The sequence below is a fragment of the Hyperolius riggenbachi genome, chromosome 1, assembly GCF_040937935.1.
Source record: "Hyperolius riggenbachi isolate aHypRig1 chromosome 1, aHypRig1.pri, whole genome shotgun sequence".
Taxonomy (NCBI): domain Eukaryota; kingdom Metazoa; phylum Chordata; class Amphibia; order Anura; family Hyperoliidae; genus Hyperolius; species Hyperolius riggenbachi.
The window spans coordinates 473526476-473598564 of NC_090646.1; the positions used below are offsets into that span (position 1 = coordinate 473526476).

The window sequence follows — 72089 nt, forward strand, 5'->3', positions numbered from 1 at the left end:
TGTGCTGCTGCTGCTGAACTGACCGCCCGCTTTGTCCTCCTGACTCAGTCGCTACTACATTCTGCGTTCACACTGCCCGGGTCACCGGGTGCATTTAATTTTTTGGCCAGCACTATGACGCTGTGCTACTACTACTGTGCTGCTGCTGCTGAACTGACCGCCCGCTTTGTCCTCCTGACTCAGTCGCTACTACACTCTGCGTTCACACTGCCCGGGTCACCCGGTGCATTTAATTTTTTGGCCAGCACTATGACGCTGTGCTACTACTACTGTGCTGCTGCTGCTGAACTGACCGCCCGCTTTGTCCTCCTGACTCAGTCGCTACTACACTCTGCGTTCACACTGCCCGGGTCACCGGGTGCATTTAATTTTTTGGCCAGCACTATGACGCTGTGCTACTACTACTGTGCTGCTGCTGCTGAACTGACCGCCCGCTTTGTCCTCCTGACTCAGTCGCTACTACACTCTGCGTTCACACTGCCCGGGTCACCGGTGCATTTAATTTTTTGGCCAGCACTATGACGCTGTGCTACTACTACTGTGCTGCTGCTGCTGAACTGACCGCCCGCTTTGTCCTCCTGACTCAGTCGCTACTACACTCTGCGTTCACACTGCCCGGGTCACTGGGTGCATTTAATTTTTTGGCCAGCACTATGACGCTGTGCTACTACTACTGTGCTGCTGCTGCTGAACTGACCGCCCGCTTTGTCCTCCTGACTCAGTCGCTACTACACTCTGCGTTCACACTGCCCGGGTCACCCGGTGCATTTAATTTTTTGGCCAGCACTATGACGCTGTGCTACTACTACTGTGCTGCTGCTGCTGAACTGACCGCCCGCTTTGTCCTCCTGACTCAGTCGCTACTACATTCTGCGTTCACACTGCCCGGGTCACCAGGTGCATTTAATTTTTTGGCCAGCACTATGACGCTGTGCTACTACTACTGTGCTGCTGCTGCTGAACTGACCGCCCGCGTTGTCCTCCTGACTCAGTCGCTACTACACTCTGCGTTCACACTGCCCGGGTCACCCGGTCACCTCCTAACTATCGCTTTCCCTATCTTTCCAATGTATCTCCCTTTTCTCACTAATACAGCAGCACACAGAGTGAGAACATGGCTGACGCTGCTGCCTTTTATAAGGGAGGGGGGGGGAAGGGGCTCTAGGAGGGAGTGCAGCCTGATTGGCTGCCATGTGTCTGCTGACTGTGATGTAGAGGGTCAAAGTTTAGCCCAATGATGTAGTATAGGGGGCAGGTCGACTCACTAAGTGTTCGCGGTTCACCGGGAAACTCAAACCAGCTAAGTTAACGTGAACAAGTTCTCCGGCGAACCATTCGGGCCATCTCTATAGGTGAAGACTGTGAGCCGAGCTCAGAGCTACGGGCACTAGACTGGGGTATAGTGGCTGAAGGAAAACAGGTGAACTGCCGGGCATTACAATGCCGCTTTTTAGTCGGGGGGATTTTTGTTGGGGGGCTCCTCAGTTAATTTTGCCCAGGGGCCCAACTGTTACTAGAACTGGCCCTGCTGGTATGTGTGTGTTGGGGGGTATTTTTACATTGTGTAGGGAAGTGGGTTTATCTTACATTAGGGATATATTGGAGAGAAGTTGCTGGCTTTTGGAAATTACACTACACTGAATCACACTGACAACTTTAATGTAGTTCTTAATACGCTATGTAAGGTGACTGCACTATTCCTTTCACAATTATGGTGGCCACATTGATTTTCCCATTTGTAAAATGGCCCCTGGGAAATATGTGTTTATTCATAAGAGCATAAATGGTAAAGCAGATGCAAAAAAAAGCATATTAAGAAGCCACCTCTTCCACTCATAAGATAGCCAAAAAGCCTGGCACTGTCTGACACCTAGCATATTAATTAACAACATGGAGACGTGTATAGCTACATCATAGGTTTTAGAATGTTTTGCAAGTGTACACAGACAGACCATGTGCCTGCATAGTGCTGGATGTGGTGTCGTATGTGAAGAAGTGAAATTGGTAGTCCAGTATAGGGGCAGTGGTGACAGGGGTTGTACAGGGTAGTACTGGGGACACAGAGGCAAGGAGTGCTCTAACAGGGAGATAGTATGGGTCATTTCTATTGGGGAGGGCAGTGCAGTTGGCAAATACTACAGGACTCTGCTTTAAAGCCCCATCTACACGATACAATTCTTTGTACGATTCGATTACGATTCTTTTTACGAACCGATTAAATCTGACATGTCCTATTCGATTCAATTCAATTCTATTTGCCATTGCAAAACAATGGGAAATCGCATTGAATCAAATCCTGATCGGACATGTCGGATTTAATCAGATCGTAAAAAGAATCTTAATCGAATCGTACAAAGAATTGTATCGTGTAGATGGGGCTTTAGTCTCTGTGTTGTGTGCTTGGGGGTGGGGCTTGCTCTCTCTCTCTACTGCTTCTCTTACCTCTCTATGGCAACACACTGCCTGCCATACTGTAGGGCACCACCCACCTCATGATGACTTTCTTTCTGCCATTCACTTCATCTTCCCTAACTACTTTATCATAAGTCTACAGCTCATTCTTTACATGTTCCACCTATGCCAAAGGAGGCACAATTTTGCTAATACTGTATAAGTTTGTTTATTGCAAAGACATACATGAGTTGGGTCACTCTGCACTCTCTAATGTAGCCAACAGGTGGAGCAGGTGTGCCCCTATGTTGTTGGCAGTAAAGCAATTAACAGGAATAGATGCTTTGGCTTCCCATGGGAGATAAACTGGAATCACTTCTTCTTAGCACTAATGCTGGCTTTACACTACAAGGATTGTAGCAGATGCAGAAAATGATTGATATCTCCCTGATCTTTTGCCTGTTGTAGCACATTGTACCACTTGGTAGACTGCGTTACATTTTAACATATTTTATTTAGATTTAATGTTCTTATCAAATATGAATTCCACTTTATTAAAAATAAAGTGCATGGATAGTTTAATGAGTTTTTCTACTCTAAATATATTTCTTTGTAACTGTAAACCTTTTTTTATAATACAAAGTACCAAACAGACTGGACTCTAGTACTTGTTTACCTTTATATCCAAACTTAATTTTTACTAACATCAAATCAGGAGTAAGGGAATGCCTGTTCTAAGTAAAAGATTTTACCCGAGGAATGTGAAATTTGCAATACACAGAAAGATAATGGACCTTGAAGCCCTAGTTCAGGCATGTGTTTAAATGCATATCGTGTAGCGTTATCAGAATTTGCAATGCACAAAATTTGTTGCATGATCAGCCAAAAAGAGTTCAACTCTCTCAGTAATGGTGGCTGCTGGCCTGGGTCAGGTGATCTGCTCTGTGCTGGGGGAGGAACTCCCACCCTACTGGCAATAAAGAGCTAGAAGATGCAGCTTGCCAGAAGCCAAACAGATACTTTTAACAAATGCATGCATGAAGTACAGACATGCAATGCACAAAACATTGTGCATTGCTATTTAGAAGAAACTTCATATTATATGCTTTAACCACTTAAAGGGACTCCGAGCAGTGCAGAAACTATGGAAAGATGCATATCATTTTAAAGCTCTCTTTCTCCTCTTTCCAATGATATATAAACCACCACCCTACGTCTTTTAGTTTTCGCTATTTTCGCGATTGAAATTGCCGCGACCGCGATTTCGATCGCGAAAATAGAGAAAACTAAAAGGTGTAGGGCAACGATTTAGGTGTCATCAGAAAGAGGAGAAAGAGAGCTTTAAAATGATATCCATCAAGCCATAGTTATATTGTATTACACAGGACGACACTTTCCCCAGTGTCAGCAGCTTCATTCTGCTGAATGCAGCTGCTGACTTTGACAAAAAGTCGCCCTGTGTAATACAATATAACTATGGCTTGATGGATATCATTTTAAAGCTCTCTTTCTCCTCTTTCTGACGACACCTAAATCTTCGCCCTACGCCTTTTAGTTTTCTCTATTTTTGCGATCGAAATCGCGGCCGCGGCAATTTCAATCGCGAAAATAGCGAAAACTAAAAGGCGTAGGGTGGCGGTTTATATATCATTGGAAAGAGGAGAAAGAGAGCTTTAAAATGATGTGCATCTTTCCATAATTTCTGCACTGCTCGGAGTCCCTTTAAGGACTGCAGTCATAAAACCCCTTAAAGAGAATCTGTATTGTTAAAATCGCTCAAAAGTAAACATACCAGTGCGTTAGGGGACATCTCCTATTACCCTCTGTCACAATTTCGCCGCTCCTCGCCGCATTAAAAGTGGTTAAAAACAGTTTTAAAAAGTTTGTTTGTAAACAAACAAAATGGCCACCAAAACAGGAAGTAGGTTGATGTACAGTATGTCCACACATAGAAAATACATCCATACATAAGCAGGCTGTATACAGCATTCCTTTTGAATCTCAAGAGATCATTTGTGTGTTTCTTTCCCCCTGCAGAATTTCATGCACTGAAGTTTCAGGCTGCTCTTTTCTTCCTGCAAACAGCTTTGCCCTTGTCTGTAATTCCCCAGTATGTGAAAGCCCAGCCAGCTCAGAGGACGATTTATCCAGCTGATTAGAGCAGCTTCTCTCTTCTCTCTTATCTAAATAACACACAGGCAGTGTGCATAGAGGGGCCAGGAAGAGTGAGTTCATAGCAGAACCACAACACTGAAGAACTTGGCAGCCTTCCAGACACAGGCCGACAAGTCTGACAGGGGAAAGATACATTGATTTATTACAGAGACTGTCATAGTAGAAAGTGCTGCAGTTAGCCAGAACACATTAGAATAGCTTTTGGAACATGTAGGATGATAAAAAACAGGATGCAATTTTTGTTATGGAGTCTCTTTAAGGACCAGAGCCTTTTTTTCCATTCAGACCACTGCAGCTTTAACGGTTTAATGCTCGGTCATACAACCTACCATCTAAATGAATTTTACCTCCTTTTCTTGTCACTAATACAGCTTTCTTTTGGTGCTATTTGATTCCTGCTGCAATTTTTACTTTTTATTATATTCATCAAAAAAGACATGAATTTTGTCAAAAAAATGATTTTTTTTACTTTCTGTGCTGACATTTTTCAAATAAAGTAAAATTTCTGTATACATGCAGCACGAAAAATGTGGACAAACATGTTTTTGATTAAAAAAAAAACATTCAGCCTATATTTACTGGTTTGGGTAAAAGTTATAGCGTTTACAAACTATGGTGCCAAAAGTGAATTTTCCCATTTTGAAGCATCTCTGACTTTTCTGACCACCTGTCATGTTTCATGAGGTGCTAAAATTCCAGGATGTTATAAATACCCCCCAAATGACCCCATTTTGGAAAGAAGACATGCCAAAGTATTCACTGAGAGGCATGGTGAGTTCATAGAAGATTTTATTTTTTGTCACAAGTTAGCGGAAAATGACACTTTGTGACACAAAAAAAAGAAAAAAAAAGTTTCAATTTCTTCTAACTTGCGACAAAAAAAAAAATGAAATCTGCCACGGACTCACTATGCTTCTCTCTGAATACCTTGAAGTGTCTACTTTCCAAAACGGGGTCATTTGTGGGGTGTGTTTACCGTCCTGGCATTTTGGGGGGTGCTAAATTGTAAACACCCCTGTAAAGCCTAAAGGTGCTCATTAGACTTTGGGCCCCTTAGCGCAGTTAGGCTGCAAAACAGTGCCACACATGTGATATTGCCGTACTCAGGAGAAGTAGTATAATGTGTTTTGGGGTGTATTTTTACACATACCCATGCTGGGTGGGAGAAATATCTCTGTAAATGACAATTTTTTGATTTTTTTTTTACACACAATTGTCCATTTACAGAGATATTTCTCCCACTCAGCATGGGTATGTGTAAAAATACACCCCAAAACACATTATACTACTTCTCCTGAGTACGGCGATACCACATGTGTGGCACTTTTTTGCACCCTAACTGCGCTAAGGGCCCCAAAGTCCAATGAGTACTTTTAGGATTTCACAGGTCATTTTGAGGCATTTGGTTTCAAGACTACTCCTCACGGTTTAGGGCCTCTAAAATGCCAAGGCAGTATAGGAACTCCACAAGTGACCCCATTTTAGATGCCCCAAGGTATTCCGTTAGGAGTATGGTGAGTTCATAGAAGATTTTTTTTTTGTCACAAGTTAGCAGAAATTGACACTTTGTGAAAAAAAAAACCAATACAAATCAATTTCTGCTAACTTGTGACAAACAATAAAATCTTCTATGAACTCATCATACACCTAACAGAATACCTTGGGGTGTCTTCTTTCTAAAACGGGGTCACTTCTGGGGTTCCTATACTGCCCTGGCATTTTAGGGGCCCTAAACCGTGAGGAGTAGTCTTGAACCCAAACGTCTCAAAATGACCTGTGAAATCCTAAAGGTACTCATTGGACTTTGGGCCCCTTAGCGCAGTTAGGCTGCAAAAAAGTGCCACACATGTGGTACTGCCGTGCTCAGAACAAGTAGAATAATGTGTTTTGTGGTGTATTTTTACATATACCCATGCTGGGTGGGAGAAATATCTCTGTAAATGACAAATTTTAGATTTTTTTTACACACAATTGTCCATTTAAAAATACACCCCAAAACACATTATACTACTTCTCCTGAGTACGGCGATACGACATGTGTGACACTTTTTTGCAGCCTAGGTGCGCTAAGGGGCCCAACATCCTATTCACAGGTCATTTTGAGGCATTTGTTTTCTAGACTACTCCTCACGGTTTAGGGCCCCTAAAATGCAAGGGCAGTATAGGAACGCCACAAGTGACCCCATTTTAGAAAGAAGACACCCCAAGGTATTCCGTTAGGTGTATGGTGAGTTCATAGAAGATTTTATTTTTTGTCACAAGTTAGTGAAAAATGAAACTTTGTGAAAAAAACAATAAAAATCAATTTCCGCTAACTTTTGACAAAAAATAAAATCTTCTATGAACTCTTCATACACCTAACAGAATACCTTGGGGTGTCTTTTTTCTAAAAAGGGGTCACTTGTGGAGTTCCTATACTGCCCTGGCATTTTACGGGCCCAAAACCGTGAGTAGTCTGGAAACCAAATGTCTCAAAATGACTGTTCAGGGGTATAAGCATCTGCAAATTTTGATGGTAGATGGTCTATGAGGGAGCGAATTTTGTGGAACCGGTCATAAGCAGGGTGGCCTCTTACATGACAGGTTGTATTGGGCCTGATCTGATGGATAGGAGTGCTAGGGGGGTGACAGGAAGTGATTGATGGGTGTCTCAGTGGGTGGTTAGAGGGGAAAATAGATGCAATCAATGCACTGGGGAAGTGATCGGAAGGGGGTCTGAGGGGGATCTAAGGGTTTGGCCGAGTGATCAGGAGCCCACACGGGGCAAATTAGGGCCTGATTTGATGGGTAGGTGTGCTAGGGGGTGACAGGTGGTGACAGGAGGTGATTGATGGATGTCTCAAGGTGTGATTAGTGGGGGGAATAGATGCAAGCAATGCACTGGCAAGGTGATCAGGGCTGGGGTCTGAGGGCGTTCTGAGGGTGTGGGCGGGTGATTGGGTGCCCTAGGGGCAGATAGGGGTCTAATCTGATGGGTAACAGTGACAGGGGGTGATTGATGGGTAATTAGTGGGTGTTTAGAGGAGAGAACAGATGTAAACAATGCACTTGGGAGGTGATCTGACGGCGGGTCTGCAGGCGATCTGATGGTGTGGGTGGGTGATCAGATTGCCCGCAAGGGGCAGGTTAGGGGCTGATTGATGGGTGGCAGTGACAGGGCGTGATTGATGGGTGATTGATAGGTGATTGACAGGTGATCAGTGGGTTATTACAGGGAAGAACAGATGTAAATAATGCACTGGCGAATTGATAAGGGGGGGGGGGGGTCTGAGGGCAATTTGAGCGCTTGGGCCGGTGATTGGGTGTCCGCAAGGGGCAGATTAGGGTCTAATCTGATGGGTAACAGTGACAGGTGGTGATAGGGGGTGATTGATGGGTAATTAGTGGGTGTTTAGAGGAGAGAACAGATGTAAACACTGCACTTGGGAGGTGATCTGACGTCGGGTCTGCAGGCGATCTGATGGTGTGGGTGGGTGATCAGATTGCCCGCAAGGGGCAGGTTAGGGGCTGATTGATGGGTGGCAGTGACAGGGGGTGATTGATGGGTGGCAGTGACAGGGGGTGATTGATAGGTGATTGACAGGTGATCAGTGGGTTATTACAGGGAAGACCAGATGTAAATAATGCACTGGCGAATTGATAAGGGGGGGGTCTGAGGGCAATCTGAGCATGTGGGCCGGTGATTGGGTGCCCGCAGGGGGCAGATTCGGGTCTAATCTGATGGGTAACAGTGACAGGTGGTGATAGGGGGTAATTGATGGGTAATTAGTGGGTGTTTAGAGGAGAGAACAGATGTAAACAGTGCACTTGGGAGGTGATCTGACGTTGGGTCTGCAGGCGATCTAATGGTGTGGGTGGGTGATCAGATTGACCACAAGGGGCAGGTTAGGGGCTGATTGATGGGTGTCAGTGACAGGGGGTGATTGATGGGTGATTGACAGGTGATCAGGGGGGATAGATGCATACAGTACACAGGGGGGGGGGGGCTGGGGAAAATCTGAGGGGTGGGGGGGTGATCAGGAGTCCCCAGGGGGCAGTTTAGGGACTAAAAAAAAATAGCGTTGACAGATAGTGACAGGGAGTGATTGATGGGTGATTAGGGGGGTGATAGGGTGCAAACAGTGGTCTGGGCAGGGCCGGATTTGTGGAAAGGCCTGGGAGGCCCGTGACTAGGGCGGAGCCAAGGAAGGGGCGGGTTCCAACCAGGCAGTCAAACTCGTGTGTGTGTCCCCAAAGCCGACCACACTGTTCCACGGAGATGAGGGATAACATTGCAGTCAGTAGCAGCTGCTCCCGCCCCCTCCCCTGCTCTGCTCTGCACACACAGAAGCATGTCTGTGTACAGCAGCGGCAGCTACAGACAGGGCAAAGAGCGGGCAGCTTTGCTAATATGACAGGAGAGGAGCATTGGCTGTATCACTGCATCCCTGCTCGCTGTCATTCTCTATAGACGAGTGTTAAGCTGCCCCACCCCCGCTGCCTCTTCCGTGCTTGTGTCTGTGTCCCGGCCAGCGAGAGGAGGTCAGCTTAGCGTTCAGGCACGATGTGGTAGTGAAAAGTGAAAAGGTCCTGGCCTCGCATCCAGCTGTGAGAGGACATTTATGATTCAGTGGAGGAGGGGACCCGGGAAGTGTAAGTTGATAAAGATTAACTCTCTCTGTGCTTGTGCTGAACTCATCAGGTTTAAAATGAGACCTAAAAACAGCAACACAAACATGATTTACATACCTAGTGCTTCTTCTTGCCCCCCATAGTGTTCTTGCCCCTCAGTTCCTTTGGACTCTATTATATAACTGGTACCCCTCTTAAAAAGTTGCAATTGGCCTGAGTCGCAGCTTGGTGCATGTAATGTCCTGTGTGCGCAATGCCTCCTCAATCATGCTCCTCAGTGGCTGTGCCCAGCGTCCCCAGCCAGTAACATGCTGTGCATGCGCGGTTCTGATTCTTTCCAAACCACACGTGAAGAACGCTCTGGGCCACGACTGCCTTGCCTAGCTTCTCGGAAGCATGATCAAGTACATTACATGCACCATAGCTGCGACTGTGGCCAATCGCAGCTTTTTAAGTGGAGCAACAGCAGATGGAGATGAGTCTAAAGGAACTGAGGGGCCAGAAACACTATAGGGGGAGAGGAGGGCGCTGGAGGAAGCCTCAGGTATGTGTCAATCGTGTTTTGTTTACTTTACGTTTTCTAGAATTGTGTGATGGTTTTACTTAATTTTAAAAACAAACAAAACTGTACTTTTGCTTATCCTCTTCCAGCCCCCCATAGTCCCTGAGAGGTCCCAAGGCATTCTCTGGGCCTCCTCCGGTTTCCCACTGGTAGCTCCATAAGTTTGGCGACTGGGACTGCAGGCGCACCTACTGCGTATGTACGGTCCCATCCATGTGTTCTTCTCTAGTATACCCTCTCTCCATCCTGGCCATTTAACCCATACTGTGGCTTCCAGTACTGGTGCCTCTGTCCTCCTACATAAGGGGTGAGAGGTGGTTCTTCTGGCTACTTATACTGCTAAGGGGGGGAATGGTTACCTATACTGGGGAAAGTGGTCTTCTGGGTACCCATACTGCTGCCTGGGACCCACTTGTTCCTTGTGGTTGTGCTCTTATCTGTGTACAAGCACAACCGTACTGGCCCAGTCCAATAACACGAAGCTGCTCGTGCACAAAGAAAAAGCCATACACAAGTGGCTTTGTGCAACTGGAAATTTGCGGCTCATACTTGCGCATGCCCAGTACAATTGTGCTTGAACACAGATGGAAGTGCAGCCTCAAAGAAGAAGAGGGTCCCGAGCAGCAGTGGTGAGGTCTGAACATGCTCAGAGGGTCCCAAAACTGGAACAGTGGGCACCAGGAGGATCTACTATAGTAAGTATCTAAGCTAATTTTTATTTTTGCTTCAGGTTCTTCACTTTAGGGGCCCTGACACACCAAAAAAACGTTTTTGCAGGTAGTTGTTTTTTAAAAATGCTTCCATAAAATTTGCATTGAAAATGCGGTAAAATCGTGGCTAAATTGCAGCGATCAGGATTTTTTGAAAAATCGCGATCTCGGCTATTTTGCTGCAGTTTTAATGTAAGTCAATACAAGCATTTTTTGAAGAAAAAAAAAAACAGCAAAACACTTTTTGGTGTGTCAGGACCCTAAGATTGTATGTTTTGAGAAAAAGTGTATGTAAGTTGGGGGAAAGGAGGGGGGGCGTGAACCTCCTATTGGTCAGGGGGGCGGCTGGTGACAGTGGGCCTTGGGCGGTAAAAAGTACAAATCCGGCCCTGGGTCTGGGGGGTGGGCAGGGGGGGTCTGAGGGGTGCTGTGGGCAATCAGGGGGCAGGGGGGGGGCAGATCAGTGTGTTTGGGTGCACACTAGGGTGGCTGCAGCCTGCCCTGGTGGTCCCTCGGACACTGGGACCTCCAGGGCAGGAGGCAGCCTGTATAATACACTTTGTAAACATTACAAAGCGTATTATACGCTTCCTATGCGGCGATCGTCAGGTTAACAACCCGCCGACGCTTCCGATTGGCCGGCGGGTTGACGTCACGGGTGGGCAGAGCCTACTCCCGGCGGATGCGCGCGCGCGATCCCCGGCAAAACAGTGTCCCAGGACCCGACGCCAATCTGCATTACGTGGTCCTGGGGCTGCCACTTTGCCGCCGCCAATGTACAGTGGGCAGTCGGCAAGTGGTTAAAAATGTCATCTGAACTAGGGCTTTTAGTAAAGAGCACTGCTGACTGTGCTGTGAGGCATACTTTCTGATTGCTTTAGCTCTATGAAGACTCATCATCAGACAGTTGAGCAGCCACTAGAGACACCGAGGCGAAGGGGGTGGGGAATTTTCTTCAGAAAATAGAAGCTGATTGTTTAGTACACTTCAGAAAGGTCATGGCAGACATGTTATCCTATAACAAGTATTTGGGCACTTACTGCTGGTAAAGTAAGAAGCTCATTAATGAGGGTAGTTGTTGTATTCCCGGTACTGCAGACTTATCTTTTATTTTTGGTTAAAAAAAAATGTAGCAAGTTTACTTTACCTATTCTCAGTCTTGCTTTCCTCTCCCACTCTTTCATATTGGAAGTACTCACTGTGGTGAACTCACACATCAGCACTGGGCATGCATGCGTTCACAATCTGGGCATGAGGAATCGCTCATGCATAAGCGAGGTCATTTTAACATGAGATACGTTGCAGGTCAACTGAACTTTGTTGCTCCATTTTTTCACGCCTACACATGCCTTTTTCTTAATTTAGTACCAGTTGATGTAAGAAAGTGACTTGGACTCAAGCCTCTGTGTACACTAGCCCTTTGGATTGTGTATAGAGTTGATACAGCTACATTTGATCCACAACCTCATTGCATTTTTCCAAACACAGCATGTTCTATTGTGCTGCATTTTGACAACTGCAGACAAATTACATGCGTTGTATATGATTGCAGCACAACTGCTGTACAAATGCAAGGCATGTGTTGCTTCCATAACAAATGCAATGCAGTGTGATCGTCCCCAAGCAAAGCAACAGTTCTTAAAAGACAACTAAAGTGAGAAGAATATGGAGGGCGCCATGTTTTATTGTTTATTTCTTTTTAAACAATACCAGTTGCCTGGCAGCCCTGCTGATCTATTTGGCTGCAGTATTGTATGAATAACACCAGAAACAAGCATGCAGCTAATCTTGTCAGATCTGACATTAATTTCAGGAACACCTGATCTGCTGCACGCTTGTTCAGGGTCTATGGCTAAAAGTATTAGAGGCAGAGGATCAGCAAGATCGCCATGCAACTGGTATTGTTTTAAAGGAAGTATATGGAGGATGCCATCATCCTCCATATACCTCTCCTATCAGTTGTCCTTTAACCACTTGCCGACTCATACCGCGCGTCGGCAAAGTGGCAGCTGCAGGACCAGCGACGCAGTTCTGCGTCGCCGGCTGCAGGCTAATTAATCAGGAAGCAGCCGCTCGCGCGAGCGGCTGCTTCCTGTCAATTCACGGCGGGAGGCTCCGTGAATAGCCTGCGGGCCGCCGATCGCGGCTCGCAGGCTAAATGTAAACACATGCGGAAATAATCCGCTTTGTTTACATTCGTACAACGCTGCTAACAGTAGCAGCGTTGTACCAGATCAGCGATCCCCGGGCAATCAGCGGCCGGGGATCGCTGTCACATGACAGGCAGGAGCCTGTTAGAGGCTGCACAGGACAGATCCGTTCCTGTGCAGCCTCCAATCTCTCGGGGAAGGGAGGGAGGAGAGGGAGGGGGGGAATTTCGCAGTGGAGGGGGGCTTTGAGGTGCCCCCCCCACGCAACACCCAGGCAGGCAGGAGCTATCAGACCCCCCCAGCACATCATCCCCCTAGTGGGGAAAAAAAGGGGGCGATCTGGTCGCTCTGCCTGCACCCTGATCTGTGCTCAGGGCTGCACAGCCCACCCAGCACAGATCAGCTAAAACAGCGCTGGTCCTTAAGGGGGGTAAAGGGTGGGTCCTCAAGTGGTTAAAGGGACCACGAGCACCTCTCATGGGCATGCCTTTAAGACTCTCACCAGTACTGCAAAGTACTTAAAGATGCATACCTATCTGTAGCTTGTGCTCTCCTCTTTCATTTGATACCTGAATCGCCAAAGAGTTTTCATTCGATGTCAATTAAAAAATCACGGCTGCTATCTTGGCTATGTTATAACTTCCGGGTCACCACTGTCTTCTCTGTTAGAGAAGTGCAACACTGAATGAAGCAGGAAGAGGAAGTGACAAGCATGGCCATTGCAAGAGGCTCCTCCAGAGGGGTCATAGCACGACTTTGTTGGAAGTCGTCTGTCTTAAAGGCATGCGCATGAGAGGTGCTCGGAGTCCCTTTAAGACTGATCTCTTAACATAAAAAACATTAAGAACTTTAAGTTTGAGGATGATTTAATGAATTGTTGTCACGAGGGTTAGCTTTTGAAGATGACTTTGTGATACCAACTTTCTTATTCAGAATTTTCTTTAGTCCCCCTTTTACATCCTGATTTCTTAAACTATATATGAGAGGATTTAATAGAGGGGTTACCACGCTATAGAGGAGAGACAATATCTTGTCATTATCTGGGGTGTCACTGGTCTTCACTTTCACATAGGTAAAGCCTCCTGTCCCAAAGAACAAAGAAACAGAGACAAAGTGTGACACACAGGTTGAGAAGACCTTTTTCCGCCCCGTACTACTGCTGATCCGCATAATAGATGCAATAATTTGACCATAGGAGTACAGTACTAGAACAAAAGGTATTGGAAGCACTAAAATACCAGTGATTGAAACAGAAATCTGATTGGCTCTCACATCAGTGCAAGCCAGCTTCAGGAGTGGCGGTATATCACAAAAAAAGTGGTTGATGACGTTTGGACCACAGAAAGGTAAAGTAAAGATGGAGGCAGTCTGGCCTAGGGAGATGAGATTGCCAGTCACCCAGGAAACAACAACCATGTTTAAGCACGTAGTTTTGCTCATGACTGAAAAATATCTTAAGGGGTTGCAGATGGCCACATAACGGTCAAATGCCATTACAGATAGGAGGAAGCACTCTGTCATTCCAAGGGTGAAGAAGCAATAAGTCTGTGCCCAGCAACCATAGAAGGGGATTGACTTCTTCTTGACCATAAACGTTTGGAGCAGCTTGGGGACTGTGACAGATATGTAGCATATTTCAAGGAACGAGAGGTTGCGAAGGAAATAATACATTGGGGTGTGAAGTACTGAGTCCAGTGTTGCCACAGTGATGATTGTGAGATTGCCCAGTATTGTGAATACATAAATCAGGATAAAAAGTGGAAAGAGAAATAGCTGAATCTTCACACTGAAATTGCTGAATCCCAGCAGGATAAATTCTTCAACGTGGGAATAGTTTGCTGATGTCTTGTCATATACGGCTCTCATCTAGAAGATATAGAGGAAACATAGTTCTGAACAGTAGAACAGTTATATGTTTTTTTAACGTTCTTATCCATTGAAAAGTTAAAAAAAAACTTTACATTGCTTGCATGGACACTGAATTATTAACATCACATTGACCATTCTTATTAGTGATCACTTTGGTTGACAGTTTGCACATGTCATTTGATGTTGGCCAGCTCCTCTTCAGCCTTTCACCAAGTTGGAATGCATTCAGCACATTGCTGTTCTGTTTTCCCGTATCATCTGTCAGCAGAAAACCTCCAGCTTGTGTTTCATCTCCCCTTTCTATAGCACATTACATGCTACTCAACAGACAGCTGAGCAACACATCTGTACAGTGATCAATGGCAAACTATTATTGGAAACCAAGACGGATCATTTTGGGCAGCTAAAGTCTATAGCTTAAAGAGAAACTCCGACCAAGAATTGAACTTTATCCCAATCAGTAGCTGATGCCCCCTTTTACATGAGAAATCTATTCCTTTTCACAAACAGACCATCAGGGGGGTCTGTATGACTGATATTGTGGTGAAACCCCTCCCACAAGAAGCTCTGAGTACCGAGGTACTTCTGGTAGTTTCCTGTCTGTGAACCTTGTTGCATTGTGGGAAATAGCTGTTTACAGCTGTTTCCAACTGCCAAAACAGCTAGCAGCAGCTACATCACCTGCCAACAGTAAAAATGTCACCATGTGATAAATGTCAGAATGTGAATCAGGGATTTAAAAGATTTTGCAATGGGCAAACACTGACTAAATCATTTATACATAATTATTGTAAAAATGAAGCACTTTTTTTTATTACATTATTTTCACTGGAGTTCCTCTTTAACACCCAAGACATTCCTAAATATGGCAGTTGTGGAGCGTATGCTCTGATTGGATGTTTTATAATGAACATAGTGTAACTTCAGTGCTTGTTTCCTTTAATAAATAACTCTCATTGAGTTACTGAAGAGCACTTGTTCCAAAATGTAGTATCTTTTCCCACATGCTATAAATAAAGCCAGGAACCAGGATGTATACCTGATATTAGTAGATGGTATTCTAATAATAACAGCAGAAAAACAGGACTAGCTAATGAGCAGCAGGCTTGGGGACACAGTGTACAATAAAATGCTCCCTGCGCGCTCTGCTGGACTCTGATTGATCAGTCCTTCTGCAGACATTATCAGAGAGGGCTGATCAGGTGTTATTTACTAACCATAGCTCCTGCAGATAGTGCATATTCTCAAGTCACTTTTATTGGGTACATAGTAACATAGTTTGGTTGAAAAAAAGACATCCTTCCATCAAGTTCAACCAGAAGGTACCTTGTCTGCATATTTTTATGAATATTATATATCAGTGTCCAGTGACTCCCTCGTGTTTTTCAGTTTACTAACTAATACGCCCATGTCAATATAACAAAATAACCCTCTGCAACCTATAAATATTCTTATTTCATTGGAGACTGAAAGAATGGCAGCCAGCAGAATATCCAATTCAGGTTACCAGGTCCCTGATGACTTATACACTGACACCTTCATGGGGTTCACCACTTCATACCTCAATCTTTCATGAATATAAAGAAACACAGGCACTCTTGCTCACGACATATACACATTTTGAATTACACAGCACAGTGGAACATGTTTTACTGAGGTATTTATGCCTCTTCTTATGACACAGTGGGGGGAAGGGGCAGCACAAAATTAAACACTTAAAGCCGTGACCAAGAATTGAACTTCATCCCAATGAGTAGCTGATACCCCCATTTACATGAGAAATCTATTCCTTTTTTCAAACGGATCATCAGGGGGCTCTGTATGGCCGATTTTGTGGTGAAACCCCTCCCACAAATGATGTCAGCACCTCACAGCACTGAGGTAGTGGCATCACACTGTGGAAACCTTGTTGCCTTGTGGAAAATAACAGCTGTTTACAACTGCCAAAAAAGCAAGCAGCATCTTTTTCCAGTGACATCACCTGCCAGCAGTAAAAATGTCACCATGTGATAAATGTCAGAATGTAAATCAGGGAGAGGAAAGATTTTACAATGGTCAAACACTGACTAAATCATTTATACATAATAATTGTAAAAACTAAGCACTTTTTTATAACATTATTTTCACTGGAGTTCCTCTTTAAGGCACAGGGGAACAGAGGTGACTCAAAGGGTGGCACTGGATGCACAGGGGTGCACAGTGATGGTACAGGGGACAGGAATGGCACAGTGTTTCAAGTTAAGTACGAACCTACAATCAATATCCAATATTAAGCCCAATACCTTAATTCACATCTACCCCCCCCCCCCCTCCTTCACACACACACACACACACACACACACACGCACGCACGCACGCGCACACACACACACACGCACGCACGCACGCACACACACACACACACACACATTCATCCTGACCAACATTTGTGCCATAATTGCCACTGAATTTTGCAAACAAATGGAAGTAAATCCAGGCTTTTGAATGTCTTTGGATTTGTCAGGTCTTTCTAAATTGGCCACATGCTGTGATAAAATAAAAGTAGAGGAAAATGTCAGATCTTTAGCTATCTATACTTTCTTTTATAGATCTTTTGTAGTTTTCCGTTTCTGCATTGTAAATAGAAAGCAGGAGAGGATTTTGGGAGGACATTATTGTAAATTACATCTACTCTTGTACACGCTGACATTACAGCAGCTATTCTCAAAAGCAGTATATACAGTATATTATAATATGAGAGGAGTGGGTCTGCAGGAGAGCTGCATTGAATTACTCTTTGTTTGCCTAGCAAGGTAAGCTTTACTGCTTGCTTTGGCTATGATTTAACTATTGGCAGTTCTTTATTTTCTGTTCAAAGGGAGAGCTTTATCTCGGATTGTTTGCACTTGTCCATTTGTAGCAAGCACATTTTATTAAAAAACCCGAACAATACTAGCAAGACAGTTTGCATAATAGCAAAGCAAATTGCAGGGATCTGCAAAAGTAAAAGTAAATGTTAAGAACAAGAATTCAAAGAAAAGACTCAATGGTGTATTGATGAAAGTCTGGTAAAATCAGGTAGATCAGTGGCCTGGATACACTGCTATTCACCTATACTCACTGGGAACCAGAACATTGCATTTCACTATGACCATCTGAGACCCGAATATTTAAGGTGTACTCGAGATGGAAGGATATAAATAAAAAATATTCATAGCTGGGGCTTCCTCCAGCCCCCTCCAAGCTGATCACTCCCTCACCATCCTCCTGTGCTGCCTGCATCCTCTGCAGTTTATCCTGGAAGGTCCTTTGGTCTGGGGTGTATGTTGCGCTTCCTTCACTGGGCCTACTGCACAGGTGCAGAACACTCCCTGCCACAGGAGCACGATGGGTCCACGCGCATGGCCGGACTGCGCCAGCGCAGACTGACCCCAAACTGAAGGACTTTCCTGGCTGAATTCCGGAGGATCCAGGTGGCGCAGGAGGACGGCGAGGGAGAGATCAGCCTGGAGGAGGCTAGAGGAAGCCCCAGGTATAAATAATTTTTTTTTATACCCTTTCCCCATCTCAGGTACACTTTAAGTCTAGCTCAGTTTATCTTTTGCACTACCTCTAGTCATATGATACTGATTATAGGATTAGTGAGCACTAGTCTTGTGCAACTCTTCTAGTGAAACAGAAATGCTTCCCACAGATTAGGCTCTTGGACTAATGTGTGGGAAGCATTTGTGAATATTGCCCATAGAGACCAGTCATTGTTGTTTAATTTACAAATGAGCATTTGAATCGGGACAAACATTTCAACAGTTATTATCGCATACACTGTGGAAGTCAAATGCGAAGACAGACTTTCTGTGTCCCTGTACACAAATTTAAAAATCTTACATAAGAACTCTATTTTTTGGACTATAAGACACACTTTTTCTCCCCCAGAAGTGAGGCAAAAAATTCACTGCATCTTATAGTCCAAATGCAGGGAGTTCCTGACTTGTGAATGCCTGCCAATACATACCTCCAACCCGCCGCAATGTCAGGGACTTCCTATACTGTGCCCATGCAGAGGAGGACACAGGGGGACAAACAGAGTACACAGGAGGACACAAAGGGGCATAGAGGAAGACACAAGGAGGACAGAGGCGGACACATGAGGGACCTAGGAGAACACAGGAGGGACAGAGGAGAAAACTGGAAGACACAAGAGGTACAAGGGGGCATGAGGTACATAGGGGGCATAATCCACAAGATGCCCCTTCACCATGGATGCACCAGGTTTAGTATATATTTTTTACCCTGGTTTCTGTCCTCTAAACCTAGGTGCGTCTTATGGTCAGGAGCGTCTTATAGTAAAAAAATACGGTACATATTTAAGAAAATAATAATTAGATATTCTACAAGTTGTAAAAAAAAAAACATACAAAAAACAAAACAGACAATATGAAGGTTATCTATAGGCCTAATGCAAGAGTTAACATTAGTGATAGGCAAGCTGCGGGGGTTAATACCGTTTATAGGATTACCAAAGGGTTTAAGTGGTCCCTTGCAATGTACTACAGCATACTGTATTGTAAGTGAAACCACACTATGCATTCTAATTTCCTTCACACTGCCACATAGTGGAATACCGTGTTCTTTACTTGACCCAACTCAACCATGTTTCATCTCTGCCTGTCCAAGGTCATGGCTCTACTTGCAATTGCACCCACCAAACCTCCCTCTACCTGCCTATGACAATGTCCCACCTACCTCAACCTGGGCCATGGGAACAATGCAAAGGTCAGGAAGCTGTTACAGAGGCTATGAAGTTGATGGTTAGATCCTCATTGGTTTTTGGAAATTGCCAGGGGCTGCCAGATAGCAGCGTCACTGATAGCAGCCATTGCTGCAATTTTACTACCTATTTAGAACATAGTGACCAAATACAGGGTCACAAAATATTTGCAGAAGAATTTTGCATAGAAAAACAATGTAAGATTGTGCAATCATATGCACCTAACAAGTAAAAACAATTCTGGAACATCTTATTTATGAGAGGTACATCATTTTTTAAAGTGTAATGCAAAGGTTGTAATGTCAAGCATACGCGTATGTTAAAACCACTATTATGCTAGTCATATTAGCTCAGATTTTGCTTCAGATGTGAGGTCGGCTCAACAAAATTTGCCAACAAGCTTATGGTATGAGGGCAACACTTAGGTCTGGGACCCACTTGCAATTGCAATTTGCAATCGCTCAGCGTTTTTGCTAGTGTTTTGTAAAGCAATTTCAGCAGAATTTTGTAGCAATTTTATTTTAGTGCTAGCAATTGCAAAAGTGATTGCGATTAGTGATTTCATTTTTTATTTTTTGGGGGTGGTTTGGGTAGTAAAATAGCTGCAAAATTGCTTTTGCACAGCCATTGCAAAGCAATTTTGCAGCATTCCTATCCTATTGAAACGCAATCGCAAAAATGCTTCAGGCAAAGCGATTGCGATTTAGCTAAAACACAGTTGTTTCAGTGGGCTCACCTCCATCCATTTTCATTGGCATAGCAAATTTCTGAATCGCTGGTGATTCTTAGAAAGCAAAAATTGCTGCTGAAATTGCTCTAGTGGGTCCCAGTCCTGGGTTGAAGAGGTTGGAAGATCGGCACCGGATGCAGCTGGCAAAGTCCCAGTCCTAGGTGTCAGTTAGACCCACATGCAACTGTTAGGTTAAGATGATCTTACAAAGGAGAATTTGTGCGTATTTGTTTAGCATTGGCTTTTTGCAATGATAAGGTTATTGTTTAGCTAATTGCAAGGACTAAGGCTATCATCACACTGAAACTAAACCCAAACAGTTTTCTAAGCAAATATCAGTATATAGAAGCAAAGAATACCTCTTTCATAGGCCAGCTATTCTTGACACTGCAGCAGAGCTTGCTTCCTCTCCTCTATGGATTCAGCTGGTTAAAAGTCAATCAGGTTTGACCACGTGACACCCCAAGGAAGAGGATCAGTAGGTGTCACATTACCTTTCCCAGTATTCCTGCATTACGGTAGACAACTAAGTAACTGCATTATGGGGTGTAACTAGTAGTTCACAAGAAATGAGATGATCAGAAATTATACAAAATATAGTAGAGGTTACATCAGGGCTGGTTCTAGTAACAATGGGGCTCTCAGGCAAAATGAATCCCCCTACAGACAACTCCTGACCGAAAAGCAGCATTAGGGACCCTCTGCTGCTGCCAAATTTCCCTGCAAAGCCCCCGAGCAAGCTGCCCCCCCCCCCCCCCATCATCAGTAACTGAGCTCCTTGGGGCCCCTGCAGTGTCTTTGGCAGCGTAGTGTCTCACCTATCCTAGCAAGCGTGCTCCTTTGTCTGTCCGTGGCTCCATGCACTCCCCCAACTTTATCTTTGCAGGGGCGCCTCTCCTCTGTGACCTGGTGCATTTTATATGTCGCCGGGTCACAGAGAGGCTCCTGTGCAAGACTGAAGTCAGGGAGTGTATGGAGCCATGGACTGACAGAGGAGCACACCTGCTGGGACAAGCGAGACATCACTCTGCCGAGTGCGTATTAAAATTCATTATTATTAAATATTTGAATTTGCCTTCATTGAGATAAGCCACCTCACCTTTATTCTATTTTAGCTGATTTTGATGCAGTTTTATCCTATTCTAGAAGCCTCTCCCCCCCCCCCCCGTTGTGCTATACAACCCCCTTCGGGAGGGGCAGTCTAGTTGGTTATGGCGTGTTGATGCCACCTCGTAGCCATCTAGGCTCCTTTTCTACCAAGAGAGCGACTGAGTGCAGTGTACTGGAAACCCGAGAGTTTGTGCATCCTCACCTGCCTGCAGTGGTTGGTTGCCTGTCTGCAACCTTCCTTTGTGAGTACCATCATTCACCTGCTCTATTTCACATTATTTCAACGTACTGCACCAGTAGGGCTCCCATTGTCTCTGTGTTTTTTGCTTTTCTCCAGGGTGCCTGCTTATCTCCCTAACAACCCATTACTCTGCCAAAGACGTTGCAGGAGCACAGTTAAGTTGGGGGGGGGGGGGGGGACATTTGGAGCCCCTACTACAGGCTCTTTGGCCCCGGGGAAATTGGTTCCTTTGCCTCTGTGTGATGATGATGCCAGCAATTGTATCATAAATAGCCTGAATTACTGGTAGTATAAGTATAATAGTGAGTAAATACTTTACACTTTGTCATAATTACCGCAGTATTCTTATGTATTATACAGTATAGTACTGGCATTTTCCACAGCACGTTACATATATACAGTCATGTCATCATTAACTGTAACTCAGGGGAGCTCAGAGTTTAATACCTATCATGTCTTATATACCTATCATCGGGAAACACATACAGTACAAACACCATGCAGATCATGTTCTGGCCCACATGTTTTTGTACCCTAACACTGCAAGGCAAGAATGCCATGTACTACTTCACTGTTATTTTACATGAATACTAAAGTATGACCTGTACCCAAGCTGAGTCATGGTCTGACTTGTATCCCCTTATATTGGGAAGTGCTGAAATGCTGGAAATCCCAAAAGACTCTTTTACAAACCAGTAACTGTAGAGCTTCTCTTATCATGGAAAACAACTGGTGTATTAGAATAGGAAGATTAAATTGAGAGAAAATAGCTTTATTCACTGCTTATCACAACTCACAAAATTTCAGTTAGAAAATTCAGTTTCATTTGTTTTATTGACCACCATAGTACAAACTGTAACACAAACATTGAAAAAACTGTTACATTTAAAACACATACTGTACATATAAAAGGTACATTTGTCCCAGTGTAAAATGAGCTATAAATTACTTTTTCCATAGGTTGCTGTCAATTACAGTAGATAGTACAAATGTGACAGGTTTTAGACAAGCCCATCGCCTCATGGGGGATTCTAAGGATTTTATCTATTTTCAAAAGCACTTACTGAACAGCAGTTGTTCAGTCCAACTGCCAGAATAGTGTGCAGCGAGTAGGGAGGCATCTTTGTATAGATCTTTTCCAGGCAGTGCTTTTGTAAAAAATTAAGGTAACACTCAGAATCCCCCGTGAGGACATAGATCTATCAGATTTGTACAACCTACTCTAAGGCCTCTTTCACAGTGCGACGTTAAAGTCGCACGTTAAAACAACATTTAACGCAGAATAACTCACTGCAATGAAAAATCAATGCCCCATTCACAGTGCACACATTGCGTTGGTGTCTAACGCTGCACGGTAAGTGAAAGTACTGCATGCAGTGCGTTATACACATTATTAGCTGCGTTGGACTGTTTGCACATGCTCAGTAATGACTTTCATTGCCTGTATGCTCTACTGTATGCGACCGTAACGGGGCATTAAGTTGCGGTGTGACTTTTTTGGGGCATTGTGTTGTGATTTGCGTTGAAACTTTAACGTCGCATCAAAACGCAAAGTCCTACTGTGAAAGAGGCCTAAAGGACAGTGACATAGAAAAAAGTAATTCATAGTGCTTTTACTTTTACTCTGAGACAAATGTACATCTTATTTTCATGTATTTTCAATGTTACATTTTTTTTTTCTGATACTGATCCTTTAACAGCCAGTAAATCTCTGTACACAGCTGAAAGCCTGTCAGTTACTACAATGAAGTAATACCTGTGCAGTGGAACAGACGAGAGGTGGCCACACACGATACAATAAAATGATCAGATTTTACAGCAATTCGATAAAAACGATTGGATCTTCTGAAAAAATCAAAAGCTTTTTTCTCATTCGACTGAGAAATCCGATCGGATTTCCCGTTTTCTTCGATTTTTATCGATCTGGAATGCCAGATATTTTTCTTCAACCTTTCTAAAGATTGTATGGTGTGTGATAGATTGTCAATTTATTAATATACACACCCCAGCAATTTTGTCAGAGTTTCCAATGATTTTTATCATAACTGGAGAAAGATTGGTGTGTGGTACATTGGTCAGATTTTTGAAATGTTACACTCAGTCAGAAAAATTGATTGCAATTCTTAAATTGAACAGATATTAAAAAATTGTATGGTGTGTTGCCACCTTAAGTGAGGAGGGGGATCCCTGTCCCTAGAAGTGTCCCTGCTAACAGATGATGAATGGCCACATGTTGAAAAGTGGCATGTCTATTCTAAGCATTTAATTTTAACAAAGTAAAGTGTACAGTGGCTTGCAAAAGTATTCGGCCCCCTTGAAGTTTTCCACATTTTGTCACATTACTGCCACAACCATGAATCAATTTTATTGGAATTCCACGTGAAAGACCAATACAAAGTGGTGTACACCTGAGAAGTGGAACGAAAATCATACATGATTCCAAACATTTTTTACAAATAAATAACTGCAAAGTGGGGTGTGTGTAATTATTCAAATTTTTCGATTGGATTTAGATCTGGACTTTGACTGGGCCATTCTAACACATGGATATGTTTTTTTTTTAAACCATTCCATTGTTGCCCTGGCTTTATGTTTAGGGTCGTTGTCCTGCTGGAAGGTGAACATCCGCCCCAGTCTCAAGTCTTTTGCAGACTCCAAGAGGTTTTCTTCCAAGTTTGCCCTGTATTTGGCTCCATCCATCTTCCCATCAACTCTGACCAGCTTCCCTGTCCCTGCTGAAGAGATGCACCCCCCGAGCATGATGCTGCCACCCAGGGGTCTAGTCCTGGGAAAAGAAGTGAGTGGACTCACCTGGAGAACCTCTGCGGCGCGCCAAAAAATGGGCGTGGTCAAGCACACCGTGGGCGTGGTCATGGGTGGGGCCAAATATACATGACCTTAGCAGTGATGTAAAAGGTCTGCCAAGTAAGTTTGAGCTCTGCCGTAGTGTAGCCCCCAAAAATTGATGTAATCTGACAGCATTTCACCAAAAAGACACATAATCTGGTAGAAGTTCCTCCAAAATACAGATAATATGGAAGTGGTTCCCCCAAAATAGACAATGTGGCAGCAGCAGTTCCACCAACATACACATAATTTGGAAGCAGTTCCCCAAAATACGCGAAACCTGACAGCGGATCACCCAAAATACACGTAACACCCAAAAGACATAATCTGGCAGTAGTGGTCCCCCAAACATACACAATCTGGCAGCAGTTCCCCAAAATACACGTAATCTGGCAGCAGCCGTTCCCCTAACATACACATAATCTGGCAGCTGTTCCCCAAAATACATAACAGCGATTCCACAAAAATGCAGATAATCTGACAGCAGTTCCCCCAAAATAGGTAACCCCAGGTAGCCAGGTCTATAGGTGTCCCCAGTATAAGCAGCCATGAGTATAGTAGTCCCCAGTATATGTAGCCAGAGGTATAGTTGCCTAGTATATGTAGCCAGGGGTATATGTGCCCAGTATATGTAGCCAGTGGGATATGTCCCCAGTATATGTAGGCAGGGGTATATGTCCCCAGTATATGTAGGCAGGGGTATGTCCCCAGTATATGTAGGCAGGTGTATATGTCCCCAGTATATGTAGGCAGGTGTATATGTCCCCAGTATATGTAGGCAGGTGTATATGTCCCCAGTATATGTAGGCAGGGGTATATATGCCCAGTATATGTAGGCAGGTGTATATGTCCCCAGTATATGTAGGCAGGGGTATATATTCCCTATTTTTGATGTACTTTGAGGTGCACCTCATTCAATCGCCAGGGGGTTGTTCTGTATGATATGCTGAATGGATGTATGTAGTGAGTACCCCATTAGTAGTTATAGGGCAGTTTAGGGATTGAGGTCTGGGCAATTTTAAAGATTTTTTGTATGTTATTTGATACTATTAAAATTTATACAATATTTGATAAAAGTTCTTGTATGTGTATTTTTGGTATGGACCATCCACCCTATGTTTCCTTCCTTTAAAGTTTTTCTCTATATTCCCAGTATATGTAGGCAGGGGTATGTCCCCAGTATATGTAGGCAGGTGTATATGTTCCCAGTATATGTAGGCAGGTGTATATGTCCCCAGTATATGTAGGCAGGGGTATATGTCCCCAGTATATGTAGGCAGGGGTATATGTCCCCAGTATATGAAGGCAGGGGTATGTCCCCAGTATATGTAGGCAGGTGTATATGTCCCCAGTATATGTAGGCAGGTGTATATGTCCCCAGTATATGTAGGCAGGGGTATGTCCCCAGTATATGTAGGCAGGTGTATATGTCCCTAGTATATGTAGGCAGGTGTATATGTCCCCAGTATATGTAGGCAGGGGTATATGTGCCCAGTATATGTAGCCAGTGGGATATGTCCCCAGTATATGTAGGCAGGGGTATATGTCCCCAGTATATGTAGGCAGGGGTATATGTCCCCAGTATATGTAGGCAGGGGTATATGTCCCCAGTATATGTAGGCAGATGTATATGTCCCAAGTATATGTAGGCAGGGGTATATATGCCCAGTATATGTAGGCAGGTGTATATGTCCCCAGTATATGTAGGCAGGTGTATATGTCCCCAGTATATGTAGGCAGGTGTATATGTCCCCAGTATATGTAGGCAGAGGTATATGTGCCCAGTATATGTAGCCAGTGGGATATGTCCCCAGTATATGTAGGCAGGGGTATATGTCCCCAGTATATGTAGGCAGGGGTATATGTTCCCAGTATATGTAGGCAGGGGTATATGTCCCCAGTATATGTAGGCAGGTGTATATGTCCCCAGTATATGTAGGCAGGGGTATATATGCCCAGTATATGTATGCAGGTGTATATGTCCCCAGTATATGTAGGCAGGTGTATATGTCCCCAGTATATGTAGGCAGGTGTATATGTCCCCAGTATATGTAGGCAGGTGTATATGTCCCCAGTATATGTAGGCAGGTGTATATGTGCCCAGGTAGCCAGGTGTGCCCCCAGCCCCCCACCCGGAGGGAGCAGAGCAGGGAAGGCGAGCTATAGGGACAGCGGGGATGGGCGGACATCTCCCCCCCATCCCTCACCTTTGTGCTCCCCTTCCTGCCTCTCCCCTCCGGCGTTTTTAAGTGTCGGCCCGGCGGCGAAAGTGGGCAGAGACTTCCTGCGTTCCAGTCGCATGGGACGCTCCGCTCTGTGTGCGGCTAGAAGACCAGACTAGCCGCACACAGAGCGGAGCGTCCCATGCGACTGGAACGCAGGAAGTCTCCGCCCACTTTTGCCGTCGGCCCGACACTTAAAAACGCTGGAGGGGAGAGGCAGGAAGGGGAGCACAAAGGTGAGGGATGGGGGGGGGAGTTGTCCGCCCATCCCCACTGTCCCTATAGCTCGCCTTCCCTGCTCTGCCCCCCTCCACACAAGCCAGGGTGAACGGCGTTCACTTTGAAGAAAAAGTGGGTGGACGCCGTTCACCCGCGTTCACGCAGGACTCGACCCCTGCTGCCACCACCATATTTGACAGTGGGGATGGTGTGTTCAGAGTGAAGTGCAGTGTTAGTTTTCCGCCACACATAGCGTTTTGCATTTCGGCCAGAAAGTTCAGTTTTGGTCTCATCTGACCAGAGCACCTTCTTCCACATTTTGCTGTGTTCCCCACATGGCTTGTGGAAAACTGCAAACAGGTCTTCTTATGCTTTTCTGTTAACAATGGCTTTCTTCTTGCCACTCTTCCATAAAGGCCAATTTTGAGCAGTGCATGACTAATAGTTGTCCTATAGACAGATTCCCCCACCTGAGCTGTAGATCTCTGCAGTTCGTCCAGAGTCACAATGGGCCTCTTGACTGCATTTCTAATCAGTGCTCTCCTTGTTCGGACTGTGAGTTTAGGTGGACGGCCTTGTCTTGGTAGGTTTACAGTTGTGCCATACTCCTTCCATTTCTGAATGATCGCTTGAACAGTGCTCCGTGGGATGTTCAAGGCTTTGGACAGCGTTTTGTAGCCTAAGCCTGCTTTAAATTTCTCAATAACTTTATCCCTGACCTGTCTGGTGTGTTCTTTGGACATCATGGTGTTGTTGCACCCAATATTATCTTAGACAACCTCTGAGGTCGTCACAGAGCAGCTGTATTTGTACTGCCATTAGATTACACACAGGTGCACTCTATTTAGCCATTAGCACTCATCAGGCAATGTCTATGGGCAACTGACTGCACTCAGACCAAAGGGGTCCGAATAATTACGCACACCCCACTTTGCAGTTATTGATTTGTAAAAAAAATGTTTGGAATCATGTATGATTTTCGTTCCACTTCTCACATGTACACCACTTTGTATTTGTCTTTCATGTGGAATTCCAAGAAAATTGATTCATGTTTGTGGCAGTAATGTGACAAAATAACAATAACAATAACAATAATATTTATATAGCGCTTTTCTCCCTGGGGACTCAAAGCGCTGTGACCCTGCATTATGCAGTCTCAAAGGCTAGGGAAAAGAGGTGAGTTTTTAGCCTTTTTTTAAAGCTGTCCAGAGAAGGAGCCTCTCGTACTGATTGTGGAAGTGAGTTCCATAGAGTAGGGGCTGCATAGGAAAAGGCACGAGCACCAAATGTTAAGTGTATCCTGGGAATAACCAGGTTCATCTTGTTGGCAGAGCGGAGGGTGCGTGGAGGGGCATAAAGTTCCAATAGATCCGCTATGTATTTGGGTCCCATGTGGTGTAGAGCCTTGAATGTCAGCAGGCAGATCTTAAAATTGATTCTCCATTTTACTGGCAACCAGTGAAGAGTTTGCAGTACTGGGGTGATGTGTGAGCTGCGGGGGGCATTGGCTAGGAGTCTGGCTGCAGCATTCTGTACTAGCTGTAAGGGGCACAGAACCTTATCTGTAGATCCGATTAACAGGGCGTTGCAGTAGTCTAGGCGGGAGGATACAAATGCGTGAACCAGGGCAGGTAGGTCTTCAGCTGGGATAAGGTGTTTTATTTTCGCTATATTTCTTAGATGGAAGAAGGAAGACTTGACGACAGCTGATACCTGCTGTCTGAGTTTTAGATTTCCATCCAGGATCACCCCAAGGTTTCGCACAGAGTCTTTATACTGCACAGTATCTCCCCCAATTGCTAGTTTGAGGTGGTGAGCGTTTTGAACTTTATCCATCATGTGTGGACCACTTACCACCAACACCTCTGTTTTGTCAGAGTTCAGCCTCAGCCAGCTGGTGTTCATCCAATTTTGTAAATCCACTAGACACGCATTTATGGATGCTGATGGGTCTTGGGTTCCAGGCTTGAAGGACAGATACAGTTGTGTGTCATCTGCATAACAATGGTATCCTAAACCATAGTTCTGGATTATTTTGCCCAGTGGGAGCATGTAGACTGCAAAGAGTAATGGTGATAGTACAGAACCCTGTGGAACTCCATAGGCAAGTGGCACTGGATTAGAGTAGTGTGTGCCCAGACATACTTGCTGTGTCCTGCCAGACAGGAAGGTCTGAAACCAGCTAAGAACAGTACCCCTTAGGCCACAGTAATTCTTCAGTCGCTGGATTAGTATTTCATGGTCCACAGTATCAAATGCTGCTGACAAGTCAAGAAGAATCAGAATTGAGCAATCACCCTTGTCCCTTGCAGTAAGTAGATCATTCATTACTCGGACTAATGCTGTTTCAGTGCTGTGCCTTTTCCTGAATCCTGACTGAAAAGTATCAAAGATGTTGTTATCTGGAAAACTTCAAGGGGGCCGAATACTTTTGCAAGCCACAGTATAATGAATTTGTACCTGTTAAATGGATGAGTGTATGGCTGCTAGCGGAATGTCAAAATTTACCATTGGTGCTCCTTTAAATGTGCTCAAGTTCTTTGTGAACTACATTAATAGTTTATACTTCTAGGTGAAATCAGGCAACAATTAGTAAAAGGGGTAGAATTATAAATGTTACCTGTTATGGTGGCCATACATGGTAGAATTTTTTCATTTTTTTTCGATTAGATCATTTTGTTTGATTATTCTGTTCGAATATAAAGATTTTGCCAACATGTCCGATCGTTTTTTTATTGAAAAAATGGGATAATCGTTCATTTTTTGGGGTAAAAAGATTATTTTCGATTCCATCGTTTTGGTCGAATAAACAGGAAAATCGAACATTTTTATTGTACCGTGTATGTATATTTATATTGCTCCTGTTTATTTCATTGTTTTTAGATTCAAACTATTGAAGTAGCAGTTGTGCAGCTACAATTATGTGCACATTCTGTCAGTGAAAACTGCAGGGGCGTAGCAATAGGGGTTGCAGAGGTTGCGACCGCATCGGGGCCCTTGGGCCATAGGGACCCCAATGGGCCCTCCCTCGACTACAGTATTAGCTCTCTATTGGTCCTGTGCTCATAATAATCACTTCTATAGATATTTTGAATAGTGGTAATTATTAACAAGCTGTTCCCCATCCCCTTCTTGTACCTCTGACACTGTAGTTGCCATTGGCAGGTTTTGGTCCGCCGTACCAATTGTTATGTATAGAGTGCATGGGGGGCCCCAATGTAAAACTTGCATCTGGGCCCACAGCCCCTTAGCTACACCACTGGAAAGCTGGGTTGTTATGTACTTGTTAAAGATGATTTACTGCAGTGAGTTTGAAAATACAGCTGCCAGTGTACAAACTCTATTTCACTCATCTTTCAATAATATGTGAGTGCTGTATGTGATACTCTTTTACTTGCACTAGCAGCGATTTCTTCAGAGATTAGGTTTAGGGACAACCGATTCATGCTTTGCCAACAGCTGATTTACCTCACAGCTCTTTCACAATAAGTTAGAAAGCATATGAAAGTGAATCTTTTAAAGGGAAGGTCCAAGCAAAAAAAAAAAATGAGTTTCACTTACCTGGGGCTTCTACCAGCCCCATGTAGCCATCCTGTGCCCTCGTAATCACTCACTGCTGCTCCAGTCCCCCGCTGGCAGCTTGCCGACCTCGGAGGTCAGGGCCGCATTGCATACATTTTTACGCATTCCAGCTAGTGCAGGAACAAAAATGTATGCGTTGCACCACTAACGCGTAAAAATGTATATGTTAATGTTCCTGCACTAGCGGGAATGCGTAAAAATGTACACAATGCGGCCCTGACCTCCGAGGTCAGAAAGCTGCCAGCGGGGGACTGGAGCAGCAGTGAGTGACTATGAGGGCACAGGATGGCTACATGGGGCTGGTAGAAGCCCCAGGTAAGTTAAACTCATTTTTTTTTTTTGCTTGGACCTTCCCTTTAAGAAGTGAAAAAAAAGAGTATCACTTACAGTACGCAATCTTTTTTTTATGCTTCTAACGCAGTAACAGTTTCCCAAATCATTTCTGCATTTCAGAATGACACGGACAAGGGTTGCAAATTTACAAACTCTAAAAAAAAAAATCAGAACTGGTCTGCCAGGTCACTTCTATTCTCTGTTGCTCTCCAGCCATAGTAAATCAGCTCCTGTGTCACAGTTGCAAGTATGATAATAAACTGCTGGAGTGAATGTAAAATAAACTGCAGGGCATAAGCGACAACAGCCTTGAGGCTCCTGACTTCACAGTGTTGTATCCAGAACACTCTCACCTCTGCCACAAGATTGGTGGGGGTTGTCAGCCTCCCACAGAGGCTAAACAAAGACACTGCAGCTTAAAAAGAGTAGCTTCTGTCTTCAACCTGCGTCCCTTTCCTACAGGGACATCTTGTTTTCCCAAGACATGTTGTTAAAGTATCTCCAGCTGTTACTTTCTTTGCTTAAGCTTCCTCTAAATTTGGACTTGAGTTTAAGTTCAACAGTTATTTCTTGGTAAAATTCTGGCAATGGAATATAAACTTTTAAAGTAAACTTTATAGAATATAGTGGACTGGAATATGTACATATTTGTGCATACAACTTTATGTATACTTTGTCATATTAAACAAATGTGGGGGTATCCAGAAAATATCTTTTGTTACCCCTTTTGGCTCAAATAACTGCATGAGATTCTTATTGTAGTCCTTAACCAGTCTCTGAGATGTTTGGGGTTGTTTCAAGCCACCCCACAGCATTTCAATGGGATTAAGATCTGGGCTTTGACTTTGCCATTCCAGGGCTCTCTATTTCTTAGATCTCAGCCAGCCCTTGGCGGATTTACTGATATGTCTTGAGTCATTGCTCTGTTGCAGGGTGTAGTTCTGTTTAAGCTTTAATTTTCTTACAGATGGACTTACATGTTCCTCAAGCACTCTCTGGTACACAGTAAAATCAGTAGAATTCATGGGTGATTCTGTGATGGTAAGCTGGCCAGGTCCTGCTGCTACAAAGCATCCCCAACCATGACGCTTCCACCTCATGCTTCACAGCTGATATGCGGTTCTTTTCCAGTAATGCTGTATTTGGTTTACTCCGAACACGTCCTACATTCTTGTATCCAAATAATTTAATTTTTGACACATTTGTTCAAAAAACATTATTCCAGAAGTCCTGGTCTTTGTTTATGTTCTCTCTGTCAAACGTCAGTCTGGCCTTGATGTGTCTCTTAGAAAGCAGAGGCCTCCCTTTGCATACCTCCTGTGCAAGTTAAAATTATTGCACTTTCTTTCTAATTGTACAGATAAACACTTTCACATCAACAGTAGAAATGTGTAATGACATTTTAAGGTTTTAGGACAATTTTTTTTTAGAATTTTGTAGTCTGCTCTCCAGTGAATATGCTTGGATAGTTAGAAGTGAGCATGTTTCCAGTTGTTTTGAAAGTCCTCAACTTGTAAACTATTTTAGGAAGAGTAGAATAGCTGAGTTCAAAGTATTTGAGACCTTTTTAACTCATTTCCTTCACCTCAAGTGAGGAGCACACAAAATTAAATGTCTGAGGTTTAATTAGGGCAAATCTCAAGCTAAGAAACACTCCTCTCTGTGGCTTCAAAAGGAATCTGACTTAACAGTCCCTTTTACCCTTGAATATATTGTCTGGTCCTCTCTGAAGGACCTCCATGAGCTGACATTTACTTCCCCTTATTCATACCACACACTTAAATGATGGAAAAGATATAGGTTTATCCTTGAGCTCTTGAGCCTTACTTGAATAACCTTGAGCTATTACTTGAATATCCCTTACACACTTATTATCTCTACTGCCTTATTGGGCAAACACTGCAAACTTCCTTATTCTGAACCACCATAACATGACGTTTTCATATAATCTTCATTGATCCCTGTACAATTCTTAGTTATTGTTAGGTCACAATTTTATGGTGCACATTTCTCTGCCTCAGGACTGCAAAATAATACAGCAAGTGTCCAACATACAGTATTTCCTGCAAAACAGGTTTCCTCTCATATGTCTGCTATGAAACATCTGAACATATCCTAATCAACCAGCAGTGCTTCAAAAATGGCCAAAAGTATCATCAGAATGTGTGGTGTAAATATCTAAAAGTCTGAGCATAGTCATTTTGATGTATAAATATAATGCTGAGAGGTGTAGTGAAACTAACAGTTCCTCTATATGTTTAAAATGATTGCCAATAGACTGCTGAAAATTGCAAATTCCCAATACACGAGTACACGCAAAAAGGGCACTGGGGAAATTTGGGTGCCTGAAAAACCTGATAGCAGAACATCGATAAATTTATTGGTATTCTACTGTATCTGTGAAAATAACGATACTAAAATATCCATATTAAATACTGATATTTTACTATAGCTAAACCTAAGCATATTCTTACACTGAACCCTCCCACTACCGATAGCTAACCTTAACCATCACCCCCCCCCCCCCACACACACACACACACACCTAACCTTCACCATCCATGCCTAACCTTAACCACTCCCTCCATGGCTATCCTTAACCACCCCCCATGCCTAACCTTAACGACCTTCCTCATGCCTAACTTTTACCCCTCACATCTTACTTTAACCACCCTCTCCCATGTCTAACCTTAACCACCACTCCATGCCTAACCTAAGCTGTAACCCCCCCCCCCCCCCCCATCTTAACTGTCCACTACCACCAATCGCCACATAAAATGGGGGGAAATAACACAATTTTAGATGCTGCCATAGGCCCCCATTGTAATACCAGCCTTGAGGGGAAATTTGGGCGCCTGCCATGCCCGATGAACTGGGCACTGGAGTGTTGCGGGTGCCCAAATTTCCCCTCAATGCCGGTATTACAATGGGGAACTATGACAGCGGCCAAACTTCTGTCACTAGCGGGCACACATAATTCCTTTCTTTCATTCACCAATAACTCTATCACTACTTATCCCACCTAATGATGTATATCTTGTTTTGTTTTTTCACCACAAATTAGGCTTTTTGGGAGTGATACTTGTTTTCAGTAATTACTTTATTTTCTATGCATTTTATAGGTAAATACGGGGGGGGGGGGGGGGAGAAAAAATACAGCATTCCTCCAATTCCATCCCCTATAGTTTTAAAATAAAAAATGCTACTATAGATTAAACTCACACATTTTATTTGCCCATTTGTCCTGGCTATCACAACATTTACATTATGTTCCTAGTACAATGTATGAGGATAAATATAAATATAAAGTCCATTTTGAGTTAAGTGGTTAACTCAACTAGCAGTTGTGTATAAGAATTCTGTAAAGCACAGTGTGCTAAGAATAGCTCTGTGGTGCCCCCCTAGACATTTGCCTCGTTTGCCTATGCCTAAAAGCCCTGCGTATAACATATTCCATTGTGGAATGTATAGATAACATTTTTACTATTTAGGTTGTAAGAAACAGACATTCATATGACAAATCTAGTTCATAGTACTGGCATGTAGCTGGATTTTTAAATCCATCAGAGGTTAATATGACAAACTAAGGCATGTAAAACCTTTAAAAATATAGCACATGTATATATGGTTAATAATTCAGCAGTCATCAAAGACAGCCACAGGGCCTGACGGTGACCACCACAGAAAAAAATGGGGAAAAGCTAAACACCAAACCTGAAGTATTTATGCCAGTTCTCCAAAAGGGGGTTTCCTTATCTACATGCTACATCAGATGGCCTATGTGAGTAGCCATTGGTTGCTAATGGGGATGTCAAATTACAATGTGAAGAGCCTGGGAGAACTGTTTTCACTTTAACTTAGTCTCCAGTTCCTGCAATATTTTATTTCCCTAGCCAATGAGCAGTTTTCTGACTACCGGTATTCATTATTTAAAAGTTTTCTTTTTGCAAGAACTGTAAAAATCACAGTTCTGAGGAACTGGCTGGGCATAGAAATTATTAAATGTAAGATACAGTGGGTTGCAAAAGTATTCGGCCCCCTTGAAGTGTTCCACATTTTGTCACATTACTGTCACAAACATGCATCAATTTTATTGGAATTCCACATGAAAGACCAATACAAAGTGGTGTACATGTGAGAAGTGGATCGAAAATCATACATCATTCCAAACATTTTTTAGATATAAATAACTGCAAAGTGGTGTGTGCATAATTATTCGGCCCCCTCAGTCAATACTTTGTAGAACCACCTTTTGCTGCAATTACAGCTGCCAGTCTTTTAGGGTATGTCTCTACCAGCTTTGCACATCTAGAGACTGAAATCCTTGCCCATTCTTCTTTGCAAAACAGCTCCAGCTCAGTCAGATTAGATGGACAGAGTTTGTGAACAGCAGTTTTCAGATCGTGCCACAGATTCTCGATTGGATTTAGATCTGGACTTTTTGACTGGGCCATTCTAACACATAGATATGTTTTGTTTTAAACCATACCATTGCTGCCCTGACTTTATGTTTAGGGTCATTGTCCTGCTGGAAGGTGAACCTCTGCCCCAGTCTCAAGTCTTTTGCAGTCTGCAAGAGGTTTTCTTCCAAGTTTGTCCTGTATTTGGCTCCACCCATCTTCCCATCAACTCTGACCAGCTTCCCTGTCCCTGCTGAAGAGATGCACACCCAGAGCATGATGCTGCCAACACCATATTTGACAGTGGGGATGGTGTGTTCAGAGTGATGTGCAGTGTTAGTTTTCTGCCACACATAGGGCTTGATTCACAAAGCCGTGCAAACTGTTTAGCACAGGTGTGCTAAACAGTTAGCACGTGAAGTGCCGTTCGCGTACTTTTTTGCGCGCAAAGTGCCGCGATTCGCACAATCGCAGACTTTTGCGCACGCAATTTGCCGCGAATCGTCCACGAATGGCACTTTATGTGCTAACTGTTTAGTACACCCGTGCTAAACAGTTTGCACGGTTTTGTGAATCAAGCCCATAGCGCTTTGCATTTTGGCGAAAAGTTCCATTTTGGTCTCATCTGACCAGAGCACCTTCTTACACATGGTTGCTGTGTCCCCCACATGGCTTGTGGCAAACTGCAAACGGGACTTCTTATGCTTTCTGTTAACAATGGCTCTCTTCTTGCCACTCTTCCATAAAGGCCAACTTTGTGCAGTGCACGGCTAATAGTTGTCCTATGGACAGAGTCTCCCACCTGAGCTGTAGATCTCTGCAGCTCGTCCAGAGTCACCATGGGCCTCTTGACTGCATTTCTGATCAGCGCTCTCCTTGTTCGGCCTGTGAGTTTAGGTGGATGGCCTTGTCTTGGTAGGTTTACAGTTGTGCTATACTCCTTCCATTTCTGAATGATCGCTTGAACAGTGCTCCTTGGGATGTTCAAGGCTTTGGAAATCTTTTTGTAGCCTAAGCCTGCTTTAAATTTCTCAATAACTTGATCCCTGACCTGTCTTGGACCTGTCTTGTGTGTTCTTTGGACTTCACAGTGTTGTTGCTCCCAATATTCTCTTAGACAACCTCTGAGGCCCTCACAGAGCAGTTGTATTTGTACTGACATTAGATTACACACAGGTGCACTCTATTTAGTCATTAGCACTCATCAGGCAATGTCTATAGGCAACTGACTGCACTCAGATCAAAGGGGGCCGAATAATTATGCACACACCACTTTTCAGTTATTTATTTGTAAAAAAAATGTTTGGAATCATGTATGATTTTCGTTCCACTTCTCATGTGTACACCACTTTGTGTTGGTCTTTCATGTGGAATTCCAATAAAATGGATTCATGTTTGTGGCAGTAATATGACAAAATGTGGAAAACTTCAAGGGGGCGGAATACTTTTGCAACCCACTGTATGCAAGTAACGAACACAGGTATTCCTGGTTTCTTACTGGGATGTTGTACAATATTACATTTTACTTGTTTACCGAGAGTCAGCCACAACTACTAAGAAAGCACCCTACTTTCATAGTTATATGAACTTATAACAAATTGTGTTTGATTAAAAAGCAGCTGTTTACACTAAATGTTTCTTAATTTTTATTCTCATTTATAGGGTCCTTATCCATATTTGACAACAAATTGACAACATATTGTATGGAAGTGTGTACAACAATAATAAATTCACTTCTACCAATGGGAATTTTCTGACAGTGGTACAGTGACATCCAGTTGAAGACTTCAAATGCTTGCCCCTATCTGCAGGCATTTCCTAAAAAAATCAAAGCCAAGTGTATAGAATCACTTTTGTTCTCCAATTATCTCAAGCATAGTAGAAGAAGTCAATTTGGTTAATTTTATTTTTGAAAAAAACACATTATAGCACTTCCCAAAATCTGTTTTGTATATAAATCAGGAATGCATAATTTGCATCTGCACCTAGGCTCCTAGACTCCTCCTTAAGCAGTTGCATTAGATCTCCATTGGTGCTGTAGTAGTAATGATCACAACTGCAGGTACACTGAATAGTGTTAATTATGAACAAACTGTCCCCTCCTCATGCTGCTGCTGTTCTTGGAAACCTGATTTTAGAGCATCATCTCATATGATCATAATGTACATTGTGTTGGGGGTGGGGAGTTAAAATTTCCACCGGGATCCAAGCTTTACCAATACTTAGAAAATCACACAGACACTGAGCGGCACCTTTGGTCTACTTTGGTGGAGTTTAAACTGTATCACATGATAGATTTCAGCTTGTTCTTTCACCTCTTTCTCTTTATAGGCCATGTAATGCTGTAGAGCCTGCATGGCCACAAGGCCACATGTTGTACTGCTCATTCCATGGACAACAGTTTATTTTCTTGAAAGATGCTGGTATGGAAAATTATGAACTCGCTTGGTAAGATTCCACAGGCATGTTTACCTCTACATTTTGCACATGAAAACGTATTTTTCCTTTAATGTCGCAAAGCTTGTCTGCTGAAATTAATTCAGTAGATTTTCCTGTTTTGTTTGTTTTATACTATATCTGCCACGAGATGATTTCTTGACGTAAGGTTTTATAGAATAGAACAAACATAACAGCATTGAACCGGTTTCCACTAGTGAAAAGCAAATTATTTCTTTCAAGCCCTACTTCACCATAATAGATGTTTCTTTGTCAATAGAGGTGAATCTGTTTTTTTTGATCCACCCATTCCTATGAAATTTCCTTTGGAAAAGACAGTCACATGACTCAGAGATCTTTGCATAAATTATAGATTAATTTATAAATTACATATAAATTATAGATTAATTTATATTTAGATATAGATAATTATGCACGGATCGTTGAAAGGGGACTAGGAACTCGTTACATAAAATAACAAATTAACTTTATTGGTATTAAAACACGTAAAAGTGAGGGCACACACAAAATAACAAAACAATGGCCTAAATTATAGAGTTTCCAGGAGAGCAGACGTTTCGAACCAGCACTGAGCCTTCACGTGATCCCTCCCACATCTTCTCTGTAGTGCTGAGATATTACATCTTTGTATCCAGCATTGCAGCTACAATTCTGCAAAGATACACTCTGTACATTATGTTGTATAGCTTTTAACCCTTTGCAAACCCTCCCCAATTTGCTTCTATAAGCCACATGTAGCCCTCATCACCTTTCCCTGCCTGCAATAAAAAGAAAAAAATTCTTGCTGCTCATATTTAACCTTTTTATAAAGACCCTGGGGAGAGTGTGGGAAAGGGTAAAGGCTTTATTACACACTGAGAAGGGAGAAACAGATGTAGAAAGTAAGACATTTGTAAGCTGTAGCTGCAGTTGTGGTCACAAAGATTTACCGTAATCTCCCAGTAGCACAGGCAGGAGATGGGCACATTCAACTTCAGATGAGTAAGGGCCTGTTTCCACTACATGCAGATTGGATGCAGAATGGATGCAGAAAAACTGACTCCAATGAATGCCTATGGGAAAATCTGCATCAGAAAAATCGCGTTTAGTGGAAACAGGCCCATAGGCTTTCATTGGAGTCAGTTTTTCTGCGTCCATTCTGCATCCAATCTGTGTGTAGTGGAAACAGGCCCTTAGTCAAACCATCTAGCTGCTGGTAAATTAACTGCAAAGGGATGAGCAGCTGATTACTTTGTTAGTCTCAGTTTCTTTCTCTTCCTGAGTAAGTGGAAATTTGAATGATATAGTTTTTGCTCATCAACGTCTACTACTGTCTCTGTAGCCTCTGTTGCCAGTCTGCAGTAATCTCCATACACAAAGCAGCAAAAATATGGTGTTATTCTATAATTTATAATCAGTCACTTAAAGTGAGTACCGGCTTCCACAGATAATTATGGTAGATATGTAGGCATGACCCAGCCACCCTGGGGCACCAGTGTCTTGGTTAGAAATATCAAGTCCTGGCCTACAGGAAGATCTGCTCATATGTTAGGGCACGATTGAGAGAAATATCCTCAGTGGCAGGTATACTTCCTTTCAACAAATTCTTGAAACCTAGAGGGGAAAAGATGTCTCTTTCTGATATACAAAGAGCCTTGGCCAGATTAGCAGCACAACAAAAAGCTATCAGAAACATGGCGGTGGAATAAATATTTTACTGTCCCTAATATAGAAACATGCATATCGGAAGGCAATAATAGCGTTAGGGGGTTATTGTGAGTGAGAAATTGAGGGAGCCCCACCTTCTGATGATCTATCAGGAAAAATATGCGTTCAATAACACATACAGGACACTTAGATTAGGTTACACAAAATATTGCCTTAAATGTAACGCTCCTAGGGTTGATATGGTACATTGCATATGGGATTGTCCCATGATACAGATTTATTGGAATAAAGTTATATTATATGTAAATGAAATAGGTAAATGTAAAATTCAAAAGGATCCTATGTTACTGCTATTTAACTCTTGTAAAGAGGGTGATACTGATAGCAAGGTCTAAAATCTGATACATGTAATTTTCATCGCCGCGAGGAAGGTAATATATAGCAGATGGATTTACCCCACCCCACCTTCTATCTGGGATCTTGCGGAAGGACTGAGGCACTTGATGACGATGAAAAATTGGACGCTAGTATGCATGAAGATAAAGGAACAGGCAAATTCTTCAAAAAATGGAAGCCGTTTCTACTAAACACAATGTCAAATCTGGAACTACAGAGTGTGGTTACTCTCTAAATATACCACATGGTATCTCAAAGGTTGAATTGCCAATACTCTAGGCCGACTGGACTTTGGGGACTAACTGGTGGTGATAAACCCACAAAATTGGATTTGCGCAGCAGAACTTATCAGAGTTTAATCAATTTAATGAGTGAGATCAGAGAGAGGTTGAAGTGGTTGAGGTGGTGGGAGGAGGGGGGGGGGGGTCGTAAGGGGGGACATATTTGACTAACCTGTTTGAATAGTGCATATGGCACAATAACCTGTTTGTATGATATAATGGTTACTGAACAAAATCCTTTTGAGGAAAAAATAAAAAACATTTGGAAAAAAAAAAAAAAGAAATATCAAGTCGAAGTAGAGATCTGCACACAGGCTTTATCAGGAACAGTGTCCCATCACACACATACAACCATCTGACCGTACACCAACAATCATTTCGGGGCCAATCGCGTCCCCTTTTTTAAGGCTAGCAGACGTATGACAAAGGGGTCCAATTGATTCCAAAACGATCGTTCCTGTATGGTCAGATGATTGTACGTGTGTGATGGGACAATAAATTGACACTGTTCCTGATTAAACTTGTGCGCAAATTTTATTTCGACTTTAGGGATTACAATTGTCTGGGATCCTGCCCCAGTATCCATTGGACAAAGGTGTGCGGTTCTTTCTTCACTTGGTTATAAACATGACTAGATAGGCGGTGGGGATGTGAGAGGAGGCATCTGCAGGGCTAGCTTGTCTTAGTGAAAACGTTGATATTAACATGTGTAGCCAGCATTAGAGGGAATGGCACTAAAACACAATATTTACAAAACAAGATCTGTGTTGTCTTTACATGTTTCCATAACTAGCCATCTAGGGACATTTGCAGATAAAGAAAAAAAGATTTGTAGCAGTTAATGAGGGGATAGTTATTCCCCTTTGTAGCTCAGGCAATGTGTAGCTTTTTTATTTCTTGTTTGCTGGATTTCCTCTACTGAATTTTCCATAAAAAAAGGAACATCATTACTGCTTTTCTTTTCATAGTTTCGTAGTACACAGCAAGCATTTAATAAATAGCATGACTTGTATATGAAAACGCTTGATCTTTTACAAACCATGTCATGGTGAGGTATCAAAGGCTTATACATTTCCAATTTATTGAGCAGATTGTATCAGGCATAAAAGTATGAAGGTATTTGGTTATTAAAAAAAAAAAAAGAACAGTATTCAATGCATCAGGAATTACTAACAAATAACAGGCCGAATTTACCATTAGGCACTGTAGGCATGTGCCTACAGGCGCCTGATGATGAAAAGGCGGCTCACTCCCCCCCCCCCCTTCTGCCTCCCTCCCTCCTTCCTTCCCTAAATGAGAGGTTACTTATCCAGCTCTTGGCATTCCATTAACAAAAACTCCCTTCAGTCGAGGGAACCACTAGCTACTTAATACTGTGGGTTCCTCTGGCTACCTAGTGCTAAAGGACACCTGTAGCTACCTATGACCCACAAGGGAAGTAAGGAAGACGTGACAGCCGGGCCATCCAGCACACTTGTGGTGTGCTTTGGTGGGGGTTTGTAGGTTCATGGGGGGTGAAGTCTAGGGTGCCAGGACATCTGTGCCTTTAGGCTCCTGTGCTGTAAATCCAGGCCTGACAAATAAGCAATGACAAATTATGCTTGAATGGATATCATAATAATCTGGAACTGGCGCCTGCTTGACCAACACACAGCCCGAAGCACACAACCCAGCCCTCCCCTGTAGGATAAGTCTTTCCTAGGGGAATAGGTATAGCTGGAGAACATACACACTGCACCACCTGGCTGGCATTGTGACAATAGATGCTGGCCAATGTTTGTGTAGAGATGGACCTTTCAACCAAACTCTCCACCACGGAAGGTGCAGGATACCAGGAAGCACTGGAAGTTGTTCCAGAGAGAATCCGCACACTCTGGGGTGTGAAATGTCCAAATGTTTTTTATTTCAGGCAGCAACAGGTACAGTAGGCGAAAAGGCTAAAATGTTTAGTCATAGCCCGCTGACATGGGCGGTTATATATTCCAGGGATTGGAGAGGATTGAGTCCCATTAGACGTGGTGACATTTACCTCAAATGACTTTTACAGGAAGCCTTTTGGATTTTACATTCATTCTCTGCAGGGCCTGAATACCAGGTGGGATCTGAATTTAATATGTTGACATCTTTTTAAAGTGGATTTTTGAATAAACTGTATTTTAAGGCTTGTAGATATATTTGGGTCATATACCTTTAAGACATGGGTGAGCTCATTTCTGGGCTACACCCATTAGAGGTGTGTTTATATACTGAAATATATTGATTGATATCTGTGTGTCAGGGCTATGACTAAGGACCGATAGTCCGAAACATGTTAGCCTTTTCACCTGCTTCACCTGTTGTTGCCTGAAAAAAAACAAAAAACACTTTGGACATTCAGAGTGTTTCTCCAGAACAGATGCTGGTCAAACCGGCAATGGGCTCTCTACAAAGTGAGTCATGTGATTGGCCAAGAAGCATCATGTTCTAACCGGATGTCCGAGAAGAAAGCTCATAGTCTAAAATAATCATGTTTCATTCTGTGTTTTCCAGTCCTAACTGGTCTAACAGAGTACTGACAACATAATCTGACTGGTGCACCTTTTGTTTTTCTTAAAAAATAAAATAAAACAAAACAAAAAATGTAGGTCCTGGTCACTTAGATTTATGAGGGAGATGCTGGGGATCACTTGGTTTCCTATGACACAGATATGGTATCTAGCTTTCAGAAGCAGGGCAGTGGTCTTTTGCTGTACGGTGTCATGAAGTAATCATTAAATCTCCTGAGACTGGTCACTCAGCATTCTGTAGTACTGTAGCGGTCACTGAAGCACTTACAGTATTCAGCAGTTTTTCCACATCAGTGATAAACACGTTTGGGTATATCTGCGAACAGAAACAACTCTGTTGGCTGGGTTCAAAATGGTTACTAGCTAGAAGATGCTTTCCAGTGTAGGCCTACAGGAGCAGATTGTAGTGGCCCCATGTTCACATGTTAATTTGAAAGCTAATTGCCTAAGCAAGAAGGATGACAACTCCATTCTAGAAGTTCCTCCATTTTCATATACTCTGTTCTAATAAGTAGCAGAAATGCTATTTTCACCAGTTTTTCAAAGCAGATTTTAAAGAGGAACTCCAGGGAAAATAATGTAATACATAAAGTGCTTATTTTTTTACAATAATTATGTATAAATTATTTAGTCATTGTTTGCCCATTGTAAAATCTTTTAAATCCCTGATTTACATTCTGACATTTATTACATGGTGACATTTTTACTGTTGGCAGGTGATGTAGCTGCTGCATGTTTTTTTGGCAGTTGGAAACAGCTGTAAACAGCTATTTCCCACAATGCAGACAGGAAACTGCCAAAAGTATGTACTCAGAATTTCTTTGTGGGAGATGTTTCACCACAATATCAGCCATACAGCGCCCCCTGATGATCTGTTTGTGTAAAGGAATAGATTTCTCATGTAAAAGGGGGTATCAGCTACTGCGTGGGATAAAGTTCAGTTCTTGGTCGGAGTTTCTCTTTAAAGATACCAGTGCGTTAGGGGACATCTCCTATTACCCTCTGTCACAATTTCGCCGCTCCTCGCCGCATTAAAAGTGGTTAAAAACAGTTTTTAAAAGTTTGTTTGTAAACAAACAAAATGGCCACCAAAACAGGAAGTAGGTTGATGTACAGTATGTCCACACATAGAAAATACATCCATACTCAAGCAGGCTGTAAACAGCATTCCTTTTGAATCTCAAGAGATCATTTGTGTGTTTCTTTCCCTCTGTTCTCATGCACTAAAGTTTCAGGCTGCTCTTTTCTTCCTGCAAACAGCTTTGCCTTGTCTGTAATTCTTCAGTATGTGAAAGCCCAGCCAGCTCAGAGGACAATTTATCCAGCTTGTAAAAGATAAGAGAGAAGAGAGAAGCTGCTCTAATCTAAATAACACACAGGCAGTGTGCAGAGAGGGGCCTGCAAGGGGGAGTTCATAGCAGAACCACAACACTGAAGAACTTGGCAGCCTTCCAGACACAGGCCGACAAGTCTGAGAGGGGAAAGATACATTGATTTATTACAGAGACAGTGATAGTATAAAGTGCTGCAGTTAGCCAGAACACATTAGAATAGCTTTTGGAACTTGTAGGATGATAAAAAACAGGATGCAATTTTTGTTATGGAGTCTCTTTAAGCAAGGAAAATACAATATTCAAAGATGAATTACAATAAATGATATAACTGTAAGGATGTTGTTACTAACACATTAGATTTCACCATTCATCTCTAATTAGAAAAGTTATCTCAGAGAGAAAATAACTCACTCTTCCAGTGGCGTAGTTAAGGAGCTTTGGGCCCCAGTGCAAGTTTCATATAGGTCCCCCCAAGCATTCTATATATAACAATTCATATGGCGCAACAAAACCTGTAAATGACATCCACAGTATGAGAGGTGTAAGCAAAGGAGGGGGAGTTAATTATTACCACTATTCAAAGCATATAGAAATGGTCATTATCAGGATAGCACTATTGTAGAGCTAACGCTGAGGTTGAGGTGGCCCAAGGGCCCAGCTGCATCCACAACCTCTGCACCCCCTAATGATGCACCACTGCACTGCTACATATATTGGCTGTTGCATGATACATATTGTTGCCCACTGGCCTAAAACTATCAGTATTCTTAACCAGAGTAGTTGATAAAGTCAATACTGTATCAAACAAGCAGTTGAACTACATGCAGTTAGATACAGTTGATTCCTTTTTGAAGGTTTAGAATCCTCAGATGGCTTCAGATTCACATATTGGAGGAGTGTTAAATAATTCAGATTCCTTCTGGTAGTTTTTTATGCTTTATCCTTATATAATTTAGAGGCATTAGAAGAAACATTAAAATTTGTTAACCTACTCATTTAAATTTGGTTTTTCAGTTGATGATATGTTTTATGTACTCCACACTGAGTACCATTTTTGGTTGGACTGTCATTTTCACTGACTGATTAACAGTTTGTTCTGAAAGCAGGACTAAATCCATTATGAGCCATAGGAGACCCATGTTCAGTGTTGAATATTTGAATATATTACATAAATTCTTAATAGTAAAATATTGTACAAAAAAACAGCTTGCAAAGGTTGATGTCGGCTCAAAACTCCAAGTAAAATCCAATGAAATCTAAGCCTTTTTTTCTATGCTCACAGCTACCAAATCAAAACCAAAAATCATGGATGTACAAGCTTTGAACACTAATAACTGAAAAATAATATAAATCATTATTTAAATGAAATTATTTAAATGAAAGCTAATAGTTTTACTAACTTACTAACTTAGTATTGGCGGTTTTTCATCACATTTCAAACATTTAGCACTTTATATGTTGCATTGTTTTTGTGTTGATTTAAGGCCCATTGACAACGAATTTGCACAACATAGTTCAACAAAAGTTTGGTAAATGATCTTCAACAACAGCTGATTGTGTGCGATAATCGTTCGCTTTGAACGACCGTCATGATGGATCCAATTGTGGACGGTCGTTCCAATCTCCATTGACCCCTGTGCTAATTAAAGCAATCATTCAATGTTGCATTCGTGCCCGTCGTTTGTTCCCACGGTACACAGTTGTGGAAGATGGATCAGGGTATTATCGTTCGTTGTATCTTTCATCACCATATATGCCCCGATCCATCTCCTGTGGTCTTTGTGCAGAGCTTCAGCTTTAGGCTCAAGAGTAAATCTGGCTTGGTTTCACAAACATCTTTACAGAATAAAGGACACAGAATAAAGGTTGCCTGTCATCTTGCTGATTTTTCTTGCATCAGTAGTGTCTGAATCACCCACCTGAAACAAGCATGTGGCAAATCCAGTGAAATTTCACTCAAACATCTGATCTGCTTATGCTTGTTCATAGTTTATGACTAAATGTATTAGAGGCAGAGGATCAGCAGGACAGCCAGGCAAGGTGCAGGAAAAGGAAATAAATATGGAAGCCTCCATATCCCTCTCACTTCAGGTGCCCTTTAATATGATCTACATTGATTCAAGCACTCCCAAATGAACTCCGCCCCCCTTAGGAGAAAGTAACCAAAAATATTGAAAAGTGAATCAAAGCATATCAAAATGCAGTCCAGTCACAAAGGAAATCCTTTATGCTGTACAATCCATGTCATGCAAGACATATCTGCTAAAACCAAAAACCATGTTCAATCCTAGGAGGTAATGAGGTAAATAGTTAGTTGGTGAGAAAGAAATGACACACTCAAGAATTTAAAGGAATTATGGCAAGAAAGCAATGAGGAAGATGTCTCTAGTGCATACATGGCAAACTCTGGCCATATGGACCACATCTGTCCCAAAGAGCCATCAAAATTGGCGTTAAGAGGTTTCCCCACTTTGCAATATGTTTGGCCGACTTTAGAATACCAAGGGAGCTACAATTGAGATTAAGCCCTAAATCACCATGGAAGCCATGGGGGGAGGGAGGGGGAAAGAACTAGACACCAGGGAGCTGTATAGGTGAGGGTTGGGGGTCACTAGACAGTAGGGACCTGTTTAGTGGTGTGAGGAGGGACCATTAGACAGCATGGAAGTTGTAAAGGGAGGGAGGAGGCATTAGACACCAAGTAACTGTATGGGGGTGAGGGTCATTTTACACCATGGGGAACTGTATAGGGGAGGGATGAGGGCATTTTGCACCAAGGAACTTTATAAGGGGGAGGTGCCCACTAGACATTGTGGTTGGCCCGCGACTTGGTCCTAGTGATTAATTTTGGCCCACTTTGTATTTGAGTTTGACACCCCTGCTCTAGTACTAGGTCAGATGGTGATAATATTTTTAAACCCAAATTCACTTATCTGGCCAATATACAGGGCAATTCAGGTATATTGGAATTTATGAGATTAGTAATAAGGGAGGTCTCCAAATTAATGTAATTTAAGTGATATACACATTCAAGCACTTATGGAAATCACAAATATGAGTCAATTTACCATCAAACCCTCCTACAGTTATTATGGACAACTCCCAATACAAGGCTATGTGTAGTAGACTGTTGTCTGATAGTCACAGCTACAAGAAGATCTCACAGAATAAATTAGACATTTCAAAGAAGAATTTTCAACATGACAGATACTGCCTTAAGAGATTCTATTATAACCAAAAAAAAAACCAGCTGATTTTCTTAAGGGTGAAAATTCACGCAGTCCAACCTTCTGCTGCATATCAAGAAGAAACTGAAATTAGATTGATTTTACATACTGTAAATATTGGTATGGATTTGGTAAAATAATGGTATGAACAGGGCAAAATAGAGGCGGTTCCTGTAGGACACAGGTATCAAACTCAAGGCCCGCCTCCCCATTTTATACAGCCCATTAGAGCTTCAAATGTGCACGATTGTAAGCAGTAAAATAAAAGAAGATTTACTGTAAAGAGAACTAACCTATATTGTGTATATGATCACAACATAGTTCCATGGTTCAGAGCTTGTACAAGCGCCATCTGGCGTCTCCATGGAGACAGTGGACGACAGCTGATATGTGTATGCTCACATCATTGTTTGCCTTGTGCGCATGTGTATTCTCCCTAGGAGATAAGTCTAGAGTTTTTAGCCACTAATGTAATTGAGTTTGATGCCCCTGCTGTAAGACCAGAGGAGCATTTGGCTGTGAGGGCTGAACAGTTTGCCAGTACATTAGCAGAAGAAGTAAAGTGCATATACCTAGTAGATGACAAATGATTAATCTCAAGCATTATACTAATTGCAGCCAAGACATCAGCAGTCATATACTTACATTTATACTTACATTTATGCAAATGCAGAGCCTTTTATGGAAGAAAAACAAAGAGAACTCTAGCAATTAAATCTATGAACATCTTTATGATTTATTCAAATGAGGTGTCAACAAATAGCAAAATATTTACTACATAAACATCAACATAACCCCCTGAGCATGAAACTGGTGAAAATATCAGAGGTAGAGGTATAAACAGCAATTGAGGTTTAATGGATATTTGATCTAGTGAATTCTCCCCCTGGTTTGAATGAATATATTTCTTTTTATTTCTGTAAAGAACAGAATATAATAACATAGTGTTATCCGTATGGCTGGTGTTATAATAGACAGATATTTCAAAACAATACCTTATTTATTTGTAATTTTGTGGTAAATAACAGGGATAAAGTAATCATAGCAGAGAGTTTAATGTTCATATATTAATACCAGCGTTATTATGGGATAGGAATTAGAATGCATTTTACATTTATATTATGGACATTGTTTTTATTTATATTTATACTATGTATTTTTTTTATTTATATTGGCACATGGATCTTTTGTGGATCCTTTTTTTTTTTTTGTACTGATTTCATCTTTAGGCCTGGAACCCACTAGCAGTGCTATTCTAAGCGCTTGTGACTTGAAATTCTCTTACTAATGCAATGCTTTGGGGAATTTTTAGAAATTCATATCACTGAAGTGGGATCACACCCATAGCATTACATTAACAAGAGCTTTTCAAATCACAAGTGCTTAGAAAAGCACTGCTAGTAGTGGGTTCCAGGCCTAATATATATATATATATATATATATATATATATATATATATATATATATATATACGTATATATATATACAGATCCATGGTCCTTAAAGTAATATGAAACTCAGCATTTTTTCTTTGCTCTAGATCCTAGGTTCTCAACGTGTGGTACACGTACCCCAGGGGGTACATCTGATGGTTCCAGGGGGTACTTGGGCTTGATATACCTAACCAAGAACAACAAATTTAGAGTTTTAGAAAATGATAAATCTTATTTAAACACCATCAAATTAATATTTTAGCTAATTAAAAACCATAGTAAATACTTGGAAATTGTTTAGTACCGATCATCATGTACTAAGATTAAATATGTATTTGTCAAGGGGTACTTGTGATAATGGTTACTATGCTAGGGGGTACTTGGTGAGTACACGGGTTTTAAAAGGGGTACATACCAAAAAAATGTTGAGAACCACTGCTCTAGATGATTATTTACAGCATAAAACCAGCAGGGTTTAGAATAGTAACTTAATGAACAACCATGGTTTAGAAGGCAGATTGTTGGCTTAAAACGGACAAGGTAAAAATAATCAATTTCTCTCATGTCTACTAGCCAGCTGAAATAGAGCATCAAAAAACATGGTATGAAATGTCATAATAAAATGAACTGATTATCCAAATGTCTTTTGCTTTTGAATAGTTTATGGATAATCAGTAACACCCTTTCCTTTCTTCAGTGCCTGGAAAATTAATCAGCACATTTGGTTTTAGATATCCGTAATGTGAACTTGTTGGTAATCTCCTCCCTGCACATTCCCAATATCCGCTTCATGCATCCTACTACACTTCTATTGATATAATGTTACCTGAGCTGATCATCTCCATCCACAAACCAGCTACTGATTATGAAGAGATTTCATTTTGTTCTTGTACTAAGACTAAAAGTAATTACTATATGAAGATAATGCTAGTAAAACTCAAGTTAAAAAAAGACCATTGATAGGAAATCTAAGCAAATATAACCAAACCTGAAATGTTTTTCTTTTCTGATTAGCTTCCCTCTTCACGGAAGAACTACAGGCAATTCATTTAAGTCTTTGAAGCATTCAGAATTATCTAATCGACTAATGCTTACTGGATAAAGTTTGCCCCGTGACCTTTTGGACTGCAGCAGCTACTAATCAATTTCATTGCTTTTTACACAACCTTCTTCTGTCATCAAGCCCCCTGCAAATTTACCATTGAGCTAATGGCTGCAAATCATTCAACTATAGGACATAATGGGAAAATTGGGGTAAGGAAATCCATTTATGTGTGCAGTTTTTAGAATAAATGTCAATAACAAATACATTTATGGACCTCAGAGGAACCCAGCTGAATTATATGAAGTTCTAATTTATGGTTGCTTGTAATAACCAGTTTCCACTGAGCGCAGAATGCAGGACTTGCAGGACGTACACCGGCACTTGCAGTGATGCAAGCATGCTTCCGACTCACCTAGTCATGCCATGCACGGGAAACTGCAGGATGCCACCCAGAAAAGGACAGAAAGCCATTGCCAGAATAGGCAGCGTTTCCCCGTTTGACTCACCACGGGTAAACGCTGCAGATTTGGCAGAGATCTACAGCTAATGGAAAGTCTATAATATGATATCTAGGCTTTAATATCAGGGTTTGGTAGCTATACATAGGAAAATAACAATTGTTAAGTATGTGTCAAGTATCTTATGATTTACATAATTAAAAAAAAAACAACTCTAAAGCCCAGCTCTGAAATACTTATCAAATCTACCTGTTTATAAACTATAATCAATTTGCATTTAATTTTTTCTCCTGATTTTTCTCCTAGTAGATCATTTTTCATCTTCTGTTTAAAATAACTTTTGCACTTTTACTATTTACTTTGCTATTACAAAGGTACCAAAAAGTAGGTGAAAAAGTACTGTCAAAATGATTAGTATAGTATTTTCTTGCTTGCTGGTGGCTTAAAAGACATTTTATTTATAATGTGAAAAATATCAGAAAACTCAGGAGAAAAGGTGTATATGAGCCTATATGCATTGATATTTTTGTAGAGCACAAAATGTATCCATATTTTGAAATCATGTGTTTGTCAGTCTGCTAAAATAGTACATATTTGTTGCCTCTGGTTACTAAGAGAATATGACACAATAACAATGTTTTTGGTTATTGCATATTATCCTCACAGGTAAAGAAACACATTAATTGTGTCTACTTGTCCCAGACTTTGCCTTGGAGATGTATTTTTCTACAGAGACCTTCAATGTTATAAAGCTTATAGCTTGAGCTCTGTAATATCTTCGCTGGAATCCAGCAACAGACACAAGAGGTATGTACAGAATGCCTATAGTAGAATTGAAAATTGAATCCACCTTCCACCCATGTTAGAATAAGACCAGCTTATCATCATGACCTCTAAGCCAATTAGCAAGTCATAATTGAAACCATTCTTTGTCTTCAGATATGAATGCAGTCATGAAATAGTAAAAATGCCCTTTAAACATGAAATCTTTGGAAATCTTTCCATGCAGCAAGGCCATGTTCAACATTTCCAGCTGGGATCATAACAAGAAAAGGTTTCACGTATAATTACTTTCTCCAGCGTTATGAACAGAATGGTTGCATTTTAAGCCAGCTAATATGCCTGATGGATTTAACTCAATAATATGTTTAATCCTCTTTAGCAAACAGTGGGGGGGGGGGTATCCAATAAGTTTTGAAAAAAATGGTGAATGCTTTCTCTCTCTAGTGCCAGACATCGTATGCTAGTGCTGACGCTACACAAATGTGACCAGCTATACTTGGGAATATGTATAAGACTAGTAACACTATTAGTTACTAAGGGGGAGATTACACTTAGCTAAAACTGTTTAGAATAGTCAAAAATATACTGTACCATTTCCTGCTTGTGTCTCTAAAAAAGTGATTTCCTGGTTGTTAGCCCTTCTGCATACTAGCCAGTAGATTAGTAATATTTATACAGTGTATATCAATAACACAAGTCTGCAAGTAAAAAGCTGTTTGATTATTTTCATCAAATTTCCATGTATTTTAATGTGCTGAAAACAAATAAAATATTGAAAAAACTCCTAGATGTCGTGATTTGCCACAAAATGCAAAATTGTCTTGAAATGTATCAAATGTTTTAAAATGTTGGTATTCCACATAAAATTGGGATTGATGAAGCAATTGGTAAAATCACTTCCAAGAGATGGAGAATGCTTCAGATACTTGGTCACCAAGTTTCCAGGCCTGTCAGAGGCAACATTGAAGGAAGGTGAGTATGTCGGATCAGACTTTTAAAGACTTCATGGTTCATCAAGAGTTTGTACCATGACAGATCCTCAAAAAGAACGGAGGATTGCATTTAAAGAAGTCATACAGAAATTTTTAGGCAATAACAAATATCTTCACTACAAAAAGATTGTCCGATGAATGATGAAAGTTCACAGCGGGACGTTAAAACAAAATTGAATGCAGAATAGTGCACTGCAATGAAAAATCAATGTTCACAGTGCACATGCTGTCTAACGCTGCTAGTTAAGTGAAAGTACTGCATGCAGTGCGTTATACACGTTAGTAGCTGCGTTAGACTGTTTGCACATGCTCAGTAATGATTTGGAAGCATACTTTCTTTAATTGCCTGTATGCTCTACTGTATCTGCTGTATGCGATGGTAACGCTGTGTTGCGACTTTTTTGGCGCGTTGCATTGTAAGTTTGCGTTGCGATTTTAACATCGCATCAAGACGCAACGTCCCACTGTGAATCAAGCCTCAAGCTTTAGGTTGTTTGATGAGTTTGAAAAGTGCATTTCCTCCAGTCCCACCTTAACTACTTTCCAGAACATTTGGGAGCTGTGAGTGAGGAACAAGGCACCACCAAGACATTAAAGGATACCCAAGGTGACATGTGACATGATGAAATGGACATGTGTATGTACAGTGCCTAGCACACAAATAACTATGCTGTGTTCCTTTTTTTCCCTTCTGTGCCTGAAAGAGTTAAATATCAGGTAAGTGGCCGACTCTGTCCTGACTACAGTGTGACCCTCACTGATAAGAAATTCCAACTATAAAACACTTTCCTAGCAGAAAACGGCTTTTGAGAGCAGGAAAGAGATAAAAAGGGTCAATAGTTCATAGATTTTAGCTCTGGCATACTTCAATAAATGTGTCATTGAGCAAAAACAATAAAACAGTTAAAACTTAAAAAGTAGATTTAAACATAAAATAAATCTGGAATATCTGAAGTCATTTTTAGAAGAAGGACGATAGATACAATCATTTATTTCATTAGTTTATTTTCACCTCGGGTGTCCTTTAAAGAGATGGAAAGGACATACCAGGCAAAATGCTATTACTTTGTTTAACATAGTTACCTAAATTGTCAGGAAATGTGATGTCCTATGACAAAATTGAGGTCATTTTTGTAATCAGTGCACCAAAAAACATAACTGACCTCAGAGAATGTGGAGAGAGTGCCCGGGGGATGGACAGAGGAATATGTGTGGTGGACATTAGGAGTATCAGCTGTTGCCGCGGAATGGAGGGCGATGATGGCCTAGGCGATGTAAGCAGTTTTCCCAGGCTCTGGGGTGGCCAGTGCCTCAAAGGTGGTCACGGGCCCATCTCAAGCTGCAATATCTGGTGCATTGGGGTATTAAGGAGGGGGGGGTCGCTTGGATATGACCCATATGCCTACCTAACCCAGTTATTGGAATTCAGTCGTGTTGTTGGAGGACAATTTTAGTTGGAAATTTCTGCTTTGAATATCTCAAGCCTGCTGGCATCTGTCCTTATAATTAGGAGTGTATGCAGCACTATGTAAGCCAAACCTTGTCTATAATAATAATAATAATAATCCGAACATTTGTATAGCGCTTTTCTCCTGTTGGACTCAAAGCGCTCAAGAGCTGCAGCCACTAGGACGCGCTCAAGAGGCCACCCTGCAGTGTAAGGGAGTCTTGCCTTGAACTCCTTACTGAATAGGTACTTGACCTAGCCAGGATTTGAACCCTGGTCTCCCATGTCGAAGGCAGAGCCCTTAACCAGTACACTATCCAGCCATATCTTTAATTCTTGCTAGTCAAAAACACCTAGCTGGGGAGCGCTCTACGATTATATTAAGACTGTATGTTTTGAATGTAGTTTTGTATAGGTGGTTTAGTGAGCACTGAATTAGTTTTTAGCTTGATTTGTTGTGCTATATTGGTACTGACATGGTGTAGTAGACAAAGATTTTGTTTAGGCACTGAGTGGTTGCTAGTTACTAAAGCAAAGTCTGAAAACATAAAGCAAAGAGAAATATATGCAGCAAATGTATACTTATGCTGGCCACATATGTCATTGTGGATGTTGATGGCACTTTTCATTCAATAAAATAATTGCAACTCTGGAAAAATCTGACAAATTATCCTTTTGGGGACCGCCTATATTAGATCCTACGCCGCACTTGTGGCTGTTCTAGTCTGATGCGGCGTAGAACATACGCCGCACGCCGTTTCCGCTCCTGACGCGATCATGCGCACCCGAGAGGCGAGATTAAGCTGTCATATGACACCTGACATCTCCCCTCAGTGATCAGAAGCCATTGCGTATGGCTTCTGATCATGTGATCATTATGTGACAGCTGCGGCGGTAGGGGGGAAGAAGAGGATTCACTCACCTCCCTAAAGTTCCCACGACGATTGGCTCTCCCCTTCGCTCTGGCTGGCATCCCCACCCGCTCTGACGTCAGTGCCAGGTCCCAGCTTGATGTCGTCATCATGCCGCGACTCGGAACTGAGTGGCAGTATGATTAGGGATGCCGGTGAGAGCAGAGGGGTCCACAGCGCTCATCGCTTGACCCTGTGAGGAGAGTAAAGGCTGCTGCATACAAGGGGGACACCTGGCCACACAGGGGACTTGATGCCCAGCAAGCCCCTGCAGGGATCCGGCTGCCTGACTCCCCAAACGCCCCCCCCCCCCCCCCCGCCCACATACAAATTTCCCTGGTCCTTAAGGGGGGGTGAGAAGAACAACAAATTTAAGGATACTTTAAAAATACTGCACTAAACTGGTATAGGCAAATTGGTATTCATCTTTATTGACCAACAAATTTAAAAACAAAAACAATTCCAAAATATCAGCCAATACAATAACAATCCACAGGGGGTCCTCAGAGGGATGTACAAAGTGCTACTAGTGACATAAGATGCTAAGCAGATAATAATCGTATGCAACTAACAATAGTACGGGAGAAACCTACAGTCCTGGCCAAAAGTTTTGAGACTGTCAAAAATATTGGAAATTAGAAAAGTTGGTGCTTAAGTTTTTATAATAGCAATTTGCATATACTCCAGAAAAAAAGCCACTTCTCTCCCAAAAAAAACATCAGGGACACATTGATCTTCTGCGAAAGTATGGTGAATGGACTGCTGAGGACTTGGGCAAAGTCATATTCTCAGATGACGCCCCTTTCCAATTGTTTGGGGCATCTGGAAAAAGGCTTGTCAGGAGAAGAAAAGGTGAGCGCTACCATCAGTGTTATGCCAACAGTAAAGCATCCTGAGACCATTCATGTGTGGGGTTGCTTCTCATCCAAGGGAGCGGGCCCACTCAGAATTTTGCCAACAAACACAGCCATGAATAAAGAATGGTACCAAAACACCCTCCAACAGCAATATCTTCCAACAATCCAACAACAGTTTGGTGAAGAACAATGCATTTTCCAGCACGATGGAGCTCCGTGTCATAAGGCAAAAGCGATAACTAAGTGGCTCGGGGTCCAAAACGTTGAAATTTTGGATCCATGGCCTGGAAACTCCCCAGATCTTAATCCCATTGAGAACTTGTGGTCATTCCTCAAGAGGCGGGTGGACAAAGAGAAACCAACTAATTCTGAGAAACTCAAAGAAGTTATAAAAGAATCGGTTGCTATCAGTCAGGATTTGGCCCAGAAGTTGATTGAGAACATGCCCAGTCGAACTGCAGAGGTCCTGAAAAAGAAGGGCCAACACTGCAAATACTGACTCTTTGCATAAATCTCATGTAATTGTCAATAAATAAAAGCCTTTGAAACGTATGAAGTGCTTATAATTATATTTCAGTGCATCACATAAACAACTGAAACAAAGATCTAAAAGCAGTTTTGCAGTAAACTTTGTAAAAACTAATATTTTTGACAGTCTCAAAACTTTTGGCCAGGACTGTAGTGAGAAATATGCATAAATACATTGTTGAACATGAAAAGGAGTAAAAAATCACACAGTATAAAGGAAAGGGCTAGTGCCAATGCCAGACTCCAACAGGGCGATACAATAGGACCAAAGTGCAGTGCAGAAATGAGGTAGAATAAAGTCAATCAAGTGAAAGTCAAAGTGCAGACGGTGATAAGAAGTCCACAAGAGGACACCTGCCCCATGTACCCTAACTTTAGCTATTGCGATTCGCAGAGTAATCGGCTTTCTCAGAGCTATAAGGGGGGGTTAGGCGGCCGGTCCCCAAAGGATTAAGTATGTTCAATTAACCATGGTCATTTCTGATCAAATGCGATCATTTGTTTGAGTGGGAAAATGTTCACCTAAAAACTATACATTAACCATCAGTCAACTGCTCACTGCAAAGCAGATATTTCTTTGGACACACCTATGGCATTAAGAAAGATCACACATACTATGTATGAAACACTTAGGGCCCTTAAAGCGGATCCGAGATGAAAAACTAACTATAACAGGTAACTGGTCTATATATCTTATCTAAAGTTTAGATGGTTTACACAGCAAACCTAGCTGCAAACAGTTTTAATAGAATATGATTATTTATTCCTGTGATACAATGACAGCAGCCATGTTGTTTGTAAACATTACACAGAGGCAGGCTTATCTGTATCTTGAGCCATCAGCCAAATCCCCCGTCCTCCTCCCTCCTCCCCTCTGCCTCTGAAATCAATGGTTAGTAACACCTCCCCCTCCTCCTGCCCAGACTGAGCTCCCATGAGCCCTTGCTACTGCCAAGGCTCTCTGAACCTGTGGGCGTGGCTTTTTTAGTTTATAGGGAATTAGAGTATTACAACAAAAAAGTATGGCTTGAGGAATGCCCTATAAACAGTAGGAAAGGAACACAATTATGCAAAGTGTAAAAGTTCACCTCGGATCCACTTTAACCAGGTGCAAAGTACCCCACAATAACAGATTAACCAAAATAAGAGCAGATATTAACTGAATGAATTACACTCTGCACCGATAAAATACATCAAAAAGTACGAGCCAAGGTCACAACAGTACAAAAATTAGGAGATGTGGGAATGCGTTCATATTGTATAAGGATGGACCATTGTGGGATGACAGCAGAGTTTGTGTTGCTTTATAATGGTGAAACATTTATCCTTCGTGACCTACATCCAGGGACGGATCTAGACCAAGTTGCGCCTGGGGCAAGGTCAGGTTTTAGCGCCTAAAGGTCAGGTTTTGGCGCCTAACCTGCCATTCCCCATCCAGTTTTGGCGCCTAAAGGTCAGGTTTTGGTGCCTAAAGATCAGGTTTTGGCGCCTAAACTGCCATTCCCCATCCAAATTTTGCCGCCTTTTTAAGAATTCATCAAACTGCGCCTGGGGCAAGAGACCCGTCTGCCCCTCCCCTAGATCCGTCCCTGCCTACATCCTGCCAAACTGTGCCAGTAATTTATTGTATATTATTTCTCTGCCAAAAGGCATACAATGGGCCCACTAAAACATCTTTACACAACAAGGTCAGTGTACAGTTTTACATTAGTCCACCAGCCTTGTAGACTTTACCTGTTAAACACCAATTTCTTTTCAATTTGAATTAGTAACAAAAAAGTTTGGTGAGGTGGTGATTTTGTCCAAACCTGAATTCAGGGCATACCTATGAAATAGCTGTCGGGAGATTTGGGTGCAGGGTAAAGCCAATATACGGCTTACAGTGCTCTTGCACAAATCCCGATGGCGTTAATTACTATTCCCCCTCCAGGTCGCTGTGGGTGGGGAATGATGTGATTCGGCTTCCAGCTATTGCTGGCGGCTGAATTACAGTGTTTTAAAAGTAATTTGAGCTCAGTCTTTTGATGGCGCCCAAGTTACTCACTGTGCAAAGTTCCAGATAGGAGTCGGCACACCATCTGTTTATTCCCGGGTGCTTGACAAAGTGGCAAAGGCCATGCCACATCAGTACAATGTTCAAAGGATTGTCAGCACATGCCTTGACAAAGGGGGACCCTGCGTGGCCCCGAAACAATTGTTGGACCATTTTGTGGAGACTGGCACAGTAAAGTAGGTGCTATTAAGAACGGTGTGCTGACAATCCTTTGAACAAGTTACTCACTGAGCGCTGCTATAGCCGTAATTCCTATTATTTAGCTTATGATGGTGCCGGCTGCGCCCAAATCTCCTGCGCTGTTTTAACAGCGCTCAAATACAGGTGAATATGTTGTGTTGATAAGTTGGCATTCAAGGGGTTACAACTATTTGCTTTAAAGTAATAGTACTCCAGCACACAGAAGGGTCAGTCAGCCGCCAAGAAAGTGAATTCCAGTTGGCAGAATGGTGGAAGAGACCCTCCTTTCAGTACTTCAGAACTATCAGTCAGCCTGCATGTTTACTAATAAAGCTGACAGTCGCTGGTTACAAAAGGCTTATATTTTGTAGAATTGACAAAATAAAGAGAGAGAGAGGGAGGTGGGGTGACATAATGGGTGTTTCTACAGTGGGATGCGAAAGTTTTCTCATTAATCGTCATGATTTTTCTGTATAAATCATTGGTTGTTTACTCATTAATCGTCATGATTTTTCTGTATAAATCATTGGTTGTTACGATAAAAAATGTCAGTTAAATAGGTATAAAACCCTGACATAATATTCAATAAAAACATGTTTTCCTACTTTTTATATGCCATACGGTTAGCATATTTGCTTTTGTGCATAAGTATTATTATTCATTTAGAAATAATACGTTCCTAATGTACACTTATTTTACTCTGAGAGCTGACTTTGTATTTTATTTATAACTGCTTTATTCATCCTCTAACTTAATCAGAAAGCATCAGAAAGCATTTATGCTTGTCTGACTTTGTTCAGGGGACCGGGCAGTGTGAGAGTAGACTTTGTTTACATTTCTCACTTGATACAATTAAACACAAGATAACATTATGTAAAGTTCGGAAGCGGCCAGCTCTTCAGGCAGGGAAGCTTCTAAAGCCTGTGTTAACCCTTTGAATGCAATTCTAGTAAAAAAAATGCTGGTTGTATATAATATGCTGTAAATAATCTATTAGAGCAAAGTAGAAATGCTGGGTTTCATTCTGCTTTAATATATCATATAGGAGACACACACACAGTGATATTTAAGAAGTGAAATGAAGTTTATTGCATTTACAGAAAGTGTGCAATTACTGTTTAAATAAAATTAAGCAGGTGCATAAATGTGGGCACTATTGTCATTTTGTTGATTCCAAAACCTTTAGAACTAATTATTGGAACTCAAATTGGCTTGGAAAGCTCAGTGACCCCTGACCTACATAGACAGGTTAATCCAATTATAAGAAAGAGTATTTAAGGGGGTCAGTTGTAAGTTTCCCTCCTCTGAAGAGTATCAACATGGGGGTCTCAAAACAACTCTCAAATGACTTGAAGACAAAGATTATTCACCATCATGGTTTAGGGGAAGAATACAGAAAGCTGTCTCAGAGATTTCAGCTGTCTGTTTCCACAGTTAGGAACATATTGAGGAAATGGAAGACCACAGGCTCAGTTCAAATTAAGGCTCGAAGTGGAAGACCAAGAAAAATCTCGGATAAACAGAAGTGACGAATGGTGAGAACAGTCAGAGTCAACCCACAGACCAGCACCAAAGACCTACAGCATCATCTTGCTGCAGATGGAGTCACTATGCATCGGTCAACCATTCACGCACTCTACACAATAAGATGCTGTATGCAGAGGAAGCCTCTTCTCCGCAGACAGCACAAACAGAGCCGCTAGAGGTATGCTAAAGCACATTTGGACAAGCCAGCTTCATTTTGGAATAAGGTGTTGTGGACTGCTGAAACTAAAATTGAGGCATAACAAGGGGCATTATACATGGAGGAAAAACAACACAGCATTTCAAGAGAAACACCTGCTACCTACAGTAAAATATGGTGGTGGTTCCATCATGCTGTGGGGCTGTGTGGCCAGTGCAGGGACTGGGAATCTTGTCAAAGTTGAGGGATGCATGGATTCCACTCAGTATCAGCACATTCTGGAGACCAATGTCCAGGAATCAGTGACAAAGCTGAAGCTATGCCGGGGAGGGATCTTTCAACAAGACAACGACCCTAAACACTACTCAAAATCCACTAAGGCATTCATGCAGAGGAACAAGTACAATGTTCTAGAATGGCCATCTCAGTCCCCAGACCTGAATATAATTGAAAATCTGTGGTGTGAGTTAAAGCCATGCTCGGAAGCCATCAAACCTGAATGAACTAGATGTTTTGTAAAGAGGAATGGTCCAAAATACCTTCAACCAGAATCCAGACTCTCATTGGAACCTACAGGAAGCGTTTAGAGGCTGTAATTTCAGCAAAAGGAGGTTCTACTAAATATTGATTTCATTTCTTTTTTGTGGTGCCCAAATTTATGCACCTGCCTTTGTTTAAAGGAGTTCTGTGGGGGAACCTGGGGATAAAAACCGCCACTTATTTGGGGCTTCAATCTGCCCCATGTAGCAGTAATGTCCCACGCCGTCTTTCTCCGATCCGCCGTACCCCGCAGCCAGCCCCTGTCAAGCGTGTCACGCCGTCCAACTGCGGCTGCGCGGCCGTGGCCTGATCACTCCCCCCCGCGTCAACGGAAGCTTACTGCGCAAGGCGCAGTACAAGAAAACTTCGTACTGCGCCTGCGCAGTAAGCTTCTGAAGACGGGAATGGCAGCGCGCATTATTCAGCTATGCCAGACAAATAATGCCCGGTGCCAGCGGGGGGGAACATCGGATCGGAGAAGGACGGCGTGGGACATTACTGCTACATGGGGCAGATAGAAGCCCCAGGTAAGTGGCGGTTTTTATCTCCAGGTTCCCCCACAGAACCCCTTTAAACAATTATTGCACACTTTCTGTAAATCCAACAAACTTCATTTCACTTCTTAATTATCACTGTGTGTGTCTCCTATATGATATATTTAACTTACATTTTTTATCGTAACAACCAACGGTTTATACAGGAAAATCATGACGATTAACAACATTGTTCTGCACTTTTCAGACATTAAGTCCTTATTTAGCACAGGCAAGCCACCTAGGTGCCTAAGGTGACACCAGCAGGAGGGGCAGGGGCGGACTGACAACTCATGGGGCCCCGTGCAATAGGAGATTATGGGGCTAGTGTCATGTTATTTTTACAGAGTAAGATCTAATAATTTACTGCCGACAGATATTTTATACTGATAAAAAAACACCCCTGCCAAAAAATGGGTGTGGTCACTTAACAGAATGTGGGCGTGGTCATGGGTGGGGCAAAATATACTTGACCTTGGCAGTGGTGTAAAAGGTCTGTCGGGGAAGTTTGAGCTCTGCCTTAGTGTTTTCCCCCAAAATACATGTAATCTGACCGAATTTCACCAAAAATCTACGCCATTTGGCAGAGGTTCCTCCAAAATCCAGATAATATGTCAGTCGTTCCCCCAAAATATGCATAATCTGGCAGCAGATCACCCAAAATACATGTAATCTTGCAGCAGTGGTTCCCCCACAATACCCATAATCTGGAAGCAGCGGTTCCCCCAACATACACAATCTGGCATCGGTTCCCCAAAAATACACATAATCTGGCATCTGTTCCCCAAAATACACTTGATCTAGCAGCAGCGGTTCCCAAAAAATAGTTATCTGGCAGCAGGTACCCCAAAATAGGTGCCCCCAGTATAGGTAACAGGTCTAAAGGTATCCCCAGTGGAAGTAACAAGGTGTATTGGTGTTCCCAGTACATGTATCCAGGTCTATAGATGTCCTCAGTATAAGTAGCCAGGTCTATAGGTGTCCCCAGAATAGAAAACCAGGTCTATAGATGTCCCCAGTTTAGATAGTCAGGTTTATAGGTGTCCCCAGAATAGGTAGCCAAGACTATAGGTGTCCCCAGAATAGGTAGCCAGGACTATGGGTGTCCCCAGTATAGATAGCCAGGTCTACAGGTGTCTCCAGAATAGGTAGCCAGGTCTCTAGGTGTCTCCAGTACAGATAGCCGGTCTATAGGGGTCTCCAGTATAGATAGCCAGGTCTATAGGTGTTCCCAACATATGTAGCCAGGTCTATAGGTATTCCCAGTATATGTAGCAATGTGAATAGGTGTCCCCAGTATATGCAGCCAGGTGTATAGGTATCCCCAGTATATGTAGCCAGGTCTGTAGGTGTCCCCAGTATAAGTAGCCAGGTGTATAGGTATTCCCAGTATATGTAGCCAGGTCTATAGGTGTCCCCAGTATAAGTAGCCAGGTCTATAGGTATTCCCAGTATATGTAGCCAGGTCTATATATGTCCCCAGTAAAGCCAGGTCTATAGGTGTCCCCAGGTGTATAGGTATTCCCAGTATATGTAGCAATGTGTATAGGTGTCCCCAGTATAGCCAGGTATATAGGTGTCCCCAGTATAAGTAGCCAGGTGTATAGGTATTCCCAGTATATGTAGCCAGGTCTATAGGTGTCCCCAGTATAAGTAGCCAGGTGTATAGGTATTCCCAGTATATGTAGCCAGGTCTATAGATGTCCCCAGTAAAGCCAGGTCTATAGGTGTTCCCTGGTGTATAGGTATTCCCAGTATATGTAGCAATGTGTATAGGTGTCCCCAGTATAGCCAGGTATATAGGTGTCCCCTGGTGTATAGGTATTCCCAGTATATGTAGCAATGTGTATAGGTGTCCCCAGAATAGCCAGGTATATAGGTGTCCCCAGTAAAAATAACCAGGTGTATAGGTATTCCCAGTATATGTAGCCAGGTTTATAGGTGTCCCCAGTATAAGTAGCCAGGTGTATAGGTATTCCCAGTATATGTAGCCAGGTGTATAGGTGTCCCCAGTATATATAGCCAGGCGTATAGGTGTCCCCAATATATGTTGCCAGGCGTATAGGTGTCCCCAGTATAAGTAGCCAGGTGTATAGGTATTCCCAGTATATGTAGCCAGGTCTATAGGTGTCCCCAGTATAAGTAGCCAGGTGTATAGGTATTCCCAGTATATGTAGCCAGGTGTATAGGTGTCCCCAGTATATATAGCCAGGTGTATAGGTGTCCCCAATATATGTTGCCAGGCGTATAGGTGTCCCCAGTATAAGTAGCCAGGTGTATAGGTATTCCCAGTATATGTAGCCAGGTCTATAGGTGTCCCCAGTATAAGCAGCCAGGTGTATAGGTATTCCCAGTATATGTAGCCAGGTGTATAGATGTCCCTAGTAAAGCCAGGTCTATAGGTGTCCCCAGTATATGTAGCCAGGTATATAGGTATTCCCAGTATAGGTTTAAGGTGTCCCCAGTATGTAGCTAGGTCTATAGGTGTCCCCCAGGAGGGGAGGAGCGCAGTGAAAGGGAGCGGTGTGCACAGCGTGGGGAAGGGGGGAAGTCTCCCTCCCCCTTCCCTCACCTTGGGGCCCCCCTTCCTGGCTCTCCCCTCCGGTAACTCGGCGGCTAAAAGCGGGCGGAGACTTACCGCCGTTCCTGCCTCCAGCCACAAGGGACGCTCTGCTCTGTGCGCGGCTAGTCTGGTCTGAAACCACCTCCGCTTCTCCGCTGCTGTACATACCGTTCCCTTTCACTGCGCTCCTCCCCTCCTGCTCAGGGTGCTCTGGCGGGGCCCCCCCTGACCACGGGCCCTTGGTCCGTGCCCGAATGGTCAGTCCGCCCCTGAGGAGGGGGCACCACAGAGCTATTCTTGTTACACTGTATATTATAGAATACATTTACAGATCTGCTAGTTCCATTAAGAAAGGGGTGGATGGTAATTTTAACACCTAAATGGGCACTGCTGATACTCCTATTATGCTTAGCATAACAAAGGACTGGATACCATAACAATGATATGACTAGTGCTATTAAAGTGCTAATTAAACTGTACGTTGGTCTGTATTGATAGTTGAAACCTCTAAAGACCCAGGCTGTCTATAATCAGCATAATGCTTTCATAAAGTGGCTACACACCCCTCACTATACAATCCTTCTATTCACAAGATTGGGGAAAGCAAAAGGTACTTTGGGGCACCAAAATATGCAAAAGGGTCCTGGCTACAATTATTATTATTTTCAGCTATGCATATAGGCTTGTTTAGGCCCACTATGATAAGTCCTGATGGTTCTAGCGCTGCATAATATAACTTAATTCCCAGAATGTAATCTGGATCTTTCTGCAAGGCTTCTGGGCAACTGGAAGGAGATTCTGAATATATCCATCAGTCTAATAAATTGTGGCAGATTGTTAAAAGCATGTAAATAATAGTCACCCTCTTCTTGTTTTCTCCCTATTCCTTTACATTGTAAGCCTGCAAGGCCAGGGCTCTCTCATCCTTGTGGCTTGGAAATTGCTATATTTTTTGTTTTCTTTTCTTTTTTTCAACAAACTCAGCTCTACATCACCATTACCAGACTCAATCGCAGGCTTCATTGACACAGTCCTTGTGTCTGGCTGTTAGTTTGCATTATAGTTCGTTTGAACATATTTTGTTCATCGCTGTACATTTGTCACTGTAATAACTATGTCTACCAATTCTGTACTATGTACCAGTGTCTATATTTTATGTATACCATTGTCTGTATTACTATGTACTTCATCTTTCTTTGTTACCCTGTACAGTGCCATGGAACATGTTGGCACTTTATAAATAATATTAATAATGTATGAAGGATCTGACTGTAGAATATTTTGTGCTCCACTCCCAGTAACTAGTCAGTTTCTCTCTTTCCCAGTTAGAATACGAACCCGAGACGGTTTGTTTGCAATCATCTTCAAGGGAAACCGAACACATTGTTCAGTCCGAGACATGACATGATACATGTGGTAGTTTATCTTGACCTTGTCAGCCTACATCAAAGGCTGCATGGAGACCATGTACGGTGTCTAAATCTTTCCTTTTCATCTTTCAATTTCTTTTACCAGATGAAATATCCTGAAAACTTTCAGATTCAGAACCAAAGTACCGTCACAGAATTTATCATTCGTGGATTTACAAACTCTTATCCACTGCAGCTTGTGATCTCTGTCCTTTTTCTTCTGGTTTATCTTGCTACTCTGTTAGGAAATGGCCTCATTCTACTTCTTATCTTTCCTGATGCCAGCCTGCACACTCCAATGTACTTCTTCCTGAGGAATCTCTCCTTCATTGAAATGTGCTATGTCTCTGTCATCATCCCTAAGGTATTGGACACTTGCTTCTCAAGGAATGACCGAATCTCATTTGTTGGCTGTGCCACGCAGATGGTAGTTTTCCTTCTTCTTGATACAGTGGAGTGTTACTTTCTTGCTGTCATGGCATATGATCGCCTGCCATCTGTGATACCTTGCACAATGCTGTCACCAGGAGCAGGACTTTGTGTAGCAAGATGGTGGCAGGAATGTGGGTCAGTGGAGTTTTGCATTCGCTTGCAAACACTAGCTATATTTTTAGCTTACCATACTGTAGGGCAAATGTCATTGACCATTTTTTCTGTGGGACACCACCTGTTGTGTCATTGGCATGTACTGACACCTCGTTGGTAGAAACAGACCTCTTTGCATACACTGTTATGTTGGTGGTCGTCTCTTTTATTATAGTCTTCATACTCACATATCCTTTATGCAATTTTACATACAAGATCTTGAGCTGGACGCCTGAAGGCTTTTTCCACATGTGCCTCACACATTACCTCAGTATGTCTGTTTTTGGAACTGGAAGTTTTATGTATCAAAAGCCTAAATCAAGCCACTCTCCTCAAAGTGACAAGATAATCGCCCTTGTATATAGTGTTATAACTCCTTTACTTAACCCTATGATCTACAGTCTGAGGAATCAAGAGGTTAAAACTTCCTTCAAGAAATTAATGAACAAAAACAATTTTAAGAAAGATCTGAGGTGAAATTCTTCTCTGGCACTAAAGTGACCCTAAACTGATCTCTAGTACAATGTAAAATGCATTAGTTGCAGTTGTCTTACCCATCACCAATGTCAGTTGAAAACAAGTTCTTTGGATAACTTTTAATAGGACCACTATACCTCCAGATAGTTGGAGGCTTTGGGGATCTTGATAAAGGAAGAACAAAGTAATACACCACTGGCTTCAAAACATCCTTTCATTCAATGATAGGGATGGTCAAAGAGATACAAATAATTCTGAGTTGATGCAGTATTATGCACCTTTTATGCACATGCACTGTATGTAGCTTAAAACTGGACCAATCGAAAAAAAAAAGTTGAAATGGGATTTGATTGGTCTATGTTCAGGCTGCATAAATTTCCATTCACAAAATTCATGATTCTGAATCCACTAGGAAATTATTTGCATCTCACTGACCATTATTATTTAACAACACGAAGGTCAACGTGTATGTCACAGCTAACTATCCTTAATCAGGCATATTATTACAATGGGCAAACATACCTTATATAGACCAGTTTGGCCCAACCAGGAAATGACAACATTAGTGAGCCCATTAACCCCTTCCATAGCATAACAGTGAAATACATATTCTAAGATACTACTTTCTCCGTACCTTGGAATGTCCAAATAGTTTACCTTATCTATTTGTCCAGAAGTCCTTCTAAAGAACTCTGCACAAATGTCAACCGCAACCGGTATGAAAAACAAAAACAATGCACGAAAAGCAACATGCATAAACTAGTATCAATGCAGAAGTTGTAGGAAACATTTAAAGCTATCTTCACATTATAAGCTTCATTTTAGGTTAGGTTGTCCTAATGTTATAGAGTTCACCCGAGATGGGAATCCTTCCATTTCTCTCCTACCTCCTTCCACCAGAGGCAAATATATACTTATTCAGATATATTTTCCCATTCAGATGTGTTTAGCATATCCAACTACCACTGAATGTCTGAAGGTTGCTTTAATGTTTAAATAACATCTCCAGACACAACAGAGACTGGTTCTGAAACAAAAGAATGGCTGTGTCCTTCCTTACCATAAGAAATGTTCTTATAATTGCTAACACAGTTCCTTTAGGTAGAATACGCTTAAAAGTTATGCTGACCCAGTATAGCTTTTACTAGCACTTCAAAACAAATTACAATTAAAAATTTAAGGAGAAATCCAGGAGTCCAGGAAGTGTTAACCTCTTGACGACCAGCTAACGCCGATTGGCGTAAACTGGTCGTCTGCGGGTTACTATGGAAACGGCCGCTCGATCGAGCAGGCTTTCCATGTCAGTTCATGGAGGGTGTCTCCGTGAACAGCCGGAGAGCCGCCGATCGCGGCTCGCCGTAAAATGTAAAAACGCGGGGATGAAATCCCTGCTGTTTACATCACACGGCGCTGCTGCGTAGCAGCGCCGTGACGTAGATCGGCGATCCCCGGCCTCTGATTGGTCGGGGATCGCCGGCATCTGATAGGCAGAAGCCTATCCTATCAGGCGCAGGACGGAATTCCGTCCTGCGCCGCTCACAGGGGGAGGGAGAGGGAGGGAAGGGGAAGGAGGCCAGGAAGCGCTGCGGAGGGGAGCTTTGAAGAGCCCCCTCCCGCAAGCGCAAGCAGCCTGCGGCGATCAGATCCCCCCCAGCAGGACATCCCCCAGTGGGGAAAAAAGGGGGGTAGTCTGATCGCCCTGCTGCACTCCTGATCGGTGCTGCGGGCTGTAGAGCCCACGCAGCACCGATCACTGGAAATTACCCTGGTCGTCAAGTGGTTTTAAAGTGATAAACTGATAAGATAAAAAATGACTCTCAGATATAATTTTTTTATTTCTTGAGCACCAACATCTTCCATAGCAATATCCCACTGTTTAAGGTTATGTTTAACAACTTAAAAAGGTAGGTTTATTGTTTTTGTCTCAGCTCAATGGTAAAGTCTGTGCCCTGTCTCTGAAAGCTAAAATACAGTGGGATGCGAAAGTTTGGGCAACCTTGTTAATCGTCATGATTTTCCTGTATAAATCGTTGGTTGTTACGATAAAAAATGTCACTTAAATATATCATATAGGAGACACACACATTGATATTTGAGAAATGAAATGAAGTTTATTGGATTTACAGAAAGTGTGCAATAATTGTTTAAACAAAATTAGGCAGGTGCATAAATTTGAGCACCACAAAAAAGAAATGAAATCAATGTTTAGTAGATTCTCCTTTCACAGAAATTACAGTCTCTAAATGCTTCCTGTAGGTTCCAATGAGAGTCTGGATTTTGGTTGAAGGTATTTTGGACTATTCCTCTTTACAGAACATCTCTAGTTCATTCAGGTTTGATGGCTTCCGAGCATGGACAGCTCTCTTTAACTCACACCACAGATTTTCAATTATATACAGGTCTGGGGACTGAGATTTCCATTCCAGAATGTTGTACTTGTTCCTCTTCATGAATGCCTTAGTGGATTTTGAGCAGTGTTTAGGGTCGTTGTCTTGTTGAAAGATCCAGCCCTGGCGCAGCTTCAGCTTTGTCACTGATTCCTGGACATTGGTCTCCAGAATCTGCTGATACTGTGTGGAATACATGCGTCCCTCACCTTTGGCCAGATTCCCAGTCCCTGCACTGGCCACACAGCCCAACAGCATGATGAAACCACCACCATATTTTACTGTAGATAGCAGGTGTTTTTCTTGAAATGCTGTGTTCTTTTTCCTCCATGCTTAACACCCTTTGTTATGCCCAAATAACTCAATTTTAGTTTCAGCAGTCCACAACACCTAATTCCAAAATGAAGCTGGCTTGTCCCAAATGTGCTTTAGCATACCTCAAGCGGCTCTGTTTGTGCTGTGGGTGGAAAAAAGTCTTCCTCTGCATGACTCTCGCATACAGCATCTCCTTGTGTAAAGTGCGCCTAATGGTTGAACGATGCGCAGTGACTCCATCTGCAGCAAGATGATGTTGTAGGTCTTTGGTGCTGGTCTGTGGGTTGACTCTGACTGTTCTCACCATTTGTTTCTTCTGTCTATCCCAGAATTTTCTTGGTATGCCTCTTCGAACCTTAACTTGAACTGAGCCAGTGGTCTTCCATTTCCTCAATACAGTATGTTCCTAACTGTGGAAACAGACAGCTGAAATCTCTGAGACAGCTTTCTGTATCCTTCCCCTAAACCATGATGGTGAACAATCTTTGTCTTCAGGTCATTTGGGAATTGTTTTGAGACCCCCATGTTGCTTCTCTTCAGAGGAGAGAAAATTAAAAGTGCAAGGAAACTTACAACTGTCCCCCTTAAATACTCTTTCTCATAATTGGATTCACCTGTGTATGTAGGTCAGGGGTCACTGAGCTTACCAAGCCAATTTGAGTTCCAATAATTAGTTCTAACGGTTTTAGAATCAATACAATGACAACAGACAACATGCACCTGCCTAATTTTAGCTAAACAATTATTGCACACTTTCTGTAAATCCAAGAAATGTAATTTCACTTCTCAAATATCAGTGTGTGTGTCTCATATATGATATATTTAACTGACATTTTTTATAATAACAACCAACGATTTATACAGGAAAATCATGATGATTAACAAGGTTGCCCAAACTTTCACATCCCACTGTATATGAACTATGGACCTTTTAATCTATCCTCTGGTCACAGAAGCTGTTCTTTGCCAGGAAAGAGTTTACTGGCTGTACTTTCTTATTTTTAAGGAATGCTATTGTCCAACAGGGTCCCAACTTTAAAGAGAAAGTTGCATAGCTGAATATTAACTCAGGCAGAAAGAAGAAAAGGAGCACAGCATAGTTATTTGTATGCTTGCCATTGTTCATACACATGTCCATCTCATCATGTCACACGCCACTTAAGTTTCCCTTTAAATAGAAGTTGTGCTTTGCTTGTATAAAGCTTTGAAATATTACTGAAAACAGCAATGTTATTGAAAATACTACATATCATGAAGTGAGTTAAAATGGAGTTTCATACTGTGGGTATATACACTCCTTGCTGTCTTAACCTCTTGAGGACCACAGTGCTAAACCCCCCTAAAGACCAGGCCATATTTAGTAAAATTGGCCACTGCAGCTTTAAGGCCAAGCTGCAGGGCCGCACAACACAGCACACAACGATTCCCCCCACCCTCCTTTTCTCCCCACCAACAGAGCTCTCTGTTGGTGGGGTCTGATCGCACCCCCAGTTGTTTGGGTTTTTTTTTACAAATATTTATTTCTATTTATTTTTTTAAATAAAGGTATTTTTTGTTTTTTTTCCCTCTCCCTTTTGCCCACCCCCTGCCAGCCAATCATGGCAATCGGCTGTCATAGGCTTCAGCCGATCGCTCTCTGGTGCCCCAGGGGGACAGCCGTGGATCGCAGCGCTGTACTTAGTAGAAAGACGGCGATCGACGCTCGGAGACTGAAGGTGGGGTAGAGCTACGCCTTCCAAGCAGGAGATGCGCGCACAGCCAGAGCGTGATCTCCTGCAGTATCCGGCTCCAGGACCTGATGCCAATTGGCGTTAGGTGGTCCTAGGGCTGCCGCCGCGGTCATGCCCATTGGCGTGACGTGGTCATTAGGTCATTAACAATGAGAAGCAGGCTAAGGGCAGCTTTTATTGTCATTTAAAGGGAACCCGAGTTGAGAGGATATGGAGGCTGCCATATTTATTTCCGTTTAATCAATACCAGTTGCCTGGCAGTCCTCTTGATCCTGTGTCTCTAATACTTTTAGCCACTTACCCTTAACAAGCATGCTCAGGTACTCTGACTCAGCTGGCTCAGGTTTTACTGGATTAGCCATATGCTTGTTCCAGTGTTTTGACTCCGACACTAGATATGCCAGATCAACAGGGCTGCCAGGCAACTGTCATTGTTTACAAGGAAATAATATGGCAGCCTAAATAACTCTCTCATCTCGGGTTCCCTTTAAGTAAGGAAGATTCTCCTGTAATGTCCAAAGACTGGTGCCAATTTCTCTAAAATTGACACATTCCAATCAGAGGTGCTGGGCAAGAGGTTCTCAAAGGATATTGCTTTATTCCTACTGGGAAATAAAGTGGAGGGGGTTAAATATCCAAAGCACACATGGGTCCAAAATATAGCTAGGGCAGCTACAATGCAAGTAGAAATAAATCCTGACTTATGATCATGCTATCAACAGAATCATTTCAAAAAAAATATTTAATATGATGATCAGATGTGAATCTGCAGAGAAATCTGTTGTTATTCATATGTATGTTCAATGAAATAACTCCCACTGTGTGGGATAATGTGAACAACCTCTGTTTTGTGTCTTTACTGTTTTGTTTAATTACAGCTTTTTAAAACTAGAATCATTAGGGCAGTTCTCTAAATACTTTAAGTGGAAAGGTAGTGAATCTTCCCCATGAAAATGCTGCTGCTTTGTGTGTTGCAAACTGAGGTTCATCCTGTCACAAAGCATGGCAGTGGGTGACACAGACATTGCTTAAAGGGACACTTAAGCCACCTAAAAAACTCACCTGGGGCTTCTACCAGCCCCCTGTAGCTGTCCGGTGCCCACGTAGACTCGCTCCGATGCTCCTGGCCCTGCCGGCAGCCACTTCCGTAATAGCGCCGTCTATGCTGCTATAGCATATGGCATATAGCAGCATAGAGGGCGCTATTACAGCCAGGAACGCAAAGAATCACTCGCGTTCCCGGCCTGTAGGCTCCTGTTGCCAAAACCAGAAGTGGTTGCCGGCGGGGCCAGGAGCATCGGAGCGAGTCTGCGTGGGCACCGGACAGCTGCAGGGGGCTGGTAGAAGCCCCAGGTGAGTAAAACTCATTTTTTTTCAGGTGGCTTAAGTGACCCTTAAAGAAGGGTACCAGCTTAACATGGGTTTTATTTACTTGCACTTCAGATCCTCAGTTACAAAAGAATAAAGCAGCATGGCTGAGCATGGTGATCGTTTTGTGTAACTTACGTGTCTACAGAGCTTCAAATATGAGGGTGTCTATGTCTACACCAAGGAAAAAAAGACTCTCCATACAAATGATGCGTGGCTTTTGTTATATTTTCTCCTTCTGATTACTATCTTTCATGTTAGCGATTTATAGCTAGTTTTACCATAACAATTATCAGCTGCTATGCACACTACACTCACTCCTTGCAGCGTAGCGTGCCTTACTTGGTTACGCTCGTTACTTCCACTAGCGTGGTCGGTACTATGTTAACTAACATAGTTACTATGTAATTAACATGGAAAGGATTGGCAGTGCTCACTCAGGACTATCCTGTACTGTCAAATCTGGGCATATTTGAGCTTACCAGTTCTTACATAGTTAAATAGTTAGTTACATAGTTTGGTTGAAAAAATCTGCCCATCAAGTTCAACCACACAAAAAAAAAAAAAAAAAAAAAAGATCACTGTTCTAAACCTGCACATATCCCAGTTGATCCAGAGTAAGGTGAAAACATTTGTGCCAATTATTCTTAAAAGGGGAAAATCCTTCCCGACTCTAAATGGCCATCAGATAAATCCTGGGAATCACCTATTACTTATATCCGTAGATGCCCTTCAATGCAAGGAAAGAATCGGTCCTAAACCAGTTAATCTTGGTATATGATGAGAAGACTTTTCAGATATAGATGCTCACTGAAAATCTGACAAAAGGAGGTTTGATTATGTTATGTTTATTGTGTCTACAGATTAGAAAGGGTGAGGCAAGTAGGGCCATAATAAGGACTTGGGTAAATAATATATAGGACACGAAGCCTTTAAGAAACTGGAATATTGTTAAGTGCGCTGTAGAGTGTGTATGTTGGGGCTTGACTGAGCTGGTCAAATTGTATGAAATGCCAGCTTTGAA

At 42.3% G+C, this 72089-nt stretch overlaps 1 protein-coding gene and 1 long non-coding RNA gene across 2 annotated transcripts; one reads left to right on the forward strand and one right to left on the reverse strand.

The window, feature by feature from the left end:
- Positions 1-8934: 8934 nt before the first annotated feature.
- On the forward strand, positions 8935-51221 carry LOC137554419 (uncharacterized). The gene is made up of 4 exons (XR_011027359.1): positions 8935-9198; positions 49235-49474; positions 50390-50530; positions 50663-51221. It is a non-coding gene; the product is annotated as an uncharacterized lncRNA (long non-coding RNA).
- Positions 13449-14465, reverse strand: LOC137561807 (olfactory receptor 10A7-like). Its single transcript, XM_068273166.1, has one exon. The coding sequence runs from the start codon at positions 14463-14465 to the stop codon at positions 13449-13451; it is 1017 nt and encodes a 338-aa protein (XP_068129267.1).
- Positions 51222-72089: the final 20868 nt, after the last annotated feature.

Coding starts and splice junctions, on each gene's coding strand:
- LOC137561807 (XM_068273166.1), bottom strand. CDS start 14,465: ATGAGAGCCGTATATGACAAGACATCAGCAAACTATTCCCACGTTGAA.